Here is a 72,089-nt window from a genome sequence, read left to right as displayed (position 1 = left end):
GATCGAGGAGGTGAGTACTTAAGTATAGAGTTTACCCAATTCCTCAAGGACCATAAGATTCTATCTTAATGGACACCTCCTTATACACCTTAGCGCAATGATGTATCTGAAAGGAGGAATCGTGTGTTGTTAGACATTGTATAGTCCATGATGAGTTTCGCTGACCTACCCATCTCATTTTGGGGATATGCCCTAGAGACCACAACTTACCTTCTGAATAGAGTTCCAACTAAGTCAGTAGTATCTACACCATATGAGATATAGAAAGGGAAAAAGCCCGATCTCAAGGTTGTTAAGATTTGGGGTAGCCCTGCCCACATTAAAAGACACAACCCCGATAAGTTGGAATCAAGGATGGAGCGGTGCAAGTTCGTGGGATACCCTAAGGAAGCTTATGAGTATTATTTATATAATCTCGAGGACCAAAAGGACTTGTAGCCAAGAGAGCGGTGTTCTTTAATAAGGAACATATTCTTGGCGAAAATAGTGGGAGCATGATAGAGTTGAGCGAGGTTGGAGAACCTAGCTCAAGCACCACTCTATAGCCCGAGTCTGTTCAGGTACCTAACACAAAAGTTCTAACTTTACGTAGGTCCGACAGGATATCATATCCTCCTGAGAGATATGTGGGACATATTGGAGGAGAGAATGTTGAGGATATTAATCCTCAAACCTATGAGGAGGCTATTATGAGTATAGACTTTGAGAAGTGACAAGAAGTCATGAATTCTGAGATGGATTCCATGTACTCCAACAAGGTTTGGAACCTAGTTGATGCACCCGAGGGTATTATACCTATCGGTTGCAAGTGGATCTTTAAGAAAAAGATCAGAGTAGATGGAAAAGTAGAGACTTATAAAGCAAGACTAGTGGCTAAGGGGTATCGTCAAAGGCAAGGTGTTGATTATGACGAAACCTTCTCACCCATAGCCATGCTAAAATCCATTCAAATTCTATTGGCTATTATAACATACTATGATTATAAGATCTAGCAGATGGACGTGAAAATCGTATTCCTCAATGCCAACCTCGAGGAGGAGGTATATATGACACAACCCGAGAGATTCATGTTCAAGGACTGCCTAGATAAAGTGTGCAGGTTGTTTAGATCCATTTATAGACTAAACTAAGCTTCTCGAAGTTAGACAATAGGGTTTGATGAGGCAATCAGATCTTGTGACTTCGTTAAGAATGAAGATGAGCCTTGTGTGTATAGGAAGGTAAGTGGGAGAGCCATCACCTTCTTGGTGTTACATGTGGATGACATCCTAATCATTATAAATGATGTAGGAATGCTATCCACAGTAAATGCTTGGTTATCTAGACACTTCTCCACGAAGGACTTAGGGAAAGAATCCTGTATCTTAAGGATTCAGATCTATAGAGATAGATACAAGAGGATGCTTGGCTTGTCCCAGTCCAAGTACATAAACACCATTGTCAAAAGGTTTGGCATGAAAAATTATGAGAGGTCTCATACCGATAAGACATGGGATATCGCTTTCTAGGAGTATGTCCCCAAAGACTCCTAAAGAAAGGGCGAACATGGATAGGATATCATATGCCTCAACAATAGGGTCTATCATGTATGACATACTATATACCAAGCCTAATATAGCACATGCTCTGAGTGTCATGAGTAGGTATCAAGCAAATCCAGGCTTGGAACACTAGAATGCAGTAAAGTATATCCTTAAGTACTTGAGAAGGACAAAGGATCTTTTACTAGTATATAGAGATAGTAGCTTTAGGGTTAAAGGCTACACAGACTCGAGTTTTCAGTCCGATGTCGATGATAGTAAGTCGAATTCAGGGTATGTGTACACCTTGAATATAGAAGCAGTGTGTTGGAAGAGTTCCAAGAAAGATACTACTGCTGACTCGACCGTAGAGACGGAGTACATTATTGTAGCAGAGGCAGCAAAAGAGGGAGTCTGGATGAAGAAGTTCATCACAGATCTAGGAGTCATGCTAGGTAGTAAGGAGCCGATTTCCTTATATTACGACAACTATAGGGTGATTGCTTAAATAAGGGAACCCGAATCTTATCAGAAGTGTTCTGAGGAGGTTTCAACTTATTCGAAAGATCGTGACCCAAGGAGATGTAGTAGTGAAAAGAGTTTCATCCGAAAATAACATTGCAAATCCATTAACAAAGACGTTGTCTTAGATTATCTTTAAGCGTCACAGGGGTCTAATAGGGATCAGACATATAGGTGATTAATTTTAGGTCAAGTGGGAGATTGCTAGTCATTTGTGCCTTGCAAGTCAATCAGGTGAGTAATGACACATGTAACTTGACACGCAGTCTTTTTACTTATTATATTTTAATATTTATTATTTTATATTGACTATTACATATATGCATATATATATATTATGATGTCCTTATATCTGTGCAATGGGAATCGGATCGTGATGAGATCATGATAATGAGACCGATCTGCCTTTAAAGACAGATCCTAAATAATCCCGGTCATAGGTTACTCGGGAGGGATATCGAGATAACCGGATAGACTAGTGTACCATATACCCGTCCATATGATGGATGCAGTTGACCTCATAGCTGCTTGTGTGGGGATACTAGGAATACAGTACAGGTGCTCATTGGAGAATGAGTTTACTGATTGATCCGCTTACGGAATGCTGGATGGTTGATGATACCTTATTGTTAGACAATGATTTCATAGTCCCTAGTGGTGTATCTAGTTCTTAGACTTAAGACACCAAGGATGTCCTATATGAGTACTCCACTCTTTGATACCAGACTTATAGGTTTGGATGTCCTAGATTTAGTACAACCGGTTATCGGGAGTAGTAGTCAACTTTATAAGGGCTATTGAGTGTCAATAGAGAATCATCCACTCTCGGTGTCATGAGAGAAATATCTCATATGTTCTTGCTCAAACAAATCCCTGGCCAGGGTCATTCAGATTGGGAGAGAAAGAGTTCGCCGGGAGAATTTGATTAGAGCGAGACTCGAGTAGAAACGGTATGGGTTTGACAGCAACGTGCCCGGTATATGGTTTCTGGGATATTAGATGGATGAGAGACTATAGGTACATGGTAACTAAGGACAAACAAGTCCAATGGATTGGATTCTCTTGTATTGTTTAGGGACTATGGCGTAATGGCCTAGTATGTCTGTAGTCGATGAGTCAAGTGAATTATTATAGAGATAATAATTCACTGAGCTAGAAGGAGTTTTGATAGGTATGACTCACGGCCACCTCGATATTAGGCCTAGAGGGTCACACACATATGTTTGGTGTTGCGATGAGTAGAGGTTCGGATATGAGATATCCGTCAGAGCCCCTATTAAATAAGCCCTTGAGTTATTGGATCCTATGGATAAGATCTAATAAGAGCTCATGAGAGATTATTAGATAGAGACCTACTAATCTAAGAGGCTTGGGTAGTTGAATGAAGATTCAATACCCAATAGGGCTGGATCTATTAGGGTTAAGTTGATAGGGGACCTCTATAAATAGGAGAGAACTAGTGGTTCATAGGCTAGAGCTTTTTAGTTGCCTCTCCTATTCTCCTCTCCACCTCAAAGCAGGCCTAGAGTTTTGAGGAGCATCGTTATAGCCCTGTTATGTGGATCACAGCTAGAGAGGAGGGTGCTTGACCTCCTTTACCCTCTTCTAGAGATCTGCAAGGATTCAGGGATATACGATCTACCTAGGTAACACAATCTATTCCATACGTAGTTTTAAGTTTCATGATTTTTGCATACCATTCTTTGCACGACGACAAACACAACTTTGGAAATTTGGGGATTTTATTCTTCTGTTCTTCTGCTCCATATGTGATGTCGCCCCCAAGATTTCCCAACACTCCCTAGGTAATACAATCTATCTTATACGCAGTTTCACGGAGTTTTGCACACCAATCTTTGCATGACGACAAACACATATTTGAAAATTTGGGGATTTTATTTTTTCTATTCTTCTGCTGCGCATGTGATGTCGCCCCCAATATTTCCCAATAGTAGGCAAGATATCGAAGCACGATATATGTGAGCCTCTACGGACTCGACCAACTCGACCTAGATCGGGAATTGATTTCTACCTATAACGACGGAAGGCCACATATCAATCTAATTGTCTCACATTTATTGACTTAATATTATCGAGAGAGGGGATTTTGATTTGGTCTCCTAATATGACATGTCCCACACATATATATTTAACATATATCTACATCACTTGTAAATATATATATATATTTAGTAGGTGTATAGGCAATCACACATCACATGAGTAATCATACCAGATAATCATGGACTACAACCTAATATAATTAGGCTTGAGCTAGTGGGCTCAATCACTCACATCACTATCTATGTGTTCATTGGTGCATCTCCATGCCCTATGATCGTCCTCGTCGGTTTTGTCAGCATGTCGGTACATCTACATATGTCACGAACGTTCGTTTCGACCTCGTGAGTCCTATGGCTTCCACGCTCCCATTGTACCTCCTTATGTAATTACAACTTAATCATAAGTACGAGACTCGATAATAAATGAGAAATAAATTGGAGGCTCGTAGGCCCCAATAATAATAATAATAATTACATCACATGTATACACACATCATATGGTCCATGATCATTCGTCCATATCACACATCACCATGTAGGACTACTAGATAATAATTAATTAATTAAACTATTTAATTAATTATGTTATAATATTTTTGGAACCCTACCATAAGATGCCCCATATGACAAGTAGTCCTTTATATGGCTAGGAAATCTTAGTCACTAAGGACTCCCTTGTAGCGAGGAATCCTAGGCCATAGTGCTGCCTTATATGGCTAGGAAACCCAAGCAACCAACGAGTCCCTTGCAGCTAGGAAACCTTGGCTATAGGGCAGCCTTGGGCAGCTAGGAAAATTGGCCGCCTGCTTGCCCCATGCGGCCAGGAAATCCTAGTCGCCAGGGGTGCCCCTTGCAGCAAGGAAACCTAGCTACAGGGGCTGCCATGCAGCAGGTTGAGAGCACCCTTGTTGCTCTCGACCCTACTGATTTTGGCCAGGCTGAGAGCAGCAAATTGTGCTCTCGACCAAGGTTGCAAGCAGCCTTCAGCCAGGGTAGCAATAATTGCTGCCCTTTCTTCCTATTTTTGTGTTAACAAATTTGACATCAAAAGCACTCTCTAAAACACCTCTTAACAGTAAGAAAATATACAACACAGATTTAAAAACTATGACAAAAAATCACAGCAATTGTGCAAAAATAATTCTACGTGATTCAACACAATACACGTAGTTTAAAAGTCAAGCTTTGCATGAGCTATTAGGATCAAGAGCACTAAGAGGTGGGGGGGGAATTAGTGCAGCGGAAAACCTTCTACGATAAAAATCGTGTTCGTTCAATAAAAGTGATTTCGGTAAGAAAGTCATTTCGTAAATCATTTTAACTTTTGATTAAACGAGATGCAGTTAAAGCAAGGATATAAAGGTAGTTTGCAGTTATGATAGAAATCAAAACGTAAGCGCAAACTGAAATATGATGATCGTACGATAAAACTGATTTACGTCTAAACGCCGTTTCGAAAAGTGCAAAGCTTGAAACCCAATCGTATATGCGCAGAAAGCAGTAAGCTTTTGAGGAGGTTTACAGTAAAGATAATATGCTCAAAGTAAATGCAAACCAAGATTTAGAGTGGTTCGGTCAATCTTGACCTACTCCACTTTTGGCTTCCTCCACCGACGAGGTCACTGACGTCAACTAGAGGCCTTCCTTCAATAGGCGAAGGCCAACCACCCTTTTATAGTTTCACTCCTTTTGACGGGCTTAGGAGACAACCCTTACAGAATTTTCTCTCCTCTCTTTAAAACTCAGAACTTGGAAGAAAAGAGGGAGAAGAACTTTTGGCCTTTACAACAATTTTGAGCTCTAAAAATCACAGAACATGATCAAGATTTCGGTGTATGTTCAGTGCTCTTTCAGTGCTGAATGGGTGGGGTATTTATAGGCCCCAACCCAGTTTGAAATTGGAGCTCAAAATTGTCAATTCCCGGAATTCTGAGATCTGGCGGTTGCACCTCCTGACTGGAGCGGTTGCACCGCTTGGCAGAGCTCGAAGACTGAGCCTCTAGGCGGTGCCACCTCCTGTCAGGGGCGGTTGCACCTCTTGCCAGAGCTCGAAGACTGAGCTCAGGCAGTGCCACCTCCTGACTGAGGCGGTTGCTCTGCTCAGCCAGAGCTCAGAGACCGAGCTCAGGCGGTGCCACCTCTTGTCAAGGGTGGTTGCACCGCCCAGTCTCGCTCGGAGACTAAGCCCAGGCGGTGCCACCTCCTGGCTGGGGCGGTTGCACCGCCCAGTCTTGCTCGGAGACTTAGCCCAGGCGGTGCCACCTCCTGGCTTGGGCGGTTCAACCGCCTGACAGAAATCAGGGTCCGAATGGGTTGATCCATTCGGCCCAATTTGGGTTTTTTAGGGGCCAAATTGCCCTAAGATTAAGTTAATGGGATCACCTCCCATTTCCAACTTAATCATTGTGCTAACTACAATATTTCCTAAGACATTTACTGTAACTTGCTCCGGTGCGTCAATCGCTTCTTCCGGCGAGCTTCTGGTGAACTTCCGTCGATCATCCGATGAACCCTCGGTGATGCTCCTGCGGACTTCCGGCAAACTCCTGGACTTGCGACGATCCACTTGGTGTGTTCCGATGAGCTTCTTTGGCAAGCTCATGGACTTCTCGGATTTGTTCCCGCAGAACCTCCGACGGTTGTCTGAACTTCTGTCGAACTCTCAAACTCCCAACGTGATCATTGTCTTGACTCCGGCGCAACTCCTGCTGCATGTCTTTCTTCTATCGTAGTTAATCCTGCACACTTAAAACAAAACTTTGATCGAGACAATTAATCCTAAGCAATTAACCAAGTTGTCCGGCATGTCATTGGTCCCTCGACGCTTCGTCCGATTCTTCGGCGCATCGTCCTCTCCTGCAGCCTATTGCCTAATCAGCCAGTTGACTCCCCAACTCTGATATCCTTGGCACAATACCCGCTCTTCTTGGCCCGATGCCTGAGTCCACGGCCCGAAGCCTTCTGTCGATACGTCGACCGATCCACCGGCCCGACGTCCAATCTTCTGACATGTTCCTCCGGCACAACATGATTTTCCTGCTTTAATTGTCTCATTCTGATCGAAGCATCCTGCGTCACTCAAAACGCAGATTAAATCATAAACATATATCAAGTAGTTTCATCATCAAAATACGAGATTCAACAATCTCCCCCTTTTTGATGATGACAACCACTTGATGACGGAGTTAAACTTAACTCCCGGAGTTTAAACAAACTCCCCCTATCAATATGCCATATTGATAGAATCTTGAATTCAAACTGAATTCAAGTCATTACAATATTCATCATGAATACTTGCAACACGTCATCATGAACTTATGCATAACATCATACTTCTCCCCCTTTGTCATCAATAAAAAGGAGAAGTCCAACTATTCTTGTGTTTGGAATATTAGTTTAACTTATTGCATGAAAAACATAATATCAAGTTTTATCATCATGCAGTTTTGAAGCCAGAAAATTCAGCAAATGTTACATCATGCTTAGAACATTCAAGCTATCAAGTTTTAGATATGTAAGTTTTACAGCATACAAGATAGCACTTTTAGAACATGCAAGCAAGCAATGTTACAACATTTTAGAACTTGCAGGCTAGTAATTTAGAGATGTTCAAGAAGGCAACTCTCGCTTCTTGAAATATGCAAGTTTCAAGCTAGCAAATTTTTGCTTCCTTTGCAATGTTTGAGCTCGTAATTTTGCTTCCATTGCAAGGTGTAAGTTTAGCATGTTTAATTTTCTTGAGATAGCAACTATTTGCTTCTCTTTATACTACAAGCTAGCAATTTTTACGATATGCAAGTTTTGCTTCTTGAGATAGGCAAGATAGCACTTTTGCAATTTTTGTTTGGCAAGCTTGTGATGTTCAAGATAACAAGCTCTTTCTTCTCTTTTGAGAAGTGCCATTTTTGCTTTCTTTGCAAAGTGCAAGCTAGCAAAATGCCAAACTAGCAAGAGATAATGTTTTACATGAGGCAAGCAAACAATTTGGCAAGTATTACATTTGCATCTTCTCTTTAGATGTGCAAGAAAATAAACAAGTTTTTGTATTTTCTTGACATTTCAAGCTAGCAATTATCGGTGATATTCAAGATAGCAATTTCTTCTCTTTTGTAATTTTTGCCTTTTTCTTGAATTGTGCTAGCAATCTATCTCCCCCTTTGTCATTGTCAAAAAGAAGGGAAAAACCCTTTACATCAATTTCTAAATCATGACAAAGGTAAGTAATCATTCTTATTTGTGCATCATTATAGTTTTAATGCATAAATTCATTAACATTTCATTTTTTATGCACAATACCGAAAAATCAATCATCATTATGAGCATATCAAACATGATATTCAAGCATTCATGATATATCATTTTGGCAGCATGATCATACCTATTCAAATGATGGTATCTAAATGTCAAAATTCATTACATCCTATCATGAATGATCGAAACTTCTTATTTGTATACATCAAAACAAATTAATGAATATTTCATGTATTCTTATCATCACATAAGGAATATCAAGAAGAATTATTAGGTGATGAGATAAACATTTCATGAATACAAGGAATTGCATAAAAATCATATCATAAGTGTTTCATGTATTCATATTATCACATGAAGCATACAAGACAACAATGCAAAGAAATCATGTCATGAAGAATATCAATGTGAAAATTCAGCAAAAATCACATGATACAATCGCAAAGCATGATATAATTATGTGATATATCATGAGATGATAATTTATCATATCAATGAAAGATATCAATGAGGATCAATTCGTGAATACCAAAGATATGATTCATGGTTCATTAAAATTCTTCTTAACAAGTTCATGATCAAGATTCATATAATTCTTAATAAAGCAAATTGATGTACAATCATCACATAAGACATACAAGGTAAAGAAATCTTGTTATTTCTATATTATGAAATATATGATATCAAGGCTCATGATTCATTTGAAAAGATATAGCACAAAGAGCAACTTGAAACATTCTTATCAAGATCACATTTTAAAATATTCCAAGTATCAAGATATCAATATGACACTTCATTGAATTCTAAGAAATCAAAAGACAAGTTACACTTCATTTGAAGAATCCTTTTTGATAAATGTAGGGAGCATAATGAATGATCTTGATTTATAAAGAACTTCATATTATAATTATCAAGATCATGATTTTAATAATTATTTTCTTTAGCAAAGAATCACAAAAGCACTATATTTTTGCATAAGAAATCTCATTGTATTATGATTTATAAATTCTTTCTCTACACATGAATCATAGGAGATATATATGTGAAACAAATCTTTGCAAGTAAAAACACTATCATTCATATTTCAAGATGGAATTTATAAGCAGGAATCATTTCATCAAATCCATTTCAGAAAAATATTTTTCATATAATAAGTGTATGAGAAAATCTGATTGTTAGGATACCAATTGTTAAGCGAATCCGAAAATGAAATTAACACTTTCATGCATTCTGACAAGATTTTGCTATAGATTTTCAAGTTCAATCATGAAGATAAAACATGCTCATGATCATAAAAATTTATGTATCCAAAGCACATAATTTCCAACATATTATTAAGGCATGTAATAGTGTAAAATCATCATGGCAATTAAGTGATTTGAACATTGAATCAAGAAAGTCCAAAAAATAATCTTAACAAGTTCATGCATTCGAGCACATTTTTGCCATAGTTTTTCAAATACACTCATGAAAATAACACATGCTTATCATCAGCTTAAAATCTCATGCATAAAAATGTTAATCAAAATATTTAATTTCATCATTATGTATTTCTTCAAATAAAACATGAATTTTTTTTTTAATCAAAATCGAGAAATAACAATGGAAATCAACGTAATACACATTATTACTTCTTAACCATGATTTCATATTTTCGATCAAGATCATTTTATTTGTTTATCATAAAATATGCAATATTATCATTTTCCAAATTACTTAGCATGATCATAATTTTTTTTTTAAATGTAATTTTTAAGAAAATTAATTCTAAACTAAAAGAGAAAATACATCATCAAAGCATCAAGTAATTTCAAAATAAATTAGGGGGATTTCGATTACTTCATCATTGAAAGCGATTAAGGCGTAGTTTGCCACCTTGCCTTTCTTGATTTTCTCCTCGTCTTCGGAGGAGCTCGATTCCTTCCACTTTGTGTTCTTCTTCTCTGGCCTCTTCCTTCGTTCAAGTTTATTATTTATTTTAAATTTTTGTTTAATAAACTTATTAAGATTTAGTGTTCGAAGTTCAAGTTCATCATTGTCCTCATCACGTGAGTTATCGCTCAAGTGGTATTCATTTATCCGGAATTCCAAATCCTTCCTGTTCTTTGGAAGGTGATTTTGTTCATCATGTTCATTATGTGCATTATGCACCATTTCATATGTCATCAACGAACCAATTAGTTCTTCAAGTGGTAAGTTGTTTAGGATTTTAGCTTCTTGTGTTGTAGTTACTTTTAAATCCCACTTCTTAGAAAGAGAACGCAAAATCTTATTTACGAGTTCAAAATCCGAAAAACATTTTCCAAGAGCTCTTAAACTATTGACGACATCTGTGAAACAGGTGTACATGTCGCCTATAGTCTCGTTTGGTTGCATTCAAAAAAGCTCAAAATCATGCAATAAAATGTTAACTTTCGAGTCTTTGACTCTACTAGTTCCCTCGTGCGTGATTTCAAGTGTTCGCCAAATGTCAAAAGCCGTTTCGCACGTAGAAATCCGATTGAACTCATTTTTGTCCAAAGCGCAAAATAAGGCATTCAGAGCCTTTGCGTTTAAAGAAAAATACTTCTTCTCCAAATCCGACCATTCGTTCATCGGTTTAGAGGGAAGTTGAAAACTGTTTTCAATGATATTCTATAAATCCAAATTCATAGAAATCAAGAAAACTCTCATTCGAATTTTCCAATAAGTGTAGTCCAATCCGTTAAACAACGGCGGACGAAAGACCGATAAGCCCTCTTGAAAGCCATGAAGAGCCATTTCTCTCGGGTGTAAATCCGAAATGAGAAATACTGGGCTCTGATACCAATTGTTAGGATCAAGAGCACTAAGAGGGGGGGGGGGGTGAATTAGTGCAGCGGAAAACCTTCTACGATAAGAATCGCGTTCGTTCAATAAAAGTGATTTCGGTAAGAAAGCCGATTCGTAAATCACTTTAACTTTTGATTAAGTGAGATACAGTTAAAGCAAGGATATAAAGGCAGTTTTCAGTTATGAGAAAAATCAAAACGTAAGCGCAAACTGAAATATGATGATCGTACGATAAAACTGATTTACGTCTAAACGCCTATTCGGAAAGTGCAAAGCTTGAAACCCAATCATATATGCGCAGAAAGTAGTAAGCTTTTGAGGAGGTTTGCAGTAAAGATAATATGCTCAAAGTAAATGCAAACCGAGATTTAGAGTGGTTTGGTCAATCTTGACCTACTCCACTTTTGGCTTCCTCCACCGACGAGGTCACCGACGTCAACTAGAGGCCTTCCTTCAATAGGCGAAGGCCAACCACCCTTTTACAGTTTCACTCCTTTTGACGGGCTTAGGAGACAACCCTTACAAAATTTTCTCTCCTCTCTTTAAATCTCAGAACTTGGAAGAAAAGAGGGAGAAGAACTTTTGGCCTTTACAACAATTTTTTGCTCTAAAAATCACAGAACAAGATCAAGATTTCGGTGTATGTTCAGTGCTCTTTCAGTGCTGAATGGGTGGGGTATTTATAGGCCCCAACCCAGTTTGAAATTGGAGCTCAAAATTGTCAATTCCCGAAATTCCGGGATCTGGCGGTTGCACCTCCTGATTGGAGCAGTTGCACCGCTTGGCAGAGCTCGAAGACTGAGCCTCTAGGCGGTGCCACCTCCTGTCAAGGGCGGTTGCACCTCCTGCCAGAGCTCGAAGACTGAGCTCAGGTGGTGCCACCTCCTGACTGAGGCGGTTGCACCGCTCAGCCAGAGCTCGGAGACCGAGCTCAGGCGGTGCCACCTCTTGTCAAGGGAGGTTGCACCGCCCAGTCTCGCTCGGAGACTTAGCCCAGGCGGTGCCACCTCCTGGCTTGGGCGGTTCAACCGCCTGGCAGAAATCAGGGTCCGAATGGTTTGATCCATTCAGCCCAATTTGGGTTTTTCAGGGGCCCAATTGCCCCAAGATTAAGTTAATGGGATCACCTCCCATTTCCAACTTAATCATTATCTTGACTCCGGCGCAACTCCTGCTATATGTCTTTCTTCTATTGTAGTTAATCCTGCACACTTAAAACAAAACTTCGATCGAGACAATTAATCCTAAGCAATTAACCAAGTTGTCCGGCATATCATTGGTCCCTCGACGCTTCGTCCGATTCTTCGGCGCATCGTCCTCTCCTACGGCCTATTGCCCAATCGGCCAGTTGACTCCGCAACTCCGATATCCTTGGCACAATACCCGCTCTTCTTAGCCCGATGCCCAAGTCCACGGCCTGAAGCCTTCTATCGATACGTCGACCGATCCACCGGCCCGACGTCCAATCTTCTGATATGTTCCTCCGGCACAACATGATTTTCCTGCTTTAATTGTCTCATCCTGATCGAAGCATCCTGCGTCACTCAAAACGCAGATTAAATCATAAACATATATCAAGTAGTTTCATCATCAAAATACAAGATTCAACACGAGCAACCTAGCTCTAATACTACGATTGGAAAATCTTGTGGTGACATCGTATACACAATAGAAGAATAGAAACAAAAACATAAATTTTCCACAGGAAAAAGGTTTCTTATCGTTGTACAAAGATTAGTACGTAAAAATCTATGAAACCAAAAAAACTATGCATACATAGGAGATTGTGTTACCTAGGGAGATCGTATATCCCTGAATTCCTAGAGATCTATAGGAGAGGATGAAGGAGGTCAACTATTCTCCTATATAGTGGTGATCCACATGACAATGGCTACGAAGACGCTCTCAAATTGCTACATAATCCTCCTCGCAACGCGCACCATGCAATCAAGAAGGGGCTACCCCTTCTTGTTGTCCACACACCCCAAACAAGGACTATAGGTTAAGAAGGAGAATAGAAGGTGGCAGCCAAAAAGAACTTAGCTTATGACCCTTTGGTTCCCTCCTATTTATAGAGGCCCCTTATTAACTTAACCCTAATGGATCCTGCCCTATTGGATATTAGATCTCTATCCAATTATCTAAGCCTATTAGATTAGTGAGTCTCTACCTAATAATCTCATATTAGCTCTTATTGGATCTCATCTACAGGATCTAATAATTCAGGGGCTTAATGGATATCCAATAAGATAAGAGCTTTGATGGATATCTCATATCCAAACCTCTACTCATCGCAACACCTACCATATGTGTATGACTCTCTAGGCCCAATATTGAGCTGGCTGTGAGTCATTCCTATCATGACTTCTTTTGGCTTAGTGAATTATTATCTCCATAATAATTTATTTAGCTCATCGACTAAGGATGTACTAGGCCACTACCTCGTAGTCCCCAAACGATATAAGAGAATCCAATCCTTTGAACCTATCTATCCTTAGTTGTCATGTACCTATGGTCCCTCATCCATCTAATATCCTAGGGACCGTATACCGAGCATAGTGCTGTCAGGCTTATATAGTTTCTCCTCGAGCCTCACTTTAATCGGATTCTTCCATATAACTTTTTCTCTCTCAATCCAAATGACCATGGCCAAGGATTTATCTGAGCAAGAATGCATGAGATATTCCTCTCATAATATTGAGAGCGAATAATCCTCTATCGATACTCAATAGGCCTCATAAGTTTGGCTATCACTCCCGATGATTGATTGTACTAGATCTAGAACTTCAAAACCTATAAGTCCAATATCAAAGAATGAAGTATTCATACAAGATATCATTGGTGTCTCAAGTCCAAGGATCAGGTACACCACTAGGATGACGAAATCGTTGTTTGACAATGAAATATCATCAACAAACCAATATTCCGTAAGTGGATTAATCAATAAACTCATTCTCCAATGAGCATTTGCACTATAGCCCTAATATCCCCACACGAGCATATATGAGACCAGCCACCTTCATCATATGGACAGGTATATAACATACTAGTCTATCCGGTTATCTCGATGTCCCTCTCGAGTACCTATGACTAAGATTCTTTAAAGTATGTGTTTAAAGGTGAATCGATCTCATTATCATGATCTCATCATGATCCGATTCCCATTACACATATCCATGGACATCACAATATATTTATACATCAAGCAATATAAATTGAAAAAATATTACAATAATAATAAGCAAAGAGAGTGCATATCATATCATACATGTCAACACTCACACGTGATTGGCTTGTAGGGCATCTATAACTAACACTATCGACACTCAATATCCCTTGTAAGGTTGGTTGCTATTCCCGATAATCGATTGTATTAGATCTGAAACTTATAGGCCTATAAGTCCAGTATCAAAAAGTGGAGTACTCATATAGGATATCATTAGTATCTCAAGTCTAAGGATCAGATATACCATTATGATGACGGAATCACTATATGACAATAAGACATCATCAATCATCCAGCATTCCATAAGTGAATCAATCAATAAACTCATTCTCCAATAAGCACCTGCATTATATCCCTAATGTCCCTACACGAGCAGCTATGAGACTAGCCGCCTTCATCATATGGACAAGTATATAGTATACTAGTTTGTCTGGTTATCTTAATGTTTCTCTCGAGTAACCTATGATCATGATTATTTAGGGTATATATTTAAAAGCAAATCGGTCTCATTATCATTATTTCATAACGATATGATTCCTATTGTACAAATCAATAGACAATACAATATATATATACAATAAGCAATATAAAATGAGAAAAATATTAAATAAATAATAAGCAAAAAGAGTATGTATCATACATTACTCATGTGATTAGCTTATAAAACACTTATAACTGCTAGTCATAGGTGCCCAGCAAGCCAATCACGTGAGTGATGGCACGTGTGACTTGATACAGAATCTTTTTGCTTATTATATTTTGGCGTATATCACTTTATAACTATTGCATAAATGCATACATATATTGTGATGTCCTTGGATTTGTGCAATGGGAATCGGATCGTGATGAGATCACGATAATGAGATCGATTCACCTTTAAACACATATCCTAAATAATCCCGGTCATAGGTTACTCGAGAGGGACATCGTGATAACCGGATAGACTGGTGTGCTGTATACCCGTCCATATGATGGATGCAGCTGGTCTCATAGTTGCTCGTGTAGGGACACTAGGGATACAATACAAGTGCTCATTGGAGAATGAGTTCACTGATTGATCCGCTTACGGAATGCTGGATGGTTGATGATGCCTTATTGTCAGATAGCGATTCCTAGTCCTAGTGGCGTATCTGGTCCTTAGACTTGAGACACCAAGGATGTCCTGTATGAGTGCTCCACTCTTTGATACCAGACTTATAGGTTTGGCTGTCCCAGATCTAGTACAGCTGGTCATTGGGAGTGGTAGTCGACCTTACGAGGGCTATTGAGTGTCGATAGAGGATCATCCACTCTCGGCGTCATGAGAGGAATATCCTATGTGTTCTTGCTTAGACAAATCCCTGCAAGGCTGAAGGCGGCGTGAAGCGCAGCCGAAGGCGGGCAGCATAGGATCAGATTACGAGGCACTAACCTCGATCTGCGTGCGTGAAGCGCAACCGAAGGCGGGCAGCATAGGGGCTGCGTCTGCAGTAGCTGACCGGCGGCCTGCTTGCAGCAGGCTTGCTGCCGGCGGGGCTGGCAGCCCACGGGCAGAGGCGCCGCAGGGCAGCGGCGCGAGCCGCCGCAAGGAAGCAGCACCTACCGCCGCTGCTCCCGCGGGCGAAACCCCCCCCACAAGGGCGGCCGCCCGGCGGGATAGCACCCCCTGCGGAGGCAGCGGCGCCCGAAGGGGGCGCCCACCCGCAGCGGCAGCGCCGCCAGCGGGCGTGCCGCTTGTAGGCGAGGGCAGTGCCCTCATTCGCCGCATAGGCCGCCGCCGGCAGGGTGGCGGCGGCGGCACCAGCGTAAGGGGGAAAGGGCATTAGGGTTTTCTAGGCAAAAGACAGTTTTACCCCTCGAAATTTGAGAAATTCTAGTTTCTGTCTTTTGTCCAAATTACAAAAATACCCCTATAAATTCAGAAATTCCCTACATGCCCCTGATTTCAGAAAATATTAATTAATTAAAAGGTTTAGTTGATTATTATTATTATCTAGTAGTCCTACATGATGATGATTATTTATACATGTGATGTATGATGTGTGGACGGATGATCATGGACTGTGTGATGTGTGTACTTGTGATTATTATTATTGAGGTCTGCGAGCCTCCATTATATTTCTCGTTTATTATCGGGCCTGCGTGCCTATGATTAAGTTGTAATCACATGAGGAGGCGCAGCGGGAGCGTGAATGCGATAACGGGACCCACGAGACGGACGATCGCGATGCATGAAGATGCATCAAGATGTCGACGGAACCGATGAGGACGAGATGGACGATCACAGGGCATGGAGATGCACCGTTGCACACATAGATCTTGATGTGAGTGATTAGGCCTACTGGCTCGGGCCTAATCACATTAGATTGTGGTCCATGATCATCTGGTGTAATTGATTATACACATACTACATAAGTATATATATTTGCATGCGATGTATATATATATTAAATATGTATATGTGTGACATGTCATATTAGGAGACCAAATCTTAGAAACATCTCTCGATAATATTTAGTCGGTAAACGTGAGGCAATTAGATTGACCCACGTGGCCTTCCATCGTTATAAGTAGGAACCGATTCCCGGTGTAGGTTGAGTTGGTCGAGTCCCTCGAGACTCACCTATATCGCGATTCGCTATCTTGCTTACGACATAGAGATATCACCGGTGACCTGAGGGCATGGTATACTTGGTCGAGTCCCTCGAGGGTATATCATCAAATCAGACTCATCTTGTAACGAAGGTGTTGACTTAACCGAGCATCATGGTTGGTCGAGTCCCTCGAGGCCATGGTGATTCGGAGGCCGAACAGGACGGGAATCACAAGGAGTTGTGATCGGCAAGAGTTGCCTACCTTTTAGGCTTAGTGTGATTGGTCGAGTCCCTCAAGGTTACACTAAGACGCTGATTGGATCCTGATCCCCACTAGAAGTCTGCCGGAGACTTCCGTTTCACGTGCTGAGGGTGTCGCGTGACTCGTTAGTAAAATAGTGGGAGCATATTAAGATAGAAGTCCATATCTTGATAGTTTATTTCTTGCAAAATCTGCATGTTATTCATTTCTGCTGCATCTTTATTTTCAGAAAATGTCGCTTTCAAATCCCTTACGTGGCATACTTGATGTCAACCGCCTCACTGGTCCAAATTATACGGATTGGCTCCGTAACTTGAGAATTGTTCTCACAGCGGAGAAAATCGTGTACGTCCTTGATACAGTGATACCTACGCCCGAAGAAGGGGCAAACAAGGATGAGATCGCTCGCTACGTGAAGTACATTGATGACTCCACTCTTGCTCAGTGCTATATGTTGGGCTCTATGACTCCTGAGTTACAGAGACAACATGAAAAGATGGATGCCAGATCCATTCTCCTACATGTTCGCAAATTGTTTGAGGAACAGGGAAGGACTCAACGATATGAGATATCCAAGAGCCTTTTCCACGCTAGGATGACTGAGGGGACACCGGTTCAGAACCATGTCCTAAAGATGATTGAGTGGATAGAGAAACTCACAGGTCTAGGAATGGTCCTAGAGGATAACTTGTGTGTGGACATTGTGCTTTAGTCCCTACCAGATTCCTTTTCACAGTTCATAATGAATTTTAATATGAACAAGCTTGAGGTGATTCTCCCAAAGCTCCTCAATATGTTGAGGGAGGCAGAGAGTACTATTAAGAAAGAGAAGCCAGTTCCCTACACTGGTGAGACTAGAAAGAAAAGGAAAGCAGAAAGGTCCCTTAAGAAGGGAAAGGGCAAGGGCAGACCAGGTAAAGCAAAAGTTGCTAAGAAAGACCCAGTAAAGGACAAAGGCCAATGCTCCCACTATGGTAAAGATGGGCACTGGAAGAGGAACTGCAAAGAGTACCTTGCAGAAAGGGCGAAACAAAAGCTTGATGAAGCTTCAGGTACATTCATGATTAGTCTCCATTTGTCAGACTCTTATGATAACACAAGGGTATTGGATACCAGTAGTGCTTATCATATATGCAATTCGTTGCAGGTTCTGGCAAGGCCTAGGAGACTAGAGAGAGACGAGATGGACCTCAAGATGGGTAATGGAGCAAAAGTTGCTGTATTAGCTCTTGGCGAGGTCTCCCTACATCTGCCTAGTGGAGCTTTTATTGCATTAGATGCATGTTATTTTGTTCCTTCTATTATCAAAAACATTATCTTCATTTCATGTTTAACAGTTAGTGGATATAAATTTGTTTTTTAGAACAATGGTTGTTCGATATTATTAGATGATAAGATCATCACGAAAGGAACATTGCATAATGGTTTATTTATGTTAGACACTACTCCACATATCATGAATGTAAATGTGTCTAAGAGGAAACGAGATGAAGTGAACAGTGCATACCTGTGGCATTGTAGGCTAGGTCACATCCATGAAAGAAGGATTCAAAAGTTACTAAATGATGGATATCTAGATCCATTCGACTACGTGTCATATGCAACTTGTGAACCTTGCATTCGTGGAAAATTGACCAACTCTCCATTTAGTGGAATTGGAGAGAGAGCCACTGAGTTGTTGGAACTCATACATAGTGATGTATGTGGACCCATGTCAACTCATACCATTGGAGGTTACTTCTACTTCATTACATTTACTGATGATTTCTCAAGGTATGGATATGTGTACTTAATGAAGTACAAGTCCGAGGCCTTTGAGAAATTCAGAGAGTATAAGAATGAGGTGGAGAACCAGACTGGAAAGAGTATCAAAACTCTTCGATCAGATCGAGGAGGTGAGTACTTAAGTACAGAGTTTACTCAGTTCCTCAAGGACCATGGGATATTATCCCAATGGACACCTCCTTACACACCTCAGCTCAATGGTGTCTCTGAAAGGAGAAATCGTACGTTATTAGATATGGTACGGTCCATGATGAGTTTCGCTAACCTACCCATCTTATTCTAGGGATATGCCCTAGAGACCGCAGCTTACCTTCTGAACAGAGTTCCAACTAAGTCGGTAGTGTCCACACCATATGAGATATGGAAAGGGAAGAAGCCTGATCTTAAGGTTGTTAAGATTTGGGGTTACCCTGCCCACATTAAAAGACACAACCCCGATAAGTTAGAATCAAGGACAGAGCGATGCAAATTTGTGGGATACCCTTAAGGAAACTTGTGGATATTATTTCTATCATCTCGAGGACCAAATGGTCTTTGTAGCTAAGAGAGCAGTGTTCCTTGAGAAGGAACACATTCTTGGTGGAGACAGTGGGAGAATGATAGAATTGAACGAGGTTGGAGAACCAAGCTCAAGCACCACTCTACAGCCCGAGTATGTTCAGGTACCTAATACACAATTTTCAACTTTACGCAGGTCTGATAGAGTATCTCATCCTCCTGAGAGATATGTGGGACATATTAGAGGAGAGGATGTTGAGGATATTGATCCTCAGACCTACGAGGAGGCTATTATGAGTATAGACTCCGGGAAGTGGCAAGAAGCCATGAATTCTGAGATGAAAGAAACATGAATTACCAATGTGTATCATCGAAGAATTCTTTTCCTCTAATTATGATTGGATGATATGATCATGTGGTTTACAGTATAGCTATCAATTCCCTGCAAAACTGGCACGGCACAGCTTATCTGCACACCTAATACCTCTTAATCTCACTGCAATGATTAAAAAAAGAAAAATCAATGTGTATCAAAGAAGAATCTTTTTCCACTCATTATGATTGGATGATATGATTATGTAGCCTACTGCATAGTATCAATTCCCTGCGAATATGGCAGGGCGGTGCTTACCTAATGCCTCTTGATCTTGCTATGATAATGAAAGAAACAAGAATTATTAATGTGTATCAAAGAAGAATTCTTTTCCTCCTCTATGATCATGTGCCTAATTTTTAGTTATCAGTTCCCTGCAAAAATGGCATGACAGTGCTTACCTTCACTGATCTCACTATGATCATAAAATAAACTAGAATTATCAATGTTTATCAGAAATTTTTTTTTCCTCTAGTGCAACCCACCACATAGTTATCATTTCCCTGCAAAATGGCATGGCAGTGCTTACCTAATACCTCTCACTATGATCATGAAATAAACAAGAACTATCAATGTTTGTCAGAATAATTTTTTTTCCTCCTCTTGTTATGATTGGATGATATGATCCTGTACCCTAATGCATAGTTATATGTTCTCTGCAAAAATGGCGCGGCACTGCTTACCTGCACAAAGAATCCACCAGCCAACATAAAGGTCATCACCGTCACTAAAGCTAGAGTGGTTGCCTTCTTGATGTCCATCAGTGAAGCACCAATTAGCAACCCTAACCCCGGCCAATTTTATCTAGTTTCAAGTCTCTTTGAACAGAAAGCCGACATATAGAAGCACACAAAGTCTAATTCTTACACATACCTGAGCAGCAATGATACATAGAAACACAATAAGCATGCTGAAAAAGAAGTGTTTGATACTTTGCCTTAGCCCTGCCATGAAATAGACGATCAACAGAAATATTATAGGTAGGATGAGATTGAGCAGCAAATCGCTTGTTGTTGTGGCCGTGAAATATGCACTTAGCTTGTACATGTCAACCAATCTTTCCTTGTTCAACATAGCTCTTTCTTGTGGAAATGTGAAGACTGCTGTGAAAACAGGGAAGAAGCCCCAGAAGACAGATATGAAGAACAGCAAGCCAGCCTGCAGTATTCCATTTCGAACAGCAATCCAGCCTGCAGTATTCCATTTCGAACAGTAAAGCACCATTTTCACTTGAATAAGCCCTTCCTTTTCTAATTTCATGCAAACATTATTGTTGATCTCCTGAATTTTCTTGATCATAATGCTAAAATGATTTTTTTGTCTGACCTTCCCCTTTGTCTCAGAAACACATGAATTGTGATCCATGTAAATAGTAGGAGCCAGAACAGGTAAATATGTAAGTTGTGCAAGAAATTTGGGAGTAGCATATTTACATACAAGTTTTAGAGATCAACGAAACTTGAAAGTCATTAATTAAGATAGAAATCAAATCTGTCAAAGCTCAAACAAGAAAACATGAAATGCAGATATCAACTGGAGGACTGGTTATATTTGTGGTCCTGTTACCCAAATCACAGATGCTTATGTAGTGTACACTGCTAAGTGTGAACCTATAACATAGTACTATGAGCTGTACCATTTTAGATACAAGAAACTTGGGAGTTAATAATATGATTTCAGTCAAATCTATGAAAGCTCAAAAAAGCAGCTGAGAAACATAAAATGTCAATTTGGGAACTGGTAGTAAATGTAAGAAATTTTAATGAAACCAACTTGTGTTTCTAAATCGTTATAATAGAAAAACAATGAAACTTATGCGGAAACGAAATAGCATACCTCCAGCCATTGTCGCCAAGAATTTCTGCAGAGGTTTCTTCTTGAACTTTGGTTCTTCTCGGCTCAGAACTCTCGCTTTAGATGGTGTAGGAAAGCCTTTCGCTTCGAAGAGATGATTGAGCCAAGGAACCAAAATCCTCATGTATATATAGATGTTCTCCCATCAAGAACATTTATCATTACCAACTCATAACGTTCAATAATTAATTCAAATTTGTAACGTTTGGATCATAATGAAGAACTTAATGATATTAAATACTTAATTTAATAATAACGGTTTCATGCATAAAGAATAAGAAACGGAAATCATTTAAACCATAATAAATGAAGAAATTCATAATAATGAATTATGAATCTTAATGAGAACGGTTACGTTATTATTAAATAAGATATTTAATAATAACCGTTACATTCTCCCACTTGGTCCATATGTTTATCTTAATAATTTGAATTAATCTTTCTCGAACAACTTTCTTAAGAAATAAATACATGAATCATAGCGATAAGTCCTCTAAGAGCGAGTATTATCATCTATGTATCACGATGTATTTAGTTTCTTAATCTTAATATGGTAATTTTACTTTATGAATAAACCTTATGTTTATTCTTGGTCCAACAACAATATATTTTCTCAAAATAATGTGCACACGAATGAGAAAATATCACAATATATAAGAGTTTCAATATTATTACAAGGTGGAACCAAGTCCCATTTTCTTTACATAATCCTTGAATTTCAGAGGCGGCATGCCTTTAGTCAAAGAATCAGCAATCATCAACTCAGTGCTAATGTGCTCAATGACCACTTTCTTTTCTTTTACACGTTCTCTTATGGCTAAATACTTAATGTCGATGTGTTTACTTCGACTTCGACTTTTATTGTTTTTAGCCATAAAGACAGCAGCTGAATTGTCACAGAAAATTCTTAATGGCTTAGAAATAGAATCCATGATTCTAAGCCCAGAAATAAAACTCTTAAGCCATACGCCATGTGAAGTAGCCTCAAAGCAGGAGACAAACTCAGCTTCCATGGTAGAAGTAGCAGTCAAGGTCTGCTTAGCGCTTCTCCAAGAAATAGCTCCACTGGCCATCATAAAAATATATCCTGATGTTGATTTACGAGAATCAACACAACCGGCGAAGTCTGAATCTGAGTAACCAATCACATCCAGATTGTTTGTATGTCTATACATAAGCATGTAATCTTTGGTTCCTTGTAGATACCTCATCACTTTCTTTGCAGCTCTCCAGTGGTCCATACCTGGATTACTCTGATATCGACCTAGCATCCCCACAATAAATGCAATATCAGGTCTAGTACAGACCTGAGCATACATAAGGCTTCCTACGATAGAAGCATATGGGATGTTTTTCATTGATTCCCTTTCAAAGTTGTTCTTTGGGCATTGGTTCAAATTGAACCTATCACCTTTCACAATGGGAGCAACACTTGGTGAACAATCCTTCATCCGAAATCTTTCTAAAAGTTTATCAATATAGGTTTCTTGTGATAGACCTAAAATGCCTCGAGGTCTATCTCTATAGATCTTAATGCCAATGACATAAGATGCTTCACCCATATCCTTCATATCAAAATTTTTAGAAAGAAATTATTTCACCTCATGCACCAAATCTTTATCATTGGTTGCAAGCAAAATATCATCTACGTATAAAACAAGGAAACATATTTTACTCCCACTAACCTTCTGGTATATGCATTGATCCATGAGATTTTCAACAAATCCGAATGAAGAAATCACTTCATGAAATTTAAAATACCATTAGCGGGAGGCTTGTTTTAAGCCGTATATAGACTTCCTAAGCTTGCAAACCAAGTGCTCACCAACACTAGAGGAGAAACCTTCAGGTTGTTTCATATAAACCTCTTCCTCTAGATCTCCATTAAGAAATGCTGTTTTCACATCCATTTGTTGCAACTCAAGATCAAAATGAGCAACTAATGCTAAAATAAAACGCAGAGAATCTTTCTTAGATACAGGAGAAAATGTCTCCGTATAATCGATTCGCTCTTTTTGAGTAAATCCCTTTGCAACAAGTCTTGCCTTGTATCTCTCAATGTTGCCTAACGAATCTTTTTTAGTTTTAAAGACCCATTTGCAACCAATGGCTTTTGCTTCATTAGGCAACTCTACAAGATCTCAGACTCCATTGCTCATCATGGAATTCATCTCTTCTTTCATAGCATCATGCCACAAATTTGACTTTTTGCAACTCATGGCTTGTGAAAATGTTTCAGGATCATTTTTGGCTCCAATATTATAGTCAGATTCTTGTAGATATACAACATAATCACTAGGAATTGCTGATCTTTTATTTCTAGTAGATCTTCTTAATGTTGTACCAATAGTTCCTTGAGGAACTTGTGGTTCAACTAGTTGATCAGGAGCTTGTTGTAATTCCTGAACTACTTGATCTATTAGAATACTATCAACAACTTGTGGAATTTCAATGATTGGTTGTTCAGCACTAGTTTGTACTTGAGGAGTGCTATGAACTATAACCAATCTATCATTTGATGTGGAAGGTTGAGATTCTATATGATCATGTATGGAAACTATATTCCTGAAATGATCGCTCCCACTAATCACATCATCCTCAAGAAATTTAGCGTTTCTTGATTCCACAATCCTAGTTGTGTGAGATGGACAATAGAACCTGTAACCTTTGGACTTTTCGGCATATCCAATGAAATACCCACTAACAGTCCTTGGGTCCAGTTTCTTCTCTTGTGGATTATATATCCTGACTTCAGACGGACATCCCCAAACGCGCATATGTTGCAAACTCGGTTTCCAACCTTTCAATAATTCAAATGGTGTCTTTTGGACAGCCTTGGTTGGAACTCGGTTTAATATATACACAGCCGTCTTTAGTGCTTCAGTCCACAAAAATTTAGGAAGATTGGAGTTGCTAAGCATACTCCGCACCATGTCCAATAATGTTTGGTTTCTTCGTTCTGCAACACCATTCTGGTCTGGAGAACCAGGCATAGTGTATTGGGCAATAATCCTATGTTCTTGAAGAAACTTAGCAAAAGGACCAGGTGCTTGTCCATTTTCAGTATATCTACCATAATATTCTCCACCCCTATCTGATCTCACAATTTTAATTTGCTTGTCACATTGGTTCTCAACTTCAGCCTTAAAGACTTTGAAGACATCCAATGCTTCATTTTTATTATGAAGCAAATATATATACATATATCGTGAGTAATCATCTATAAAAGAGATGAAGTATTTCTGACCATGTATGTCCATGTCTGGACAACATATATCAGTATGAATTATTTCTAACAAGTCAGAACTCCTATTAGCACCCTTTTTGGACTTATTGGTCTGTTTTCCCTTAATACAGTCCACACAAGTCTTAAAATTAGTAAAATCAAGAGTACTAAGTACCCCATCTTTAACTAATCTTTTAATTCTCTCTATGGAGATATGTCCTAATCTCCGATGCCATAATATAGAGGAGTCCTCATTAATATTACACCTCTTAATGCCAGCGTGAACATGCATTGAACTTTGAGTATTATCATTTTGTAATAAAATACGGTAAAGACCATCAGACAAAATACCATTCCCAACACAATCAGATTTATATGATAAACAAAATGATGTGTCTTTAAAATTAAAGGAATACCCAAATGGTACGAGTCTGGAAACAGAAATTAAGTTTCGTGAGAAACTTGGTACATAAAAGGTCCTTTCCAATTTTAAAATAAAACCACTACTTAAAGTTAAAATGCATGTTCCAATTGCTTCCACATGTGAGCCCATCTTATTTCCTGATAAGATGCTTTGCTCACTTCCCACTGGCTTCCTTAGGTTTTGCATACCCTGCAAAGAGTTTGCAATATGGATTGTTGATCCAGAGTCAATCCACCAGGTGTTAATATTAACATTGACCATATTAGATTCATAACACACAGGTTGGTTTTCCTTTCTTTTCAAGCCATTGTTGGAATTTCATGCATTCCTTCTTCATGTGTCCCTTTCTTTTGCAAAAGAAACACCTTGCTTCTTTCTTGATATCAGCTTGGGGTGGTATTTTACCTTTTCCCTGCTGATAAGCTTTTTGATTGGCTTAATGTTTGTCAGTTTTGTTCTTCCCTCGAGTGGTTACCATCAATGTACTCTCACCCAATTCCATTACTAGCCTCTCTTCTTCTTGAACACACATGGTCATTAATTCATTAATTGACCATTTATCCTTATGTGTATTGTATGAAATTTTAAATGGGCTATATTGAGGTGGAAGGGTGTTCAGAATATAGTGCACCAGGAAGGATTCTGACATATTAACCTCAAGTTTCTTAAGTTGAGCCGTAATATCTCGCATTTGCATTATGTGCTCACGCACACCCTTTATGTTGGTGAGTCTAAGGGATGAAAATTTCATTATAAGGGTGCTTGCTAGTGCCTTATCCGAAGTGATGAATTGTTCATCGATAGCTTTTAGCAAGTCTCGGACATTTTCATGCTGGTCAATAGAACCACGTATGCCAGCAGTTATCTTAGTTTTGATAAACATCACGCTGAGCCGATTGGATCGCTCCCATCGCTCATATAACGCGATCTCAGTTAGAGTGCTGGTATCAGTGACTATAGGTGGTTCGTCTTTTCTAATAGCATAATCAATATCCATCCACCCTAAATGGAGGAGAACCCTCTCCTTCCATATCTTATAGTTATCACCACTAAGTTCGGGAATATCACATCGAATATCAGAGAAATTAACAGTTTGAGAAACTGCATAAAATCAAACATGCTTATTGTTGAATCTCGTATTTTGATGATGAAACTACTTGATATATGTTTATGATTTAATCTGCGTTTTTGAGTGACGCAGGATGCTTTGATCAGGATGAGACAATTAAAGCAGGAAAATCATGTTGTGCCGGAGGAACATGTCAGAAGATTGGACGTCGGGCCGATGGATCGGTCGACGTATCGACAGAAGGCTTCGGGTCGTGGACTCGGGCATCGGGCCAAGAAGAGCGGGTATTGTGCCAAGGATATCGGAGTTGCGAAGCCAACAGGCCGATTGGGCAATAGGCTGCAGGAAAGGACGATGCACCGAAGAATCGGACGAAGCGTCGAGGGACCAATGACATGCCGGACAACTTGGTTAATTGCTTAGGATTAATTGTCTCGATCGAAGTTTTTATTTTTGTGTGTGCAGGATTAACTACGATGAAAGATAGATAAGCAGCAGGAGTTGCGCCGGAGTCAAGTTCATGATCACATTGGGAGTTCGAGAGTTCGACGGAAGTTCGGACGGTCGTCGGAGGTTCTGCGAGAACATATCCGAGAAGTCCAGAAGCTTGCCAAGCGAAGCTCGTCGGAACTTGCCAAGTGGATCGTCGCAAAGTCCAGGAGTTTGCCGGAAGTCCGCAGGAGCATCACCGAGGGTTCATCGGATGATCGACGGAAGTTCGCCGGAAACTCGCCGGAAGAAGCGATTGACGCACCGAAGCAAAGCTGCAGAAATTGTCTTAGATCTAATCGTAGTTAGCACGTTGATTAAGTTGGAAAATGGGAGGTGATCCCATTAACTTAATCTTGGGCCAATTGGGCCCGAATTCGGACTGGTTTGGGCCAAGTTTGGAGCCCAACCAGTGATCTGGAATAGTGCCAGGAGGTGGCACCGCCTGAGCTAAGCCTCCCAGCGAGACTGGGCGGTGCAACCTCCCCAGCCGGGAGGTGGCACCGCCTGAGCTCAGTCTTCGAGCTAGACTGGGCGGTGCAACCTCCCTGGCAGAGAGGTGGCACCGCCTGAACTCAGTCTTCGAGCAAGACTGGGCGGTGCAACCTCCCTGACAGAGAGGTGGCACCGCCTGAGCTCAGTCTTCGAGCAAGACTGGGCGGTGCAACCTCCCTGGCAGAGAGGTGGCACCGCCTGAGCTCGGTCTTCGAGCTCTGCCAGGCGGTGCAACCTCTCCAGTCAGGAGGTGCAACCGCCTGATCCCGGAATTCCGGGATTTGATTGTTTTGAGCTCCAAATTTGAATTGGGTTGGGGCCTATAAATTCCCCACCCATTCAGCACTGAAAGAGCAAGAACTTACCCGAAATCTTGATCTTTTCAGTGGTTCTTAGAGCTCAAAACTGCTAGTTTTCCTCCTCCTTCTGTTCTTCAAGTTTGAGTTGTAAAGAGAGGAGAGAAAACATCTGTAAGGGTTGTCTCCTAAGCCCGTCAAAAGGAGTGAATCTGTAAGAGGGTAGTTGGCCTTCGCCTATTGAAGGAAGGCCTCTAGTTGACGTCGGTAACCTCATCGGTGGAGGAAGCCAAAAGTGGAGTAGGTCAAGACTGACCGAACCACTCTAAATCTCTGGTTTGCGTTTATTTTGAGCACTTTATCATTACTGCAAACCTCCTACATAGCTACTGCTCTCTGCGCTTTTACGAATGAGTTCTGTGCAGTTTACGTTCACGTCTTAATTTCATTTACAAACTGCAAACTGCTCTCTGCGCTTTTACGAACGAATTCTGTGCAGTTTACGTTTACGTCTTGATTCTGTTTATAACTGCAAACTGATTTCTACGAACGAGTTTCTTTGCAGTTTACGTTTACGTCTTGATTCTGTTTATAACTGCAAACTGATTTCTGCGAACAAGTTTCTTTGCAGTTTACGTTTACGTCTTGATTCTGCTTAGACGTAAAACTGTGTTTTAAACGTAAACTACTTTTAAACGTAAAACTACGTTTAGACGTAAAACTACGCTTAAACGTAAAACTGTGTTTAGACATAAAACTACGTTTAGACGTAAATCTGCGTTTAGACGTAAATCCGCGTTTAGACGTAAATATGAGTTTAGACGTAAATCTGCATTTAGACGCAAACTGCGCTTAGACGCAAAACTGCGCATAGACGCAAACTGTGTTTAGACGTAAACTGCGCTTAGACGCAAACTGCGCTTAGACGCAAACTGTGTTTAGACGCAAACTGCGCTTAGACGCAAACTGCACTTAGATACAAACTTTGAATCAGCTTTTGCATCATAATAGTTTCTATCGAACGAACGCAGCTTTCGGTTTTAATCGCTGTAAAATTTCCACTGCACTAATTCACCCCCCCCCTCTTAGTGCTCTCGATCCTAACAATTAGTATCAGAGCGGGGTATTTCTCATTTCGGATTTACACCCGAGAGAAATGGCTCTTCAAGAGGGCTTTTCGGTCTTTCGCCCACCGTTCTTTAACGGATTGGACTATACTTATTGGAAAACTCGAATGAGAGTTTTCTTGATTTCTCTAAATCTGGATTTATGGAATATCGTTGAAAACAGTTTTCAACTTCCCTCTAAACCGACGAACGAATGGTCGGATTTGGAGAAGAAGTATTTCTCCTTAAACGCAAAGGCTATGAATGCCTTATTTTACGCTTTGGACAAAAATGAGTTCAATCGGGTTTCTTTGTGCGAAACGGCTTTCGATATTTGGCGCACTCTTGAAATCACGCATGAGGGAACTAGTAGAGTCAGACTCGAAAGTTAATATCTTACTACATGATTTCGAGCTTTTTCATATGAAACCAAGCGAAACCGTTGTTGACATGTACACCCGTTTTACGGATGTCGTCAATGGTTTAAAATCACTTGGTAAAAGCTTTTCGGATTTTGAACTCGTTAACAAAGTTTTGCGCTCACTTTCTAAAACTTGGGATTCAAAAGTAACTGCTATTCAAGAATCGAAAAACTTGAACCAATTTCCACTTGAAGAACTAATTGGTTCATTGATCACATATGAAATGACGTGCAATGCACGTGAAGAACTTGAGAACCACCTTCCAAAAAACAGGAAGGATTTGGGACATAGAACATTTGAAGACCACTCGAGCATAAGCTCAAGTGATGGTGAACTTAAACTACAAATGAAACAAAAATTAAAAAGTAAAAAGAACGGAACTACTTGCTTTGAACGCAAGAAGAAGAACAAAAATTGGGATGAATCGAGCTCCTCTGAAGACGAGGAGAAAATCAACAAAGGCGAGGTGGCAAACTACGCCTTTACGCCTTTCGACGCTGAGGTAATCAAAATGCCTTTAATTTACTTCGAAATTACATGATGTTTTTCATGATACATTTTTCTTTTTCTTTAAATTTTCTTGAAAATTACATTTTTAATAATTTAATAATGAAAATGCAAAAATATGATCATGCTTGTAATTTTGAAAATGATAATGAAAATTGCATGTCTTATGTTAATGCAAGATAGAAATCTAATGATTGTACACCTAGTGAGATTAAATCTTATTTATGTGCTTGAGAAGCAAGAATGTATATTTTGATGATTTTCATATTGCTTTTCAATGACGATACATGGCTTTTGTCTGGAAGGCTTGATATTTTTCATTGTCTTTGTTTGTTAAATATGATGTATGATTTTGACATAAGAATAAAGATTTGAGATTTTAAAGTTATACATGATGATTTTTGTGATTGATGGTTTTATGATGAAATTCATTTCATGATCCTAAACGTTGATGCATGTTTTCATTTGACATAAATGAACAGGCATGCTAACATGAAATTGATCACTTAAGATGAAACACTTAAAAAAAAAAAAGGGGAGAAATATATGAATTGATGCTATAAACACTATGCTATGATTATCCCATGCTTGCATCACCAAGAAATATATGATTGCTATCATTGCTAAAATATTCGAAATATGTACATCATGCCCTGTATCAAGATATCAAACAAAATCTTGCTTCACAGTTTTACACATTGATATCTTACCATATGATGAAATGCTACAATTGATGAACACTTGAAATGTAATCCTCTATCTTATTGATTTTTCAATAAATCTATGCTTGTCATACATGAATTTATTGAATATAATTTTGAGGATGATTTCAGATTTGACAAATGCTTGATTCGTATTTACGACATAAGATACACTTTAAATATGAATCATGCATCAATCATGTTAAATGCTTCAATCATTTTCTATCTCTAGAGTTCTCGATTTTGATAAAATACAAGTGATAAATTCATTTATGATATCCTGTAAATCACTTGAATTATGAATGAGTTTTTAATGATGTGTTAAAAGAATCACTTAAAAAGAAAATGCTTTTCCCATCTGATCGAGATTAATGATTTCATGATATTTTGTGAATCTCGAAATTAATTTTAATGACTTGATTATGAATTTCAAGTTAATGATTTGATTTGAATAAGTTTTATCTAAATCATAATCTTGATCTTGCAAAATTGAAGTCACAAATAATATCCTGTGGTATTCATGAATTGATACTCACAATATGAAAGCATTGATATTCATGACTTGAATTGGATTGAAACATTGTATGCTTAAATTAATCATTCTCCTATGTTTCAAAAATTCCTTAAATGCCTTATGAGATGATTGAAAACTAACTTGCTTTATGATGAATCACGAATCATAACTTGATCTATGATGCCTTGAAATGATTGAAATATTTAACACTTTTATGCTCTACCCCCTACTTTCTTCTTGTTTTCAATGATAAAATGGGGAGAAGTTTTGATCATGCATGGTAGGATATAATTTGACAAAATTGATACCATCATGATATGAAACATTTATGATGCAATACTTGTGCTTTCTAATTATGATGTGATGTGTTGCATATGATGTAAATCATGATTTAAAATGCTATGAGTGCTAAGTTACACACTTTGAGAAGAAATTGCTATATTGAAACATTAATGTAATTATAAATGGTGATATGAAATTATGCATGTAATACTTCAACCTATGATAACGATGCATGCAATGATAAAATATTCATGATGAAAAATTGTCTTGACATTCATAACTTGATTATTCATCCTTTGTCATGATTTTGAAATCATTGTAAAAGGAAAAAGAACTACAAAACTGTATTCTTCCTTTCTTTTTGACAATGACAAAGGGGGAGATAGCTAGCTTGCACAAGTCAAGAAGATGGAAAAACTTGATTGCTAACTTGCTTATTTCAAGAAGCAAAAATTGTCTTCTTGAAAATCACTATCTTGAATATCTCAAGAAGCAAGACTTGCAACCTGCACATTACAATAGGAAGCAATAATCATGAGCCTACACAAGAAAGTTATCTTGCATTTGCTTTCGAAGTTTTTGCTAGCTTGTATATTGCGAAACTTGTATATCGTAAAAATTGCTAGCTTGTAGTCTAAAGAGAAGCGAAAAGTTGCTATCTCAAAAGAAGCAAAGGTGCTATCTTGCCTATCTCAAGAAGCAAAACATGCTAACTTGCGCATCTAGCAAAACTTGACAAATTTGCATATTTCAAGAAGCAAGAGTTGCCTTCTTGAACATCTCTAATTTGCTAGCTTGCATGATATAGAACTTGCTATCTTGAACATCTCTAATTTTCATACCAAGTGCTATCTTGTATACTATAAAACTTGCATATCTAAAACTTGATAGCTTGAATGTTCTAAGCATGATGTAACATTTGCTAAATTTTTTGGCTTCAAAACTGCATGATGATAAAACTTGATATTATGTTTTTCATGCAATGAATTGAACCAATATCACAAACACTTGATTGTGATACTTCTCCTTTTTGTTGATGACAAAGGGAGAGAAGTATGTTGATGAAAGTATGTTGATGACATGACATGTGATGCATAAGTTTATGCATATGTTCATGTTGACGTGTTGCAAGTATTCATAATGAATATTGCAATGACTTGAATTCAGTTTGAATTCAAGGTTCTATCAATATGGCATATTGATAGGGGGAGTTTGTTTAAACTCCGGGAGTTAAGTTTAACTCCGTCATCAAGTGGTTGTCATCATCAAAAAGGGGGAGATTGTTGAATCTCGTATTTTGATGATGAAACTACTTGATATATGTTTATGATTTAATCTGCGTTTTTGAGTGACGCAGGATGCTTTGATCAGGATGAGACAATTAAAGCAGGAAAATCATGTTGTGCCGGAGGAACATGTCAGAAGATTGGACGTCGGGCCGATGGATCGGTCGATGTATCGACAGAAGGCTTCGGGTCGTGGACTCGGGCATCGGGCCAAGAAGAGCGGGTATTGTGCCAAGGATATCGGAGTTGCGAAGCCAACAGGCCGATTGGGCAATAGGCTGCAGGAAAGGACGATGCGCCGAAGAATCGGACGAAGCGTCGAGGGACCAATGACATGCCGGACAACTTGGTTAATTGCTTAGGATTAATTATCTCGATCGAAGTTTTTGTTTTTGTGTGTGCAGGATTAACTACGATGAAAGATAGACAAGCAGCAGGAGTTGCGCCGGAGTCAAGTTCATGATCACATTGGGAGTTCGAGAGTTCGACGGAAGTTCGGACGGTCGTCGGAGGTTCTGCGAGAACATATCCGAGAAGTCCAGAAGCTTGCCAAGCGAAGCTCGTCGGAACTTGCCAAGTGGATCGTCGCAAAGTCCAGGAGTTTGCCGGAAGTCCGCAGGAGCATCACCGAGGGTTCATCGGATGATCGACGGAAGTTCGCCGGAAACTCGCCGGAAGAAGCGATTGACGCACCGAAGCAAAGCTGCAGAAATTGTCTTAGATCTAATCGTAGTTAGCACGTTGATTAAGTTGGAAAATGGGAGGTGATCCCATTAACTTAATCTTGGGCCAATTGGGCCCGAATTCGGACTGGTTTGGGCCAAGTTTGGAGCCCAACCAGTGATCTGGAATAGTGCCAGGAGGTGCAACCGCCTAGGCCAGGAGGTGGCACCGCCTGGGCTAAGCCTCCCAGCGAGACTGGGCGGTGCAACCTCCCCAGCCGGGAGGTGGCACCGCCTGAGCTCAGTCTTCGAGCTAGACTGGGCGGTGCAACCTCCCTGGCAGAGAGGTGGCACCGCCTGAACTCAGTCTTCGAGCAAGACTGGGCGGTGCAACCTCCTTGACAGAGAGGTGGCACCGCCTGAGCTCAGTCTTCGAGCAAGACTGGGCGGTGCAACCTCCCTGGCAGAGAGGTGGCACCGCCTGAGCTCGGTCTTCGAGCTCTGCCAGGCGGTGCAACCTCTCCAGTCAGGAGGTGCAACCGCCTGATCCCGGAATTCTGGGATTTGATTGTTTTGAGCTCCAAATTTGAATTGGGTTGGGGCCTATAAATTCCCCACCCATTCAGCACTGAAAGAGCAAGAACTTACCCGAAATCTTGATCTTTTCAGTGGTTCTTAGAGCTCAAAACTGCTAGTTTTCCTCCTCCTTCTGTTCTTCAAGTTTGAGTTGTAAAGAGAGGAGAGAAAACATCTGTAAGGGTTGTCTCCTAAGCCCGTCAAAAGGAGTGAATCTGTAAGAGGGTAGTTGGCCTTCGCCTATTGAAGGAAGGCCTCTAGTTGACGTCGGTAACCTCATCGGTGGAGGAAGCCAAAAGTGGAGTAGGTCAAGACTGACCGAACCACTCTAAATCTCTGGTTTGCGTTTATTTTGAGCACTTTATCATTACTGCAAACCTCCTACATAGCTACTGCTCTCTGCGCTTTTACGAATGAGTTCTGTGCAGTTTACGTTCACGTCTTAATTTCATTTACAAACTGCAAACTGCTCTCTGCGCTTTTACGAACGAATTCTGTGCAGTTTACGTTTACGTCTTGATTCTGTTTATAACTGCAAACTGATTTCTACGAACGAGTTTCTTTGCAGTTTACGTTTACGTCTTGATTCTGTTTATAACTGCAAACTGATTTCTGCGAACAAGTTTCTTTGCAGTTTACGTTTACGTCTTGATTCTGCTTAGACGTAAAACTGTGTTTAGACGTAAACTACTTTTAAACGTAAAACTACGTTTAGACGTAAAACTACGCTTAAACGTAAAACTGTGTTTAGACGTAAAACTGCGTTTAGACGTAAATCTGCGTTTAGACGTAAATCTGCGTTTAGACGTAAAACTGCGTTTAGACGTAAATCTGAGTTTAGACGTAAATCTGCGTTTAGACGCAAACTGCGCTTAGACGCAAAACTGCGCATAGACGCAAACTGTGTTTAGACGCAAACTGTGTTTAGACGCAAACTGCGCTTAGACGCAAACTGCGCTTAGACGCAAACTGTGTTTAGACGCAAACTGCGCTTAGACGCAATCTGCGCTTAGACGCAAACTGCACTTAGATACAAACTGTGAATCAGCTTTTGCATCATAATAGTTTCTATCGAACGAACGCAGCTTTCGGTTTTAATCGCTGTAAAATTTCCACTGCACTAATTCACCCCCCCCCCTCTTAGTGCTCTCGATCCTAACACTTATGTCAAAATTTGAAGCTTAATAAACTAAATTACATGTTTTACCAATGTGAAACATGCCAAAAATATGAATCTCATGACATAAAAATTGCCTGTGGGCTAAATTCTTAATTCAAATAGATTCAAATGGTCTTTATGATAAAACTATCAAATTATATTCCAATTCATAATCCCTGTGGGTAAATTATGAAAATAATCTGATATTTTATCCTGATTAATTATATTAAATATAATAAAAGATCCTGTGGGATAACAATTATTATACAAAATATAATCAATCACAATATGATGTCTAATTACTTATGTGATCCTTATTTTAACTTTATATATAATTTTAATTAATTAAGGATGCTGTGGCTAATTCTTAATTAATTAAGATTATATGGATCACTAGACATTTTAAACATAAAAAAATTTGCTCATAATCATATTTTAATATAACTAAATATGCATACATAATATGAGCATTTTACCGACTAAAAATGTTGAAAATGATATTTTCTCATGATTTTCAACAAAATATATCAAAAAGTTTCCAAGAAGAAACTAAAATCAAATCATTTTCATGGCATAAAAATGAAAACTTTTTCATATCAAGGCAGAGGTCATTCGGCTCTGATACCAAATGTAAGAAATTTTAATGAAACCAACTTGTGTTTCTAAATCGTTATAATAGAAACACAATGAAACTTATGCGGAAACGAAATAGCATACCTCCAACCATTGTCGCCAAGAATTTCTGCAGAGGTTTCTTCTTGAACTTTGGTTCTTCTCGGCTCAGAACTCTCGCTTTAGATGGTGTAGGAAAGCCTTTCGCTTCGAAGAGATGATTGAGCCAAGGGACCAAAATCCTCATGTATATATAGATGTTCTCCCATCAAGAACATTTATCATTACCAACTCATAACGTTCAATAATTAATTCAAATTTGTAACGTTTGGACCATAATGAAGAACTTAATGATATTAAATACTTAATTTAATAATAACGGTTTCATGCATAAAGAATAAGAAACGGAAATCATTTAAACCATAATAAATGAAAAAATTCATAATAATGAATTATGAATCTTAATGAGAACGGTTACGTTATTATTAAATAAGATATTTAATAATAACCGTTACAGTAATGGCTATGGTTCTGTTAACTAAATCAGATATGAAAATGAAATATGCACTGCAATGTGAACTGCTGGATGACGGATGCTGAAAGCTATGATTCTGTCTCACCAAACAACAGATGAACACATATATGAAATCTTATTTATGTAACGTTAAATAAATGGAAATCCTGCATATATGATACAACATTTGAAGTGAGTTCTCTTACCTGATCCTCTAAACCTCTTGGTGTGGCACTGCTTGAGTGCCACCAGAGTAAACCAAGTACCACTGCAGTGGCAAGAACCTGTGTGATTCTCATCTAACTCAAATAATCATGTCTTCTCTCTTTGAATCCTCTCCGAAACTGAATGGAGTATTGCTGGCACCAGCTTGATCCCCAATCTCTTTTTTGTGATGACAATGTGGCTTTCAGATCTTCACTTACTGGAACTGGCTCCAGAAGTGTTTTCTGTTGCTTGTCGGCAGCTCTAAACTCGTAGGCCTCGACCAGGTACTGTTTCATTATATGTTGCATTGGTCAGTAATTTAGAGGTTCCATTTTGCTGAGAGACTACCAGAATAAGCAAAACCATACTGCCTCCATCAGCTAATCTTTCTTTATTTTTCTTTACTTATGGGCAATGTATCAGAATCATATATAGTTGGACTATTTCTTTGTTAATCATCCATTCAATCTGCATAAGTATCAAAGGGAGTACGAAGTTGGATGTAGGAAAGCTGCACTTGTTCTTGGAATCACATCCTTTTTTAGGACAAAAGGAGAAGCTTTACCTTGTGAACATCTTCTGGAGATGGCTTGCCATTTCTTGTGTTGCTCCCCAAACTTTTGACTGCACTTTCTTTTCCAGTTCTGATGGTATTGTGGTATCACTTATGTTGCCATTTGCAAGATCCAGCAGGAATTCTGCTGGGTTCATTGCAATGAGAGGAGAACATCCGATAGATGAGAAGTAATCCATAGCTTCAGATGCTTTTCCATAGTACAGCAAACTACCCTTTCCAAGAAGGATCAGTTTATCAGCAAACAGTCTGGTAGATGGTTGATGAATTGTAGTCACCACAGTTTTGCCAGTCTGCAAGGTTTCAAGAGAGACAAATTCATCAGTTCCATCAGTGTACTGTAACATAATTTGCACACACAATTACAGCATAAAGGAAACATGGTTTCTTGTGTTTCTTGAGCCTCAATTGAGCAGGCCAGAAACCTCTCTGATTCATTTAAGCTACTATGATAAATTTGGTTATGCAGGTCTTGTTTTCTATTCGGAAAGTCTAATAGACTGACTGTCAATTATGCTTAGGAGCAATGGCCAGTCAAAAACAGATTCCACTGCCTGCAAAATTGAAGACTGTCGATTTATGACAGTAGCTATTCACTATAAAAGGTTCAAAGAAAAGAGAACCAACTTAAATTTTACTGATTTGCTCAAATTCAGTGATACAGCATGTAACCAAAATAATCATAATTGATACCTTGGCTATAGTGTGCAGAAGTTGAACTATTCTTAGGGCTGTCGTTGAATCAAGGCCAGCGGTGGGCTCATCAAGAAACAGCAAAGGGTTTATTATGATCTCATTTCCAATGCACACCCTTTTCCTCTCACCACCTGAAACTCCTCTCACAAAGCTCTCCCCAATAATAGTATCTTGGCACCTGTTATCATTAGTCATTCTACTGCAGAGTTTTTTGCTAATGTGAGGCAAAAGTTTCGAAAGCCAAAGATTGAAAAGCTACATTTCAAGCCCCAGCTCATGGATCGCACTCAGGGCCCTCTCTTCCTTCTGTTGTCTCGTCATCGTTCTTGGATGTCGAAGACGAGCTGCATATGTTAGTGTTTCCTCTTTACAGTAAGATGTGTGAATAGAACATCGTCCTGCGTCACGAATCCGATCCTGAAAATTCACCTTCAGTCCCATCATCTTCTCCCAATTTCTGAAACTGTATGTGCATGTGATGTTCTTTAATTTATGAGATCGGTTAAGAGAAAAGATAGGATTAATTTTAATGTGAATTTTCATAGTTATCTAGGTTATCTAGTAGTTATAGGATGCTTTCAATAACTACCTCAATCATGATATAGTAGTTATAGGGTGGTTTCAATAACTACCTCAATCATGATCTAGTAGTTATAGGGTAGTTATCACTAGGTCCTATAAATAGGACCATAGTTCATGAAGCAAGGTATATAGAGAGTGTCTGCATTTGGTATATTGTAAGTATTCTTATCAATCCTCCTGTTTTTAAACATTACATCAGTTTTCTTGAGTCGAAAGGATTCTGTTTACTCGTATCGTAGTATTCTGTTTTTTCCTTGCTCCTTCATCCCCAACATTTGTGATATCAGAGACTAGTTTCAATATGAACTGGGCATTATGGCTTTCAATGACAATTCTATGTCTCAACCTCTTATTCCCATCTTTTTGGGCAAATGCTATGAATTTTGGAGTATCAAGATGAAGGCTCTATTCAAGTCTCAAGATCTTTGGGACTTAATAGAGAATGGATATGCGGATCCAGATTGTTAAATCTCGTATTTTGATGATGAAACTACTTGATATATGTTTATATTTTAATCTGTGTTTTGAGTGACGCAAGATGCTTCGATTAGGATGAGACAATTAAAGCAGGAAAAATCATGTTGTGCCGGAGGAACATGTCAGAAGATTGGACGTCGGGCCGGTGGATCGGTCGACGTATCGACAGAAGGCTTCGGGCCGTGGACTCGGGCATCGGGCCAAGAAGAGCGGGTATTGTGCCAAGGATATCGGAGTTACGGAGTCAACTGGCCGATTGGGCAATAGGCCGCAAGAGAGGACGATGCGCCGAAGAGTCGGACGAAGCGTCGAGGGACCAATGACATGCCGGACAACTTAGTTAATTGCTTAAGATTAATTATCTCGATCGAAGTTTTGTTTTACATGTGCAGGATTAACTACGATGGAAGTAAGACATGCAGTAGGAGTTGTGCCGGAATCAAGACTATGATCACGTTGGGAGTTCGAGAGTTTGACGGAAGTTCGGACGGTCATCGGAGGTTCTACGGGAACAAATCCGAGAAGTCCAGGAGCTTGCCAAGGAAGCTCGTCAGAACTCGCCAAGTGGATCGTCGCAAGTCCAGGAGTTTGTCGGAAGTCTGTAGGAGCATCACCGAAGGTTCATCGGATGATCGACGGAAGTTCACCAGAAGCTCACCGGAAGAAGCAATTGACGCACCGGAGCAAGTTGCAGTAAATATCTTAAGAAATATCGTAGTTAGCATGTAGATTAAGTTAGAAATGGGAGGTGATTCCATTAACTTAATTTGGGGGCAATTGGGCCCTTGACAGACCCAAATTGAGCCGAATGGATCAACCCATTCGGACCAGAATTCCTGCCAGGCGATGGCACCGCCTAGGAGATGGTCTCCCAGGAAAGCTGGGCGGTGCAATCGCTTAGGTCAGGTGGTGGCATCGCTTGGGCTCTGCGTGAGTGGGCGGTGCAACCGCCTAGGTCAGGCGGTGGCACTGCTTGGGCTCATTCTCCGAGCGAGACTAGGTGGTGCAACCACCCTTGACAAGTGATGGAACCGCTTGAGCTCGGTCTCCGAGCTCTGCCAGGCGGTGCAACCGCCCCTGTCAGGCGGTACCACCGCCTAGAGGCTCAGTCTCCGAGTTGCCAAGCGGTTGTACCGCCCTAATTAGGAGGTGGTACTGCTAGGACCCCGGAAATCCGGGAGATGACATTTTTGAGCTCCAAATTCAAACCAGTTTGGAGCCTATAAATACCCCTCCCATCCCTGGGTAAAACACACAAGCACATAGAGATTAAAAGAGAGAAAACGCTGCTGCAATCTCTAGAATTTTCCTCCTTAGCTTAAGTGTTAGAATTCTGTTTAAGAGAGGAGAGTGAGTGCTTGTAAGGGTTGTCTCCTAAACCTGGTAAAAGGAGAAGAGGGGTGTAAGAAGGAGGTTGATCTTCACCTAGTAAAGGAAGATCGTTAGTGGATGCCGGTGGCCTCGACAGAAGAGGAATCGGAGGAGTGGATGTAAGTCACGATTGACCGAACCACTATAAACTCTCGTCTTCTCTGGTTTGCATTTATTCTTGCTGCTTACCTTACTGCAAACCTCCATATGTGCTCTACTTCCTCATTACTTTTGCTGCACTCATTTACGAACTCGCTTTCAAGTTAAGTTTACGAAAATGGTTTTATGTCGGAAACGATTTCATTATACGAACGTAGTTTTAATCGTCGAAAGTTTTTCGCTATACTAATTCACCCCCCCTCTTAGTGCTATTGATCCTAACAATTGGTATCAGAGCCCGGTATTTCTCATTTCGGATTTACACCCGAGAGAAATGGCTCTTCATGGCTTTCAAGAGGGCTTATCGGTTATTCGTCCACCGTTGTTTAATGGATTGGACTACACTTATTGGAAAACTCGAATGAGAGTTTTCTTGATTTCTATGAATTTGGATTTATGGAATATTATTGAAAACGGTTTTCAACTTCCCTCTAAACCGATGAACGAATGGTCGGATTTGGAGAAGAAGTATTTTTTCTTAAACGCAAAGGCTATGAATGCCTTATTTTGTGCTTTGGACAAAAATGAGTTCAATCAGATTTCTACATGCGAAATGGCTTTTGATATTTGGCGAACACTTGATATCACGTATGAGGGAACTAGTAGAGTCAAAGACTCCAAAGTTACATTTTATTGCATGATTTTGAGCTTTTTCGAATGCAACCATGCGAGACTATAGGCGACATGTACACCCATTTTACGGATATCGTCAATAATCTAAGAGTTCTTGGTAAATCATTTTTGAATTTTGATCTCGTAAGCAAGATCTTAAGATCCCTTCCAAAAAGGTGGGATCCTAAAATAACGGCAATACAAGAAACAAAAGATTTAAATATTTTTTCACTTGAAGAACTAATTTGTTCATTGATGACATATGAAATGGTGCACAATGCACATGATGAACATGATGAACAAAATCACCTTTCAAAGAACAGGAAGGATTTGGGACATAGAACATTATATTGCCCGGCACGTCATTGGTTGGCGCTTCGTCCGATTCTTCAGCGCATCGTCCTCTCTTGCGGCTTGTTGCCCAATTGGTGGTTGACCTCTGCAACCCCGATATCCTTGGTGCAATCCCGATCTCCTTGGCCCGATGCCCGACGTCCGAAGCCTTCTGCCGTCCAATATCCTGACGTGATCTCCTCCGGCGCAACGTCAATTCCTCCTACGTTAACTGTCTAATCCTGATCGAGTAGACCTGCTTCACTCAAAATACAGTTAAACATCTAAACACAATCAAATAGTTTCATCAAAATCCGAGATTCAACACATCGAGGGTTCATCGGATGATCAACGGAAGTTCACCGGAAGCTCGCTGGAAGAAGCGATTGACGCACCGAGCAAGTTGCAGTAAATGTCTTAAGAAAATCGTAGTTAGCATGTAGATTAAGTTAGGAATGGGAGGTGATCCTATTAACTTAATCTGAGGGCAATTGGGCCCTTGATGGACCCAAATTGGGCCGAATGGATCAACCCATTCGGACCAGAATTCCTGCTAGGCGGTGGCACCGCTAGGGTCGGTGGTGGCACCACCCAGGAGATGGTCTCCCAGAAAAGCTGGGCAATGCAACCGCCCAAGTCAGGTAGTGGCACCGCCTGGGCTTTGCGTGACTGGGCGGTGCAACCGCCCCAGGCAAGTGGTGGCACCGCTTGGGCTCAGTCTCCAAGCGAGACTGGGCGGTGTAACCGCCCCTGACAGGCGATGCGACCGCCCCTGTTAGGCAGTGGCACCGCCCAGAGGCTCAGTCTCCGAGCTACTAGGCAGTTGTACCGCCCCAATCAGGAGGTGGTATCGCCAGGACCTCGAAAATCCGAGAGATGACATTTTTAAGCTCCAAATTCAAACTAGTTTGGAGCCTATAAATACCCCTCCCATCCCTAGGTAAAACACACAAGCACAAAGAGATTAAAAGAGAGAAAACATTGCTGCAATCTCTAGAATTTCCCTCCTCTAGCTTAAGTGTTAGAATTCTGTTTAAGAGAGGAGAGTGAGTGCTTGTAAGGGTTGTCTCCTAAACCTGATAAAAGGAGAAGAGGAGTGTAAGAAGGAGGTTGATCTTCACCTAGTAAAGGAAGATCGTTAGTGGATGCCGGTGGCCTCGATGGAAGAGGAATCAGAGGAGTAGATGTAGGTCATGATTGACCGAACCACTATAAACTCTCGTCTTCTCTGGTTTGCATTTATTCTTGTTGCTTACCTTACTGCAAACCTCCATATGTGTTTTACTTCCTCATTACTTTTGCTGCACTCATTTATGAACTCGCTTTCAAGTTAAATTTCCGAAAACGGTTTTACGTCGGAAATGATTTCATTATACGAACGCAGTTTTAATCATCAAAAGTTTTCTGCTGCACTAATTTACCCCCCTCCCCCTCTTAGTGCTCTTGATCCTAATACAAATGACGAAAGCAGGCTGAGGGAGAATAGAAAGAAGGACTCTAAGGCATTGTTCTTCATTCAACAAGCTATACATGAGACAAACTTCTCAAGAATTACAGTAGCAATAATCTCAAAGCAAGCTTGGTTGATACTTCAAAATGAATTTCAAGGCTCATCAAGGGTGATTATAGTAAAACTTCAAATCCTTCATTGTGAGTTTAAAATTTTGTTCATAAAAAACAATGAATTGGTACAAGATTTTCTTTCTCGAGCGACTGAAATTGTTAGTCAAATGAAATCTTATAGTGAACGTCTTCCTAATCATATAATTGTTGCAAAAGTTTTGAGAAGTTGAACTCCGAAATTTGATCATGTTGTTGTCGCAATTGAGGAGTCAAAATATTTATCTACATATTTATTTGATGAACTAATGGGTTCCTTGCAAGCACATGAAGTAAGGTTGAACATATCACTTGAAAAAAGTCAAGAAAAAGCATTTCAGGTTAAGGGGAGTCATCTACTTCAAAAGAAGACAAAAAAAATCAACAGGAAGAGGACATGATAGAGGAGGATTTCGTGGTAGAGGAAATAGAAGAGGAAGAGGAAGATGACACTTTGATGAGCATGATGAGCAAAGGCAATCAAATTATGATCAAAAAAATTATAAGAGTGGAATTCAATGTCACTACTATAAAACGTTTGGTTACATGAAGGCAGATTACTGGAAAAAAGAAAAGCAAGCAAGCTATATGGAGGAAAATGAAGAAAATAGTAAGTTGTTTATGACTCATTCACAAGTTCATGATATCTCAAATGATATTTGGTTTCTAGATAGTGGATGTTCTAATCATATGTCAGGCATAAAATCAATATTTAGAGATATTGATGAAACTCACAAGTTGAAAGTTAAACTTAGAGATAGCAAGCAAATCCAAGTGGAAGGGAAAGGAACAATTGAAATGAAGACAAATCAAGGGAAGGTAAAATACATTGATAATATTTTCTTTGTTCCTACTTTATCACATAACTTATTGAGTGTTGGACAATTGATAGATGATGGATATTCAGTAATATTTGATGATGGTTCATGCATTATTAAAGATAAAAAATCTGGTTTGATTATAGTAAATATTTGCATGACACAAAACAAGATGTTTCCACTTGATGTGTCAAATATTAAAAGGCATGCGCTTGTCACAACTCAAAAGAATGAGTCTAGTTTATGGCATTTAAGATATGGACACCTTAACATTAAGAGTTTAAGGTTGTTAAGTCAAAAAGGAATGATTTTCGGATTGCCTAAAATTAATACACTTGATGTATGTGAAGGATGCATTTATGGCAAACAAAGTAAAAATTTATTTCCTATTGAAAAAGCATGGAGAGCATCTAATTGTCTTGAATTAATTCATGCTGACTTATGTGGACCTATGAATACAAAATCATTTTGTGGAAGTCAATATTTTTTATTGTTTACTGATGATTATAGCCGCATAAGTTGGATATATTTTCTGAAATTGAAATATGAAACATTTGATAATTTTTAAAAGTTTAAGGCACTTGTAGAAATGCAAAGTGGTAGATATATAAAGACACTTTAAACAGATAAAGGTGGTGAATTTTTATCTAATGAGTTTAGTTCTTTTTGTGAAGAAAATAGTATTCATAAAGAATTGACAGCACCATATACACTGGAGCAAAATGGTGTAGCTAAGCGTAAGAATCGGACTATCGTTGAAATGACAAAAAGTTTGCTTAAAGGAAAACATCTTCCAAATCAATTTTGGGCAGAATCAATTACAACAGCAGTTTATTTATTGAATATTTTACCAACAAAGGCTATTATAAATCAAACTCCTTTTGAGGCTTAGTATGGTATGAAACCAAGTGTTAGACATCTAAAATTTTTTTATTATATTGCTTATGCTTTGATGAATTCATAAAATCATCATAAGCTTGATGAAAAATCTGAAAAATACATCTTAATTGGTTATTCCTTACAATCGAAAGCATATCAATATATAACCTTGTTAGTGGCAAAGTTATTATTAACAAAAATGCTATGTTTGATGAAATGGCAAGTTGGAATTGGGAGACCAATAAAGGTGGAACAAAAATGCAGATTCCAACATAACTAGACACTCCGTAGAATCAAATGACGGATCCTGCTCCAACAAGTTCATCGTCAACCTCACCCAATAGCAGTTCAAATTCTGATTCCTCAAATAAAACCCCTCCAAGAAATTTCAGATCACTAACAAAAATTTATGACTCAACATTTGCTTTGTTTGTTTCAAATTCAATAACTTTTGAGGAAGCAGTTGAAAAAAAGGAATGGAGAAAAGTAATGAAGGAGAAAATCAAGTCAATTGAGAAGAATGAAACTTGAGAGCTAATGGATCTACCGAAAAAAAAGAAACCTATTGGGTTAAAATGGGTGTTCAAAACAAAGTTTAAATGCAAATTATTTGGTTTCACTGATAGTGATTGGGCAGGAGCTTTAGATGATCGAAAGAGTACTTCAGGCAATGTTTTTAGCCTCGGATCGGGAGCTATATCTTGGAGTTCTAAAAAGCAAGCAACAATTGTGTTATCGACATCGGAAGCAGAATATGTAGCCGCAACATCAGCAGCTTGTCAAGCAATATGGCTTAGAAGACTTCTTGAAGATCTTCATCAAGAATAAAAAGAAGCAACATAAATATTTTATGACAATAAAGCCACAATTATAATGATGAAGAATCCAACATTTCATGGAAGAACGAAGCATATAGAGATATGCTATCATTTCATCCGAGATCTTATAGTAAGTGGAGCCATTACAATGAAGTTTTGTGGAACAGACGAACAAGTTGCAGATATCTTCACCAATTCACTTCCAGTTCAAAAGCATATTTATTTTATGTCGTCAATCGGTGTATGCAACTATGAATCAAGGGGGAGTGTTGAGATTTGATTCATAATTATCTAGATTATCATGATCTAGTAGTTATAGGATGATTTCAATAACTACATCAATCATGATCTAGTAGTTATAGGGTTATTTCAATAACTACCTCAATCATGATCTAGTAGTTATAGGGTAGTTATCACTAGGTCCTATAAATAGGACCATAGTTCAGGAAGCAAGGTATATAGAGAGTATGTGTATTTAGTATCTTGTAAGTATTCTTATCGATCCTCTTTTTAAATACTACATCAGTTTTCTTGAGTCGAAAGGATTTTTTTTACTCGTATTATAGTATTCTATTTTTTTCTTGCTCCTCCATCCCCAACAAATCGCACTCAGGGCCCTCTCTTCCTTCTGTTGTCTCGTCATCGTTCTTGGAAGTCGAAGAAGAGCTGCATATGTTAGTGTTTCCTTTACAGTAAGATGTGTGAATAGAACATCGTCCTGCGTCACGAATCCGATCCTGAAAATTCACCTTCAGTCTCATCATCTTCTCCCAATTTCTGAAACTGTATGTGCACTTAGATGTTCTTTAATTTATGAGATCGGTTAAGAGAAAAGATAGGATTCATTTCAATGTGAGATCTGAATTGCTAAACAGGATGACATGCGAGCAGGAGCTCTGAGCTTGATCCTTTCTTTACCTGCACTTGAAAGACTTGTCATATGGTTCATCATTGTAAGTGACAGACCCTTGAATGATGTTGCCAGTTAATCTTCCACCAAGGAGGCTAAGGAGTGTGGTTTTCCCGCTGCCGGAAGGCCCCATCATGGCCAAAAGCACTCCTGGTCTCGCTGAACCTCTAATTCCATGGAGAACACCCTTCTCCTTTGCAGTCGTGATTCCTCCTTTGAGTACCACACTGTATCCAACCTCTGCAAACTGCAAGTTACACAAAAACAGACGTCAAACAACACAAATCAATCATGAAATTAAACAGTCCTCAGAGAATGATACCTTCACATGTATGGGCAGGCTTTTCCTCGCTTGTCCAACCTCTAAATCGATCGCTGCATGGTAAGAATCAACACGCAGAATTATGTACTACAACATCAAGCTGTACGATATATGGATACTGTTACCATTCTCGCTGATGCAGCATCTTGAGGAAACGCTGTGAAGGAGCAGGAGGAGCTCAAGCTCGCACCGTTGGCTCTGTTGCGATTTGATTCATAGTTATCTATCTAGATAGTTATCATGATTTAGTACCTCATGATCTAGTAATTATAGAGTAGTTATCACTAGGTCCTAAAATAGAATCATAGTTCATGAAGCAAGCAGAGATAAAGTCTATGTGTATTTGGTATCTTGTAAGTGTTCTTCTCAATCCTCCTGTTTTTTAATACTATATCAGTTTTCTTGAATCGAAAGGCTTCTTTTTACTTGCATCGTAGTATTCTGTTTTTTCCTTGCTCCTCCATCCCCGACATTTATGGTATCAGAGCCTAGTTTAAATCTAAACTGGGCATTATGGCTTTTAACGGCAATTTCATGTCTCAACTCCTTATCCCCATCTTCTCGGGTAAAAGCAATGAATTTTGGAGTATCAAGATGAAGACTCTATTCAAGTCTCAAGATCTTTGAGACTTAATAGAGAATGGATATGCGGATCCAAATGACAAAATCAAGCTGAGGGAGAATAGAAAGAAGGACTCAAAGGCATTGTTTTTTATTCAACAAGTTGTACATTAGACGATCTTCTCAAGAATTGCAGCAGCGACAACCTCAAAGCAAGCTTGGTTGATACTTTAAAATGAATTTCAAGACTCATCAAGGGTGATTATAGTAAAACTTCAAACCCTCCATTGTGAGTTTAAAATTTTGTTCATGAAAAACAATGAATCGGTACAAGATTTTCTTTCTCGAGTGATTGAAATTGTTAGTCAAATGAAATCTTATGGTGAACATCTTTCTGATCATATAATTGTTGCAAAAGTTTTGAGAAGTTTAACTCCAAAATTTGATCATGTTGTTGCCGCAATTGAGTCAAAAGATTTATCTACTTATTCATTTGATGAACTAATGGGTTCCTTGCAAGCACATGAAGTAAGGTTGAATAGGTCACTTGAAAAAAGTGAAGAAAAAGTATTTCAGGTTAAGGGGGAGTCTTCTACTTCAAAAGAAGACAAAAAATCAATAGGAAGAGGACGTGGCAGAGGAGGATTTCGTGGTAGAGGAAATAAAAGAGGAAGAGGACACTTTGATGGGCATGATGAACAAGGGCAATCAAATTATGATCAAAAAAATTACAAGAGTGGAATTCAATGTCACTATTGTAAAAAGTTTGGTCATATGAAGGCAGACTGCTGGAAAAGAGAAAAGCAAGCAAGCTATGCGGAGAAAAATGAAGAAAATAGTAAGTTGTTTATGACTCATTCACAAGTTCATAATATCTCAAATGATATTTGGTTTCTGGATAATGGATGTTCTAATCATATGTCAGGCATAAAATCAATATTTAGAGATATTGATGAAATTCACAAGTTGAAAGTTAGACTTGAAGATAGCAAGCAAATCCAAATGGAAGGGAAAGGAACAATTAAGGTGAAGACAAATCAAGGGAAGGTAAAATACCTTGATAATGTTTTCTTTGTTTCTACTTTATCACATAACTTGTTGAGTGTTGGACAATTAGTAGATGATGGATATTCAGTAATATTTAATGATGGTTTATTCACTATTAGAGATAAAAAAATCTGGTTTGATTATAGTAAATATTTACATGACACAAAACAAGATGTTTCCACTTGATGTATCAAATATTGAAAGGCATGCGCTTATCTCAACTCAAAAGAATGAGTCTAGTTTATGGCATTTAAGATATTGACATCTTAACATTAAGGGTTTAAGGTTGTTAGGTCAAAAATGGATGGTTTTCGGATTGCCCATGATTAATACACTTGATGTATGTGAATGATGTATTTATGGCAAACAAAGTAAAAAACCATTTCCTATTGGAAAAACATGGAGAGCATCTAATTGTCTTGAATTAATTCATGCTGACTTTTGTGGACCTATGAATATAAAATCATTTAGTGAAAGTCAATATTTTTTATTATTTACGGATGATTATAGTCGCATGAGCTGGGTATATTTTTTGAAATTAAAATCTGAAACATTTGATAATTTTTGAAAGTTTAAGGCACTTGTAGAAAGACAAAGTAGTAGATATATAAAGACACTTCGGACAGATAGAGGTGGTGAATTTTTATCTAATGAGTTTAATTCTTTTTGTGAAGAAAATGGTATTCACAGAGAATTGACAGCACCATATACACCGGAGTAAAATGGTGTAGCTGAACGTAAGAATCAGACTATCGTTGAAATGGCAAGAAGTTTGCTTAAAGGAAAACATCTTCCAAATTAGTTTTGGGTAGAAGCAATTGTAACAGCAGTTTATTTGTTGAATATTTCACCAACAAAGGCTGTTATGAATCGAACTCCTTTTGAGGCTTGGTGTGGTATGAAACCAAGTGTTAGACATCTAAGAATTTTTTGTTGTATTGCTTATGCTTTGGTGAATTCTCAAAATCATCACAAGCTTGATAAAAAATCTAAAAAATATATTTTAATTGGTTATTCTTTACAATCGAAAGCATATCGATTATATAACCTGGCAAAGTTATTATTAACAGAAATGTTATGTTTGATGAAAGGGCAAGTTGGAATTGGGAGACCAATAAAGGTGGAACAAAAATGCAGATTCCAGTAGAACTAGACTCTCCGCATAATCAAATGACAGATCCTGCTCCAACAAGTTCATCGTCAACCTCACCCAATAGTAGTTCAAATTCGGATTCCTCAAATGAAACCCCTCCAAGAAATTTCAGATCACTAACATAAATTTATAACTCAACATTTGCTTTGTTTATTTCAGATCCAACAACTTTTGAGGAATCAGTTAAAAAAAAGGAATGGAGAAAAGCAATGAAGGAGAAGTCAATTGAGAAGAATGAAACTTGGGAGCTAATGGATCTACCGAAAGAAAAGAAAGCGATTGGGTTAAAATGGTTGTTCAAAATAAAATTTAAATGTAAATTATTTGGTTTCACTGATAGTGATTGTATAGGAGCTTTAGATGATTGAAAGAGTACTTTAGGCAAGTGGAGCCATAATAATGAAGTATTGTGGAATGGATGAACAAGTTACAAATATCCTCACCAAATCACTTCCAGTTCGAAAGCATGTTTATTTTATATCGTAAATTGGTGTATGCAACTATGAATCATGGGGGAGTATTGAGATTTGATTCATAATTATCTATCTAGATAGTTATCATGATTTAGTGGTTACAGGATGATTTCAATAACCACCTCAATCATGATCTAGTAGTTATAGGGTGGTTATTACTAGGTCTTATGAATAGGACCATAGTTCATGAAGCAAGCAGAGATAGAGTCTGTGTGTATTTGGTATCTTATAAGTGTTTTTATCAATCCTTCTGTTTTTTAATATTACATCAGTTTTCTTAAATCGAAAGGCTTCTTTTTACTTGTATTATAGTATTCTGTTTTTTCCTTGCGCCTCCATCCCCAATAGGCTCGACTCAGGTTTGCCCTGCTACCACCGTCGTTACAATCTGTCTTCATGTGCCCACCAATTCCTTCCCCATGCTTGGCTTTCTTGACAAGCTCGGACTGCCATTGAAGTCCGCGGCCGGCACAGCTTCAGCTGGTGGTGCTCCTCCAGCTGCTGCTGAATCAATCTTGAGACAGTTGAACTACGCTGGTGCGGGGTGGAAATTACATGGAAGATGCAGATAAAGAGAAGCAGCACTACACCAAGGAGGTAGATGGAGCTATCGCAAGCATTGATTGAACTGGAACTTGTAAGCATTCCTTTCAAGTGTTTGAACATATTAAACCTTAATCATGTCGATGTAGATGTGGCCATTTTGACCACCTTTAAAAGAGAGAGGCATTGCATATTTTGTTTTCAGTGCAATAGTCTCATCCTACAAAATATTATGTGCGAGAAGAGATTAAAAAAAGGGTTAGATAAAATATTGTGAGTTCGATGATATATATATATATATATATATATATATATTTCTAACACCCTATCATCATAAAGGAGCTGTGATGTGAGAAACCCTTGACAATAATAATCCTAAAATGTGTAACGCTAACTAGAATGAAGCACCGACCGACCTAAAACATTTATGGTTAACTATATATCACATTATAGGCCAAAAACTGAAGCGTACCGAAGGAACCTCTACTCAAAATTCAGTACATGCAACAAGGAAAGGCTGAACTCACTTCTATCGAAAACATTTGCATGCCGCATGGAAGACCTAATGCAAAGGAAAGACATTAAACATCACAAAACGTACAACACATTTGATTCCTGCCAACCAAATTTTGAGATAGAGCAGATTTTAGGTGAGGTGACGAGCTGTAAGGCATCACACAACACATTCTTCCATGTTTGGCTTCTTGGAGCATAGATTTAAGACATGAGTTTTCTCAAAGAAGAGAAAACAAGCGAGTCCAAAGCTGAGTTCTCATTTATGATGGAACGTTGTGTATTATAGTGACTGCTACTGATGCACATGTTTTGTAGCATTCTCCGGAGGAAGCTCCCTTCTTCCAGCTTTCCTCTCAAAAAATAAAAAGGAAGGAAGGAAAATAATATCATACCGTGGTCATTCTAGTTTCAACAATACGATATTATGGTATTGAAATGTGATTGCATCTGAAAGCTGAATTTATCAGGTGAGACATGATCTGATTTATATTTTTATCCATTAAGAAACTTGCGGCATGATAATTATATTTGAGGTCTTTTGGAGAGTCAATTTAGCAAAGACAAATGGTGCATTTCTGTCTTTTGCTAACGTGAATCAAGTTTTCAAAAATTGAAAATGTGATCATAAGCCAATATGAACAAAATGCTTTGCAACTCTCAACACACATCATCTGGAAATAGATGTTTTCTTTTCTATTTCTCAAACACAATTATTCGAGTTATCGATATACTTGAAAGTATGAAATTTTATTTCAGAAAGTTTATATCAAAGAATACAAAGAGGAAAAAGAAAGAAAAAACAAAACTGCAAAAATATTGACGAGGAAGAAAGAAAGAAAGAAAGAAAGAAGAGACAATAGTTTAGTGTTAAAATGTCAACTTTTTTCTTTTTCCCTCCGTAGATTCAAACACCTGCATATGATCAAATAATCAATGCTTACAACCCACAGATTCTCTTGTAAAGACCTACTTCACCATATCCAAAAAAAAAAAGTAATAAAAAGAAGAACTAATTACAAAAAAACATATTTTTATACATGAAGATAAACTATAATATGACTGGGTCACGGAGAACTCAACAAATGAAAACACATTAGTGATGACACAATAGTTTGGTGGTAGTGGTCATATGCTTATCGATGACAAGACAATAATTTATGTGAAATAAGCATTAGAATCATAAAATATAATTGCCTTACAATTATCTCGAATTATGTTGAACTCAACAAAAGAAAATACTTTCATAATTTTATGTTATTACATGGAAACCACATTGGTAATATAAAATAATTACTTAAAAGAATAAAAGGCAAAACTCAGTGCATAAGGCTCAATCACAAGTAGTGTATGTTTTGGTAATAGTGTTTAATAAAATTATATTTTTTTATTAAGCATGTGAATCATTTCCAATTATAATTTTATTTCAAACCATGGATTGAGCAGATTTCCTCGTTTGAATTTGAATAGCTATACCTACTGGGAATATGAGACCATGTTGCTTCATAAGAAGTAGATACTCAGATTGCATTAGTGTGGACATTGATAAGTAGCATTCCTACATCTTGCATATGGTTGGTGAAATGCAGAAAATTAATGTGCCTTAGGTTCAATTGGTGTGGACTAATCTGTTCACATGAGCACCATCTGCATGTAAATCCTTCCTCTTTTCAATTCAAGCATTATAAAGACCTTTACCTAAGAGAGAGAGAGAGAGAGAGAGAGAGAGAGAGAGAGCCATGAAAGCAACCTCACAGATAAAGGTCCTCAAGGACAAACTCAAAGGTTCCATTATAATTTAATTTCCAAGTCCAATGATTCATACAATAACTAATTAAATAGGATCCATACTGTTGATATGTTTGAATAGTATATACTTTGGAAGATAAGTTTATGGATCAACATAATTTTTTGCATTTCAACTTTAATACTAACAAGCTTGGAATTGGAATTGTTAAAAGCATATATTGGGTCTTTTTTTTTTGACATTTTAAACATTCGGATCTGTGTCATATACTTGCGTTTGGTTCACATGTAAGTTGTAATGTAAAGGATGTTAAAAAGCATATATTGAATTCTTTCCTAACCGCTTAAGTTTTTGAAATTTGTGGTTATCCAATCATATCTCAAGTGCAATGATATGTGTTAAGTGGACTTATGTGGCAATCAAATCTCTCTTACTATAGATTTGATGTATCATATTAGTCAATGGGCATCAATCATGCAAAAATCATGGTACTAATAAAAATGATTCAATCAAATTAAATTTCTATGATCTTCCATTCTTTGTTTCAACAATTTCCACATGCCAAGTTAAGTTGGTGATCTGTCATGTCGAAATCATCATTAGTCACTTCCACTCCATCTTCAATTCCTCTTAGGTCAATTTCATGTCGGCTTGAGACACATTCGACTACAATTTCTTGTAGAAACGTGGTGCTTCGTTTGTGGTTTGGTGATCTAAATCTTGACCATCAAAATTGGAAAGCTAATCGAATTATATCCTTGAGAGCAATGTGATTCTCCATCTGCACCATATAAATGATGTCCTTTTGTCTCTTCAAAAGCCCACATCCAAAGTTGTCTACACATTGAATTATTTGATTCAGTACCAATCGATCTTTATTGTTTTCATCCTTTTCTTACCAATATCGAGCATTTTAACTCGATATACTACTGTCTATCTCGTAGCATATGTTCGTATCACATCATCGGTCTGATAAATTATCGAAATGAATATCATCGAGAATTAAAGTCTTTGTTTACATTAGCCTCTGCAAAACCATATTTATTTGTATCATACAAGTTAACAATTGGACAGTTGGATTTGTCTTTTATTTTCTTGTAAGGTGATATGTTCTTGTCAACAATTCAAGAAAAGGTTTATTATGTAGGGGATTTTTTTGTTTGATAACAGAGAGATTTTCTGTGATAAAAGAGAGATATTGCCTTTTTGCTTTATCCTTATAATTTCATTCTTCATTCTCTCATTCTATCATGGTATCAGAGGTAGATGATGATGACATATGGAAGATATGATCAGGGAGAAAGAAGTGTTGGTATAGATCAATGTCACCTGAGGTGGTGGCAAATAAGATCTGTGAAAGAATAAGGTCTTCGTTGAAGGAAAAGACCTATGCAAGATGGTGTAAAGCTGTAGATTTCTATGCAGCAATTCTATAGGAAGGACTCTGGGCAGTGATGCAGCCAGTGGCGTGATCAGCTTTGTGCAAGACAGCTGCAGATCTGTGTGCAATAGATCAGCAGTGAGGAATCTTGGCAACGAGACAGCAGCGTGGAAAGTTACCGAAGGCTGCTTGTCTCTGCGAAGGCAGAGCAGGATGCTGGCTGCTGGGAGGCCTGCACCCAGAAGGTCCTCTCGGAAGTAGTGAGGATAATGTTGCCGGAGTCGAGGACAGTGGTGGCGGAGGCGTTGGAGGGAGAAGGCCAGGAGCTGGTCGATGGACCAGCGCGCGGAAGCAGAGCAGATCTAGAGCAGAGGGTCAGTGACGGGGCGCTAGCGACGATGAAAGGTGGGAAGTGAGAGGTGGATGACTGCGGTGGTTTGATGATGATGCAGCAACAGCTTCCATGGCCTAACGTGAAGCTGATGGGTGAGGTTGAAAGACTCAAAGAGGAGAACGCTGCTCTGATACCATGATAGAAAGAATAGAAGATAAGAACAATAATTGAAGAAGCTTTATTGTAGAAATGAAATAGCTTTAGCTTGAATATATTAACATGTTCCCTCTCCTATTTATACTGATTAGGAGGAAGGATTTCCCTCAATAGAATAAACAGAATAGAACAGAATAGAGAGATTTCCTCATATAGTTGGAAAAATCTTATCTTCTATCAAGTTGGGAAAATCTTATCTTCTATCATGCCCCCGCAAGATGGTGCCCCTGACAAGGATACTAATCTTGGATCGATGCAAAGAATGATTTAAAGAAAGAGGCTTCGTGAGTAGGGCAAGAGCAAATCGTTGTTGCTGTTGCGATTGCTGTTGCTGTGAGGGCACAGGCATTCCCTTCGTTCTCCTTACATCCGCCCTTCGTTCTCTTTAAGTCCGCCGACTGTTGGCAAATCAGCGAAGACTACCGCGGTGAGGAAGATGAGGATTGACCGTAGAGCCTCTTAGGAATGTGGCTGCAGCGGCGTTGGTCGCTGGCCGAAGACAAGGGCGAAGCTTCACTTTTCTCAGCGACGTTGGTCGCTAGCCAAAGGCAAGAGCGAAGCTTCGCTTTTCTCAGCAACGTTGGTCACTGGCCAAAGGCAAGAGCGAAGTTATTGTGTTTCTGAGGATACGACTTCAATGGTAGGGGAGACTTGTGAAGAAGGAAGGGGAGAAGGAATGGGGGGAGTGGAGAATTGTTGAACCGGGAGAACAAAAGAGTGTGGGTCTTTCTTGGGTCTAATCCAATCAGTTGGAGTTCTAAGAAGCAAAAGACAGTGGCCCAGTCTACAACTGAAGCTGAATATCGTGCTATTGCTACCACTGCTGCTGAACTCAACTGGATCACAAATCTCCTCAAGGAACTCAAAGTTAGCTTTACTCATACTCCCATAATATATTGTGACAATGTTGGAGCTACCTACTTATGTGTCAATCCAGTGTTCCACTCGCGCATGAAACACATCACCATCGACTTTCACTTCGTGCGAGATCAAGTTGTCAGACATCAACTTCGTGTCTCTCATGTCCATACGGTTGATCAACTTGCAGACTCACTCACGAAGCCTCTAGCCCGCAAACTATTTTTGTTTCATCGATCCAAGATCGGTATCCTTGATAGAAGCTCGATCTTGCGGGGGCATGATAACAGAGAGATTTTCTCTGATAAAAGAGAGATATTCTCAACTGCATAGCAGATGAGATTTCCTCAACTGCATGAAGAAATCTCTCTGCTCAGTTAAAGAAATATCCTCTTTCACTATGTATAAATAGACTTCACATGATACTACTTGAAGTGTGCCTTTTTGCTTTATCCTTATAATTTCATTCTTCATTCTCTCATTCTATCATTGTTCTCATGAATTAGAAACGGCATGCTCATTTTATTTATATAACATGTGTAGCTCAATTGACTCTATCCAAATGTGCTTGTTTTATTATTATTCTTTTCTTCTGTGAGGAACAAGGTTTGGTATTGTAACGATCGATCCTATGATGATGACCACTGTACGGTCCCATCAATTTAGAATTAATATATTTTCTTAATCTAAAATGAATTGTTGTGATAGACGGACTAATTTTTGTCACTTTCGCAAGCATTTTCCCAATAAAAATTAGAACTCCTAACTCAACTAATTTTATCTGTGTATATTCATTCCTCCTTAATTTCTCTCATTAAAGATACTTGGTTTGTGCACTAATATAATAAAGTCTGATGACCCAAACAAAACATTAATCACCATAAAGATTGTTAGAAATTTTATCATTTTGCTACCAAAATCGTCCGATTGAATTATTTTTACAAACTACATTTTGTATTCTTAATTCCATACGCAAACCAAATTTCTCATAAATCACCATTATTTATTGCATAAAATTGCCTTTTACTATCTCTAAAGCACTTTGAGGGCATATATGTGCTTTGCATAGTTTTATTTGCACAATACTATGTTTCGGTATTTGTTCTGCCAAGACCAAATACCCATGCGATGGAAACAACTTCAAGATAACAATCCTTCAAGCTATCCTATTTTTCTCGTTCAATCAAGTTTTGCAACTCATATGAATAGTTTTCTTCGATGGGTGTCTTCTCTCCCTGGAATATAAAAGGTAAAAGACATTAATTAGGGAATCAATCAATAAGACAGCTTTTATGTGTCCATAAGTATTGCAAGTATCCTGATCTTTCCTCACTGCAATTTTATCTCTACATTTGCTTTGAATATGAGGAACTTTGAATTGTTCTAGCATTGCATTTGATATATCTCCTGTTTAGACGTAATGATTCGAATCTGTGCAACGTCTGAGATTCTGACCTTTTGATACTGAACTGCCTATAAGTCTTGTTGAAAACTTTGATTTATTCAAATTTTATTAATTGGAAACTAGACTCGTAGATCTTTTTTTATACCTGGATTAAAAGATTTAGAGTCCAAATGTCTGCTCAGTTATCTATTGAATCCGACCCTTTGGATTATGCAAAACAATGATTTTGTTTTCTGACCTTTGGTTACTAAATCTACGGTAACTCCTTGTTGGAAACCTTGATTCGTACGAAATTTATTTCATCAGAAACTAGATTGAAATATCTTTCCAATGATATATTTTCTGAGTAAAATTGGAGCACGATTGATAGTTTGATTCATTTGTTCAATGTGCCTCTTGTATTCTGCCAGAAATCGAGCTTTGGTCAATTTCTCATATTCTGGTTTCATTCATTTGAAAATTGATATCCTTTAGCTTTCTTATTCAATTGAGCTTTATATTACTGCTTTGAATTCTTGTATGCTCTTGTCCTACATGTATTTGGATACCTAAATCTGTTATGTAAACTTCATGTTTGTATCGTAATGTTTCATAAAGGCACATGTACATTTCGTTGTTCCGCATGTGCTTCCGATATGTCCCAATTTATTGTTCACATTATTTGGACCTTTGCCAGAAATGGTAAAGGGTATGTGCTTAGAGCCCACGATGCTCTAGATTATGTTTGGTGGTCATTCAGAAATGGATGGACCATATTATGTTTGAAATCCCACTTCACCATCTATCTGTTTGATATGAAATTCAGAGCCGACCTAGCACTTGGGCAGGGTGAGAGGGCTCGAGTAGGAAAGGGCTACCCGTGGATGGAGTCGAGAACTCATCATGGCGTGGAGCCACCACTGAGTTAAACCTCACATGCACTATGCTAGGGTACGACGTCTGAGCTTCTGTTTCGTATTTTGTATTGATATGCTCTAAAATGTTTCCTATGTCATTGATATACTTCAAAATGCTTCACATACCATTGATATGTTACGAAATGTTCCACTTGTCATTGATATGATCCGAAACATTTTATACGCTATTGGTATGCTCCAATTACTCTGTGCTCCATTTGCTATGAACTAATATGTTCTGAAATGTCCTATTTGCCATTGATATGCTCCGGCACATCTCGTACGCTATTGATATGCTCCAATTACTTTATGCTCCATTTGCTATGAACTGATATGTTCTGAAATGTCCTATTTGCAATTGATATACTCCGGAACAACTCGTACACTATTGATATGCTCCGATTACTATGTGCTCCATTTGCTATGAACTGATATGTTCTGAAATGTCCTATTTGCCATTGATATGCTCCGGCACATCTCGTACGCTATTGATATGTTCCAATTACTCTATGCTCCATTTGCTATGAACTGATATGTTCTGAAATGTCCTATTTGCAATTGATATACTCCGGAACATCTCGTACGCGGTTGATATACTCCAATTACTCTGTGCTCCATTTGTTATGAATCAAATATGTTTTGAATGACATGATACATATGATTTTGTATCAAATGAGATGGTATCCTTGAGAATTCTTGTATTCTGCCTTGCATTATGATACCTTACTTGTTTGAAACCGTTCCTTTTGTTCTGAATATGCTTTGTCACTTGCTGAGCTGTTTTTGGCTCACTCCGTTGTTATATAAATCTTTCAGGTCAACTTGTCACTCTTTGAGATGTTTGATTTGGGCTGAGGCAGTGGATAGCTATTCAGAATTATGGGCAAGTCTTGTTGGTTATTATGTTATTGTTGTATAAGCATATTTTGTATGTAATGAAATGTTGTTGATGAATCGAAATGGATATACTGTGTAACAGTGTTAGAAGATCTCTCTTATTTGGAATTTCAGAATGTTAAGTCTAATTTATGATGATATGAACTTGTGGTGAATAGATGGATATACTCTACAAAATTAAGTGACACATCATGCTCTAATAAGTTCATCTTCAACTTCACTTAGTAGCACTTCAAATTTATCAAATGATTCCTCGGATGAAACCCCTCTAATAGAATTTAAATCACTTACAGAAATTTATGATTCAATATTTGGTTTATTATTTTAGATCCTATAAGTTTTGAGGAAGTAGTTGAAAAAGAGGAATGATAAAAGACAATAAAGGAGAAAATCAAGTCAATTGAGAAAAATGAAATCTATGAGCTAATGAATCTATCGAAAAAAAAAAAGCAATTGGATTGAAATAAGTATTCAAAACAAAGTATAATGTAGATGGAAGTATCCAAAAACATAAGGCTCAGCTTGTAGCAAACAGATATTCATAGCAACAAGTGATTAGGCAGGAGCTTTGGATGATAGAAAGAGTACTTCATGTAATATTATTAGGCTCAAATCAGGAGCTATATTTTAGAGTTCAAAGAAGCAAGCAACAACTGTATTATCGACATTGAAAGCAGAATATGTAGTTGCAATATCAGTATCTTATCAAGCAATATAGTTTAGAAGATTTCTTAAAGATCTTCATTAAGGTAAAAAAGAAGCAATTGAAATATTTTATGAAAATAAAGCCATAATTGTAATGATGAAGAATCTAATATTTTATGAAAAAATAAAGTATATAGAGATATACTATCATTTCATCTAGGATCTTGTAACAAGCGGAGCTATGACAATAAAGTATTGTGGCATAGATAAACAAGTTGCAATATTCTCACTAAGTCACTTCCAATTTAGAAGCATATTCATTTCATATCTCAAATTGGTGTATGTAACTATGAATTAAGTAGGAGTGTTGAGAATTGATTCATGATAGTTATCTACATAATTGCTATATTCTAAGTAGTTATAGGTAAGTTCTAAGTAGTGACATGATCTAGAAGTTATAGTGTAGTTTCTATATCTAACTCAATCATGGGTGACATAATGGGGTGAGATAGTTATTACTATGTCCTATAAATAAGATCATAATTCATGAAGTAAGATAATATATACTTGAAAATATCTTATAAGTATTCTAAATATTATCTCTTGTTTACTATTATATTGATTTTCTTGATGAAAAGCATTCTCGTTTAATGACATCATAATTTTCTTCCTCCATCTCAAACATCTCTCTAAATTAAACACATATCCTAAATAATCCCGGTTATAGGTTACTCGAAAGGGACATTGAGATAACCAAACAGATTGATGTGCTGTATACCCGTCCATATGATGGATGTAGCTGGTCTCATAGCTGCTCATGTGAGGACACTAGGGATACAATACAAGTGCTCATTAGAGAATGAGTTCACTTATTGATCCGCTTACGGAATGCTGAATGGTTGATGATGCCTTATTGTCAAACAACGATGCCATAGTCCTAGTAGTGTATTTGGTTCTTCGACTTGAGACACCATGTCATGTATGAGTACTTTATTCTTTGATATCTGACTTGTAGGTTTAGAGGTTCCATATCTAGTATAGCCAGTCATCGGGAGTGGTAGCCAACCTTAAAAGAATTATTGAGTGTCGATAAAGGATCATCCACTTTCGATATCATGAGAGGAATATCCTATGTATTCTTGCTCAAACAAATCCCTATCCAGGGTCATTCAGATTGAGAGAGAAAGAGTTCTCCAAGAGAATATGATTAGAGCGAGATTTGAGCAGAAACCATATGGGTCTGACAGCACCATACATGGTATACAGTCTTTAGGATATTAGATGGATAAATGACTATATGTACAGGATAGCTTAGGATAGATAAGTACAATAGATTGGATTCCCTTATATCGTTTGGGGACTACGACGTAGTGGGCTAGTACGTTCGTAGTCGATGAGTTGAGTGAATTATTATAAAGAAAATAATTAACCGAGATAGAAGGAGTTCTGACAAGTATGACTCATGGCCAGCTCGATATTGGGCCTAGAGGGTCACACATATATAGTAGGCATTACGATGAGTATAGGTTCGGATGTGAGATATCTACCGGAGCCCCTATCTTATTGGATATCCAATAAGTCCCTGAATTATTGGATCCTATGGATGAGATCTAATAAGAGCCAATGAGAGATTATTGGATAGAGATCTACTAATCTAAGAGGCTTGAGTAGTTGGATATAGATCCAATATCCAACAGGGCTAGATCCATTAGAGTTATATTGACAGGGGACCTTTATAAATAGGAGGGAACCAATGGTTTATAGGCTAGAGCTTTTTTGGTTGCCTCTTCTATTCTCCTCCCCTTCTCCTCCTCAAATAGCAGGCTTGGAGTTTTGAGGAGCATCATCACAGCCCTGTTGTGTGGATCACCGCTAGAGAGAAGGATACTTGACCTCTTTCGCCCTCTTCTAGAGATCTGCAGGAATTCAAGGATACACGATCTCCTAGGTAACACAATATTTCATATATGCAATTTTAGGTTTCATAGTTTTTGCGCACCAATCTTCGCACGACGACGAACACAACTTTGGAAAATAGGGGATTTTGTCTTTTATATTCTTCTGTTGTGCATGTGATGTCACCCCATATATTCTTCTAGAGATCTGCAGAACCGCCCGCAAGGGTAGCACCCCCATGCCCCCCGCCACCAGCAAGGTGGCAACGACCGTAGCAAGCAGGGAGAAGGAAGGGTTAGGGCATTTTCTAGGCAAAAAATAGTTTTGCCCTTAGAATTTCAGAAATTTCATGTTTTGTCCTTTGTCCAAATTATAAAAATATCCCTCATAATTTAAAATTTTCCTTGCATGTCCTTGATTTCAGAAAATATTAATTAATTAAAAAATTTATTTGATTATTATTTTTATTATTATCTAGTAGTCCTAAATGATGATGATATGTACATGTGATGTATGATATGTGGACGGATGATTATGGATCGTGTGATGAGTGTACTTGTGATTATTATTATTGGGGCCTACGAGCCTCTATTTTATTTCTCGTTTATTATCAAGTTCGTATGCCTATGATTAAGTTATAATCACACGAGGAGGCGCAACAAGAGCGTGAAAGCGATAGCAGGACCCACGATGTCGAGACAAATGGTTGCAATGCATAAAGATACGTTGAGATACCGATAGAATCGACGAAGATGAGATGGACAATCATAAGGCATGAAGATGCACTACTGCACACATAGATCTTGATGTGAATGATTAGGCCCATTGGCTCGAGCTTGATCACATTAGGTTGTGGTCCATGATCATTTGATGTGATTGCTCATGTGATGTGTGATTGCTTATATATATATATATATATATATATATATATATATATATATATATATATATATATATATGCATGCGATGTAGATATATATTAAATATGTATGTGTATGACATGTAATATTAGGAGACCAAATTAAAATCTCCTCTCTTGATAATATTAAGTTGGTAAACGTGAGGTAATTAGATTGACCCACATGGCCTTTCATCATTATAGGTAAGGATCGATTCTCAATGTAGGTTGAGTTGGTAGAGTCCCTCGAGGCTCACCTATATCGCAATTCGTTATATTGCTTACGACATAGAGATATCACCAGTGACCTGAAGACATGGTATGCTTGGTCGAGTCCCTCGAGAGTATATCATCAAATCAGACTCATCTTGTAACGATGATGTTGACTTAACCGGACATCATGGTTGGTCGAGTCCCTTAAGACCATGGTGGTTCGGAGGCTGAACAGGATGGAAATCACAAGGAGTTGTGATCGGTAAATGTTGCCTATCTTTTGAGCTTATTGTGATTGGTCGAGTCCCTTGAGGTTACACTAAGACGCTGATTGGATCTCGATCCCCACCATAAGTCTGCAGTAGACTTTCATTTCATGTGTTGAGCGTATCATGTGACTCGCCAATAAAATAGTAGGAGTAAATTAAGATAGAAGTTCGTATCTTGATTGTTTATTTTTGTAAAATCTACATGTATTTATTTCTGCTGCATCTTTATTTTCAGAAAATATTGCTTTCAAATACCTTACATGGCATACTTAATGTTAACCGCCTCACTGGTCCAAATTATATGGATTGGCTCCGCAACTTAAGAATTATTCTTATGGTAGAGAAAATCACGTACGTCCTTGATACAACGATGCCCATGCTCGAGGAAGGGGCAAGCGAGGATGAGATTGCTCACTACGTGAAGCACATTGATGGCTCCACTCTTGCTCAATGTTACATGTTAGGCTCCATGACTCTAGAGTTACAGAGACATCATGAAAAGATGGATGCCAGATTCATTCTCCTATATATCCGCAAACTGTTTGAGGAACGGGGAAGAACTCAATGATATGAGATATCCATGAGTCTCTTCCGCTTTAGGATGATTGAGGGGACACTAGTTCAAAACCATGCCCTAAAGATAATTGAGTGGATAGAGAAACTCACAGGTCTAGGAATGATCCTAGAGGATAGCTTGTGTGTGGATCTTGTGCTTTAGTCCCTACCAGATTCCTTTTCATATTTCATAATAAATTTTAATATGAACAAGCTTGAGGTAACTCTCCATGAGCTCCTCAATAAGTTGAGGGAGGTAGAGAGCACTATCAAGAAAGAGAAGCCAGTTCTCTATACTGGTGAGACCAGAAAGAAAAGGAAAATAGAAAAGTCGCTTAAGAAGGGCAAGGGCGAGGGCAAATCAGGTAAAGTAAAAGTTAAAAGAAAGAAACGACAAAGGACAAATGCCAGTGCTTCTATTGTGGCAAAGATGGGCACAGGAAGAGAAACTTCAAGGAATACCTTGTGGAGAGGGTGAAATAGAAGTTTAGAGAAGCTTCGAGTACATTCATGATCAGTCTCCAATTGTCAGATTTGTTGTAGATTCTAGAAAAGTCGAGGAGATTGGCAAGAGGAATATTGTATAATGGTTTGTCTATGCTAGACACTGCTCCATATATCATGAATGTGTGTCCAAGAGGAAATAAGATGAGGTGAACATTACATCCCTATGGCATTGTAGGCTAGGTCACATCCATAAGAGAAGGATTCAAAAGTTACTAAAGGATGGATATCTAGATCCATTTGACTATGAGTCATATACAACTTGCGAGCCTCGTGTTCGTAAAAAACTAACCAACTCTCTATTTATTGGAACTGGAGAGATAGAGCCACCGAGTTATTGGAACTCATACATAGTGATGTATGTGGACCCATGTTAACTCATGCAATAGGTGATTACTCCTATTTTATTACTTTTACTGATGATTTCTCAAGGTATAGATATGTGTACTGGATAAAGTACAAGTCTAAGGCCTTTGAGAAATTCAGAGAGTATAAAAATAAAATAGAGAACCAGACTGAAAAGAGTATCAAGACTCTTCAATCAGATCGAGGAAGTGAGTACTTGAGTATAAAGTTCACCCAGTTCCTCAAGGACCATGAGATTCTATCCCAATGGACACCTCCTTATATACCTCAGCTCGATAGTGTATATAAAAGGAGGAATCATATACTGTTAGACATGGTGCAGTCCATGATGAGCTTCACTGACCTACCTATCTCATTTTGGGGATACGCTCTAAAGATCGTAGCTTAGCTTCTGAACAGAGTTCTAACTAAGTTGGTAGTGTCTACACCATATAAGATATGGAAAGGGAAGAAGTCCGATCTTAAGGTTGTGAAGATTTGGGACTGCCCTGCCCACATTAAAAGACACAACCCTGATAAGTTGGAATCGAGGATGAAGCAGTGCAAGTTCATGGGATACCCTAGGAAACTTATGGGTATTAATTTTATCATCATGAGGATAAAATAAAAATCTTTGTAGCTAAGAGAGTGGTGTTCCTTGAGAATAAACACATTCTTGACGGAGATAGTGGGAGCTTGATAGAGTTGATAGAGGTTGGAGAACCTAGCTCAAACATCACTCCACAACCCGAGTTTGTTCAGGTACATAAAACACACGTTCTAGCTTTACATAGGTATGGTAAAATATCTCATCCTTCTAAGAGATATGTGGGACATATTAGATGAGAGGATATTGAGGATATTGATCCTCAAACCTACGAGGAAGCTATTATGAGTATAGACCCCGGGAATTGGTAAGAAGCCATGAATTCTAAGATAGATTCCATGTACTCCAACAAGGTTTGGAACCTAATTGATGCACCAGAAGATATTGTACCCATCGGTTGCAAGTGGATATTTAAGAAGAAGATCGGAGTAGATAGAAAGGGAATGACCTATAAAGCAAGACTAGTGGCAAAGGGATATCGTCAAAGGCAAGATGTTGACTATGATGAAACATTCTCACCCGTAGCCATGCTAAAATTTATCCGAATTCTATTAGCTATTATAGCACACTATGATTATAAGATCTAGCAGATAGATGTAAAAACTATATTCCTCAATGACAATCTCGAGGAGGAGGTATATATGATACAGCTTGAGGGATTCGTGTCCAAAAACTGCTCAAATAAGGTGTGTAGGTTGCTTAGGTCCATTTATGGACTAAAGCAAGCTTTCTGAAGTTGGAATATAGGGTTTGATGAGGCAATCAGATCTTATGACTTTATTAAGAACAAAGATGAGCCTTGTGTATACAGGAAGGTAAGTGGGAGTGCTATCACCTTCTTGGTATTATATATGGATGATATCCTAATCATTGGGAATGATGTGGGAATGTTATCAATAATAAAGGCTTAGTTATCTCGACACTTCTCCATGAAATACTTAGGGGAAGCATCCTATATCTTGGGAATTCGGATCTATAGAGATAAATCCAAGATGATGCTTGGCTTGTCCTAGTCTAAGTATATGTTAGGACCCTTTGATTTTATGAGCTTTGAATAATATTTTTTATTTATTATTAAGAGCCCAAGTTCTGGTGGACTCTAGGTGGAACTCTGTAAATAGTGATGTTGTTGGGAAATCATTGGGGGCGACATCACATGCGCAGCGGAAGGACAAGAAAACAAAATCCCCGATTCCCAAAGAGATGTTCGTCGTCGTGTGAAGATTGGTGCGCAAAATCCACGAAACATAAAACTGCGTATAGAGTATGTTGTGTTACCTAGGGAGATCGTATATCCCTGTTTCCTTGTAGATCCTTAGGAGAGGGTGAAGGAGGTCAAGCGTCCTCCTCTCTAGTGGTGATCCACACAGTAGGGTTGCGACAACGCTCCTCAAAACTCCAGGCCTACTCTGAGGTGGAGAGGGAGAGGAGAATAGGAAAGGCAAGCAAAGACTCTAGCCTATGAGGCTATGAATCCCTCCTATTTATAGAGGTCCCCTGTCAAACCCTAATGGGTCCTCCCCTAGTGGGTATTGGATCTGCATCCAATAAGACAAGGGCTCCGTCGGATATCTCATATATGAACCTCTACTCATCGCAATGCCTACCATATGTGTGTGACCCTCTAGGCCCAATATCGAGCTGGCCGTGAGTCATACCTGTCAGAACTCCTTCTAACTCAGTGAATTATTATCTCTGTAATAATTCACTTGACTCATCGACTACGGAAGTACTAGGCCACTACGCCGTAGTCCCCAGACGATACAGGGGAATCCAATCCATTGGACCTGTCTGTCCTTAGTTACCGTGTACCTATAATCCCTCATCCATCTAATATCCCAGAGACCGTATATCGAGCATGGTGTTGTCAGACCCATACGGTTTCTACTCGAGTCTCGCTCTAATCGGATTCTCCCGGAGAACTCTTTCTCTCTCAACCCGAATGACCCTGGCTAGGGATTTGTCTGAGCAAGAACACATGGGATATTCCTCTCATGATGCCGAGAGTGGATGATCCTCTATTGACACTCAATAGCCCTCGTAAGGTCGACTACCACTCCCAATGACCAGTTGTACTAGATCTGGGATAGCCAAACCTATAAGTCTGGTATCAAAGAGTGGAGCACTCATACAGGACATCCTTGGTGTCTCAAGTCTAAGGACCAGATACACCACTAGGACCACGGAATCGCTGTCTAACAATAAGGCATCATCAACCATCCAGCATTCCGTAAGCGGATCAATCAGTGAACTCATTCTCCAATGAGCACTTGTACTATATCCCTAGTGTCTCTACACGAGCAACTATGAGACCAGCTGCATCCATCATATGGACGGGTATACAACACACCAGTCTATCCGGTTATCACGATGTCCCTCTCGAGTAACCTATGACCGGGATTATTTAGGATATGTGTTTAAAGGTGAATCAATCTCATTATCGTGATCTCATCACGATCCGATTCCCATTGCACAAATCCAAAGACATCACAATATATATATGCACATATACAATAGTTATAAAGTGATATACGCCAAAATATAATAAGCAAAAAGATTCTGTATCAAGTCACAAGTGCCATCACTCATGTGATTGGCTTGCTGGGCACCTATGACTAGCAGATGCAACTCTTTCTATCAAGCAATCAATCAATGAAATATTATTCTAGTCTATGGACCAAACCCTAGGAGGCTGATCCCCTCGAAGTGATCAAGGAGGCCGATCCCCTCGAAGCGATCAAGGAGGCCGATCCCCTCGAAGCGATCATTATCATTCCCTTTTCTCCCCTTTCTTCCACGATAAGACCTTAGGGTCTTACCATTTGGTATCAGAGCATTTTATGATAAGAATTTAGGGTCTTACTATTTGGTATCAGAGCAGCTATCCTTGGCATTCTCGTTGTTCTTGTTGTAGTTATCATCATCTCAAAAAAAAAAAAAAAAATAGAAAGAAGGAGAAGGCCACCACGCACTCAATCGAGAACCCCTACTTCCCCTGCTCTGGCCAGCAACCACCACCGCCACCAAGAGCGATGATCCTTGGCTTTCTCGCTGCAGTGTTGTCATAGTTATTAAAAAAAAACACAAAAAAAAAGAAGAAGGAAAGAGATCGTGTGAGAAAGGGTGAAGTCGGCGGCCACCGACCACCACTGCCTTCTCAACCGAGAAAGAAACTATGCTTTCGGCCATCGACCACGATTGCCTTCCCACTGCTGTCACTGCTTGCCAGTGGATTGACCACGGCCATCGCTGCCCCCCGTGGCCAGTGACCTCTCCTCCTCGTTCCCACATCTCGCTCGAGCGAGAAGGGCCATGACCATCGTTTCCCGGCCAGCGGACCAACCCCCTCATCGCATTTACTGTCGGCGATGCTACCCCCAACCACACCACTGTCACTGCCTTCCCTTGGTTGCAACTTCGGCTATGCGACCCATTGGCATTGCTGTTTTTGTGGTGTGATAGAAATAGAGTAGCCACCGGCCCCTCTACTGTTGTAGGTGCCGGTTGCCTCCACCGCTGCTTCCTGGCCACTTCAACGCCACCCTCCTCCTTCGTTGCTAAGCCACCACCACTACTAGCCACCATGCGATGATCGCCGCTCGCCTCCCAGCCGCTGCTCCCCCTTGCTCTGTATCCTTTGTAATCGAAACAGGGCAATCATGGGTAACTCACATCTGCTGCCCTTGTTTCCAGCCACCGTCGTCATCTCGAGCGTCATCGCTGTCGCTTTCTAGCCGACCCACCACTATTGCTAGCCACTGTGCGACAACCGTCGCTCGCCTCCTAGCTGTCGCCTCGAGCGTCGTCATCGTCGCCTTCCAACTAACCCACCACTGTTGTCAGCCATCGTGCGACGACCGTCGCTCGCCTCCCAGCTGCCGCTCCCCGTTGCTTTGCATCCATTGTAACCGAAACAGGGCAATCACAGGCAACTCACATCTACTACCCTTGTTTCCAGCCGCTGCCATCGCCTCGAGCGCCGTCACCGTCGCCTTCCAACCAACCCACCACTACTGCCAGCCATCGTGCGATGACCGCCGCTCGTCGACCAGCCACTACTCCCCCTTGCTATGCATCCTTGGTGATCGAAATAGGGCAATCACCACCGTCGCAATCGTGGGTCCCCTTGCTACCATAGTCGCGGATCCCCTTGTTGCTACGAATGTCGGCTACCACCACCGTCACTGCTATTGCCCAGCCAGTGACAACGTCGCTCGCCACCCAGCCATGATCCTTGCAGCCTCCCCCTTGCTCTGGTGACAGAAATAGGGCAAATCACCGATTGCCCTTGTTCCTCGCAGTGCCACTATCGATTCCTATTCTCCACTGCAACCTTAACCCTGGCCACTTCAATGACCGCTCCCTCTTGTTCTGCCTCTGCTACCGCAGCCGTCAGTTGCCATCATCGCAGCCTCAACCTGATTATTTGGCGATCGCTCTCGTGAGTCACAACAGTTGTAGCCGTCGCCTTCCAGCCCTAACGCTCTCATCTCACGTAGTGACTGAAACACATGGTAGCACTCTTCCTCCTCGCAGTGATCGCAACACTACCCTTGGTATCTGTTTCCTTGGCAACTTCGCATCGATAGTGCTGATGCCCTTGACCAACATTAAAAATAGGAGTTGAGATTATAGATTTACAGTCTTATGCAATGGCCACTGATAACTCAATGAAAGCACAAATGGAAGTATTGGAAATCAGAATTGAGAATCGACTGCAAAAAACACTTAATGATTTCAAAAAGATCCTATCGGAGAGCCTTAACAAATTTCAACAAAATGGGGGTTCAAGTTCTACGTTGCACAGATCTAGAAATACAAGAAAAGGGCCCCAAGATTGTGACACAAACTACTCACACAAGAAGATGGAATTTTCGAGATGGGAAGATGAAGATCCGACTAGTTGGATCTCTAGGGCATATTTTTTTTTTTCATTTTCACAGAACCCCAGAAGAATCTAAGGTAGAAGTGGCCTCAATCCAGCTCGACGGAGATGCAATCTAGTGGTACGATTTATATAAAACTTGCCATGGAGTTCCTTCATGGGAGTAGTTCAAAAGAGGGCTTCTTGTTCGCTTTGGCCCATCGTAATATGAGAATGTGGATGAATAGCTTGCCAAAATTCATCAAACTTCTACAGTGTAGGAATATCAAAGTAGGTTTGAAAGATTATCAAATCAAGCTAGAGATTGGTCAGAACGATAACTTCTAGGTACATTTATTGAAGGACTTAATCCAGATATCCGGTGTGAAGTTAAGACTCGTCTACCCCGCACTATGATAGCTGCAATCTCATTCGCATATCTACATAAGAAAAAAATTAGAAAGGAAAGATCATCAAGGGGTTTGTACTATGATAAACAATGAAGTATGGAGAACCGATGTAAACAAGGGTAACTTTTGATGATGGAACCAATTGGAGAGGAATCGGAAGCTAAGAATGTGGACTTCGATCATTAAGATATAGATTCTAATGAAGATGTTGGACTTACCATACATACGATGCATACATTAATCGGCTACTCTAACCCATAAACTATAAAAGTTGGCGGAACTCTGGAATATCAGCATGTTATAGTTTTGATTGATACTAGTAGCACTAACAATTTTATGGACAGTAAGACTGTTGACCGATTAGCTCACAACATTGAAGGCTATGATAGATTCGAAGTAAAGATGGCTGATGGATGGATTTTAACTTATGATAGCAAATGTTCAAAGATAAAATTGATTATACAGGACTAGGAATTTCTTGTAATACTTACTACACTAAAAGACAGACCTATTGCTTACACCATCAAAAAGTGGAGACCATACTTACATGATCAATGGGTTATGTGTTGGGAAAATCTTTGGGGGCGACATCACATACACAGCGAAAGAACAAGAAAACAAAATCCCCGATTCCCAAAGAGATGTTCGTCGTCGTGCGAAGATTGGTGCGCAAAATTCACGAAACTGAAAAACTACGTATAGAATAGATTGTGTTACCTAGGGAGATCGTATATCCCTGTTTCCTTGCAGATCCTTAGGAGAGGGTGAAGGAGGTCAAGCGTCCTCCTCTATAGTGGTGATCCACACAACAGGGCTGTGACGACGCTCCTCAAAAACTCCAGGCCTGCTCTGAGGTGGAGACGGGAAGGAGAATAGGAGAGGCAAGCAAAGGCTCTAGCCTATGAGGCTCTGAATCCCTCTTATTTATAGAGGTCCCCTGTCAAACCCTAATGCATCCTCGCCTAGTGGGTATTGGATTTGCATCCAATAACCCAAGCCTTTTAGATTAGTGGATCTCTATCCAATAATCTCTCATGGGCACTTATTGGATCTCGTCCATGATCTCATCATTATCTGATTCCCATTGCATAAATCCAAGGACATCACAATATATATATATATATATATATATATATATATATATATATATATATATATATATATATATATATATATATATATATATATATATGCAATAGTTATAAAGTGATATATGCCAAAATATAATAAGTAAAAAAGATTCTATATCAAGTCACACGTGCCATCACTCACGTGATTGGCTTGCTGGGCACCTATGACTAGCAATCTCCCACTTGACCTAAAGCCAATCACCTATGTGTCTGATCCCCATCAGACCCCTGTGACGCTAAAGACAATATGAGACAACGGCTCTATCAGTGGATCTACAATGTTATCTTCGGATGTAACTCTTTCCACTGCTACATCTCCTCAGGTTATGATCTCTCTGATAATGTGGAACCTCTTCAGAACATGCTTAGATTTCTGATGAGACCTAGGTTCCTTTGCTTGAGCAATCGCCCTGTTGTTGTCGTAATATAAGGAGATTGGCTCCTCGTTACCCGACACGACTCCCAAATCTGTGATGAACTTCTTCACCCAGACTCCCTCCTTTGCTGCATCTGATGCAGCAATGTACTCCGCCTCTGTGGTCGAGTCAGTAGTAGTATCTTACTTGGAACTCTTCTAACACACTGCTCCTCTATTTAAGGTGTACACGTACCCCGAATTCGACTTGCTATCAGCGACATCAGACTGAAAACTTGAGTCTATGTAACCTTCAACCTTAAGGCTACTACCTCCATATACTAGTAAAAGATCCTTAGTCCTTCTCAAGTACTTAAGGATACACTTTACTACTTTCCAATGCTCTAAGCCTGGATCCGCCTGATACCTGCTCATGACACTAAGAGCATGCGCTATATCAGGCCTAGTACATAGCATGACATACATGATAGACCCTATTGCTGAGGCATAAGGTATCATATCCATGTTCGCCCTTTCTTCTGGAGTCTTTAGAGACATACTCGTAGAAAGCAATATCCCATGTCTCATCGGTATAAGACCTCCCTTGGAATTTTTCATACCAAACCTTTTGACAATGGTTTCTATGTACCTGGACTGGGACAAGCCAAGCATCCTTTTGGATCTATCTCTATAGATTCTAATCTCCAAGATATAGGATGCTTCCCCTAAGTCCTTCATAGAGAAGTGTCTAGATAACCAAAGCCTTTATTGTAGATAGCATTCCTACGTCATTCCCAATGATCAGGATGTCATCCACATATAACACCAAAAAGGTGATAGTGCTCCCACTTACCTTTCTATACATACAAGGCTCATCTTCGTTCTTAACGAAGTCATAAGATTTGATTGCCTCATCAAATCTTATGTTCCAACTTCGGG

At 39.1% G+C, this 72,089-nt stretch overlaps 1 pseudogene; it reads right to left on the bottom strand.

Moving 5' to 3' along the window:
- Nucleotides 1–19,945: 19,945 nt before the first annotated feature.
- LOC103999554 (ABC transporter G family member 22-like) lies at nucleotides 19,946–68,109 on the bottom strand (annotated as a pseudogene).
- Nucleotides 68,110–72,089: the final 3,980 nt, after the last annotated feature.

Source organism: Musa acuminata, chromosome BXJ2-1 (genome assembly GCF_036884655.1).
Source record: "Musa acuminata AAA Group cultivar baxijiao chromosome BXJ2-1, Cavendish_Baxijiao_AAA, whole genome shotgun sequence".
Classification (NCBI taxonomy): Eukaryota; Viridiplantae; Streptophyta; class Magnoliopsida; order Zingiberales; family Musaceae; genus Musa; species Musa acuminata.
This window is presented reverse-complemented; position numbering and strand designations above follow the sequence as displayed.